Source organism: Abramis brama (genome assembly GCF_963993115.1).
Source record: "Abramis brama genome assembly, chromosome: 7".
NCBI classification, from domain to species: Eukaryota; Metazoa; Chordata; class Actinopteri; order Cypriniformes; family Leuciscidae; genus Abramis; species Abramis brama.
This window is the reverse complement of record NC_139969.1, coordinates 30,896,392-30,957,339: the sequence shown is the minus strand read 5'-3', so window position 1 is coordinate 30,957,339 and position 60,948 is coordinate 30,896,392. Positions and strand designations below refer to the sequence as shown.

Genomic DNA, 60,948 nt, shown 5'->3' with positions numbered 1-60,948 from the left:
CTGTGTATGTGTCAGAATGAGAGTCGTAGATCCAAATGCAAGCAAACAGTTTATTGAAGACAGGTTGAAACAGTGATTATACTCAAAACACCACGTATAGCAGGCGGGCGACCAGGATACAAATTCACAGGAGAGGATAAGTGATATGAATAAATCCAGTGCGGATGCCAAACTGGAACTGGATGAAGAGAACTCCAAACAATCCCCAGAAGTCTGGAAACACAGACGAGATCGAGGACATAACTCCGTAAGGAAACTCAGGCACCGGAACTGGGTAAGAGAGCACAAACAAGAGTGACGAACCGACACCAAGCAATAATCACTCCCGCTAGATATAGGCAGCTAACAACAGAATTAACTAGCTGCAGCTGCGGACTGATTAAGTGATCAGCTGGTTACTAAGCAACAAACAAGCACTACACACTCAGACCCCACACCCACAACAACCAACAGATACACAAAATGAACACACGGATCGATGAACCGTGACAGTAAGTCGTTTTTAAGACAGTAAGACTGTTCAAATGACTGTTTTACCTAATAAAAATGACTGACTAATATACTGTTATATTGTCTGTGCTTATATAATAAAGATTTTAATAGCTTGCTCTTTAAATATTTTGATGCATTGTAAAAAGTTTCGGTGCATAGGATGGACCTGTCTGTGATCGCTCTCCATGGTTCTGACCAAAGAAGAGCTCTTTGGAATCTCCATTACGCACCACCTGGCTATGCTTTAGCGCATCCCTCTATAAGGTCTATAGACTGTAAAAGTGGTCAGGTATCTAATATTTCCGCAAAACATAGTTTAGTTCTGCTCGTATAACATGAGGCATATACAGAGAAGATGCATTAAAATGTAGCCTATAGGCTACTACGAGATAATAACTAATACAATAGGCTACCGCCAATTCACGGTCATCCACGAAGATTAACAGCCCTTTAACGCAAATCGGATCAAGTATCACAATATCAACAAAGTTTGCTGCATTGCAAAAAAAAAAAAAAAAAAAAAAAACATTTCAGAAGCCATTAACTTATCAGGCTAAAAAATAACAACTGGGTAGGCTAAATGACACTCATATTTTTGCGCCAACAGGCAGGCTTAAAAGATTGCCAAACGTGAAAATAGATAGGCATGGGAAGAAGAGAGGGCATGAGAAGAATATTCATTCATTGCAAATCAAACTGTTTAACAGAGCAATAGGAAGAGGCATGCTAGGGCATTCCTATTTCTCCGAAATTACAGTAGTCGGCGGGGTTTGCTCTTGAAAATGTCAATGATTTCATCGAAGTCGAGCGTTAAGCTCTCTCTCAAATGTCAACAGACAGAGGTACATAAGGCGAGAAGTAAGCATGTTGCTCGTATTTGGTGTTTTAATCCGGTTGACACTGGAAAAGACGCGTTCAACTGTACCGGATGTCATTGGCAGTGTTATCAGAGCTTTTAAGAAAGCATGGATATTCGGGATAACGTTCTCATTGCATATGTCCATCACTTCAACAAGACTTTTGAGATGTTCTCCTCTTTTTTTCTTCCTCTCTATGATTTGCACAAACACTGCGAGCTCCGACTCTGATATGATTATGTGGAAGCACTTCCCTGAATCATTGAGAGAATTCACTATAGTGCCAAGGTGGTGTCATTTGTATCAAGGCTAGGGGACATCAGGATTGCTGCAGATGCCATGAGGCCATAGGTGTCACTTGTATCAAGGCTAGGGGACATCAGGATTGCCACAGATGCAATGAGGCCATAGGTGTCACTTGTATCAAGGCTAGGGGACATCAGGATTGCCACAGATGCCATGAGGCCATAGGTGTCACTGTGGAATTGTACTGAGTGTTCAGTTCATTAAGCTGACAGTCTATTAGCGCACTGGAAATGTTGCGCAGGTCACTGTCACTCCTCACCCTTGTCGATTTCCCCAACGTGCATGTGACAGTACTTCCCAGTGTACCCTCGCTCCAATTCCAACGACCTCTGATCGGGCCGTATCTCTCTTTGCATGTTAAGGAAACGGGCATGACGTGCACTGTCACTCTCATAGGTTAAACCTTGTCTTGTCAGCTGTGGCCCGGACATCGCTGGATGCCTCAACTTTTTTCGACTCTCTCAACACCTTGCACACCTTCATGTGCGGACATGAAGGTGTGCAAGGTGTTGAGAGAGTCGAAAAAAGTTGAGGCATCCAGCGATGTCCGGGCCACAGCTGACAAGACAAGGTTTAACCTATGAGAGTGACAGTGCACGTAGATGGCGTTTTGAAAGGTGCCCTTAAGGATGGCTTGGACACCCCCCTTATGCCCAGCCATTACCGATGCACCATCAAACCCAAAACCAACGCAAAGGCTAGGGTCTAGTTCAAAAGGTGCGACAACTTCCAATATTTTCTGTGCTATCGCATAAGCAGTCATGTTGTCTGTGGCTACGAGGCCAACAGCGCGTTCTCGCACAGTCCCCATGTGTACATACCGTAAGCAAACGGCCACCAGCTGCTTTTTAGATACATCCTTACACTTGTCTACTAAAATAGCATAGAACGATTCCTCATGCAGTTCAAGTTTAATCCGTCGCAACAGGAGAGTGCATGCAGCATCCAACAGGTCATTCTGAATTTCGTGACTGAGCATCTTTGCATTGCTAGGGATCGCATCTAGTCGCTCTTTAGTTGCTTTGTCATGCCTGCAGACAAGTCTATAAAATTCCAGGAAATTACCTGCGTTTTTGACCTCATCATTCTCCCGGTTGCCACGCAGGGGTGCTTCTTGTTTGTCACAAGTGATAAGAACATCCAGAATGACTTTGATGTGCTCCCGATTCCTCTCCATGATTTAATCCTGTCTGCCATCTGTGTTGTTGAGTTGATGGATGAGAGAGCCACACTCAGACATTGACAGCCTGTAATTGTTAAATTTATCCAGTGCATTTTTGCTATTTGCTATTTTTGTGCTTTAAACAAGCGTGATTGAGGTGCTTCCAGTACCGATATCCAGTCTGGCTAAACTTCTTCTCCCTGCCCTGCTCACCAAAGTGCCTGCACATCTTACAGAAGATTGCATCCTTCCTAATGCTGTACTCGAGGAAATTGTATCTGCTATACCAGTTTGTGGAGAAACTCCTTGCTTTGTCACCTATCACTGTGACCGGATACTTTAGCACTGGGTGAGTGATATAATGAATGTTATCTTTGGTAAGAAATGCCACAAGCAAACATCAGAGTGAGCGTGGGAGTTATCACCAAAATTAAACAAAAAGTAATAAAATACAAATCATCATTACAAAGAATTGCATCATCACACAATTGGTGAGTCATTTCAGAGGAATATGGTGACAACTGGCCATAAAACCAACCAAATTTAATGTAAGCCGATGCATCATGACAGCGCTCAGACCGAAGCACATTAGCGACAGACACTTCTGCATATGTTGAAAATAAATCATATCATTACACTGGCAAGGCAGCCAATGAAATGTATGTAACAGACCGTATTAAACTTACAATTTGGGAAAAATGTAAAGTCCCCCTGTGGTGGAAATCAAGTTTTTAATGTTGTTTCTATTTCTATGTGGTGTTTTTAATGTGCTATAAGCAACCCATGTTCAAAATCATAAATCAACACCGTTGATGAGTATTTTCTCCTTAAAACTGCAGTGAACCAAAGACAGTCTCAAAAACGCGGTTTGAAATCGCTGGTGTTTCTGAGGTCACAAACTACCTTGTAACCAATCAGGTCAACATGCGGGCGGGCTTTACCATTAACAGCGAACTAGCAGGGGAGTCTCGAGAAATGCCAGGTTATCCCGGTATATTCTTCTGTTGATATGAAAAATCTGGTAGATTTAGCAATATAGCAGGTGTATGATGAATATTACGATGTTATGATGAACTATATGCCTTTCTCCACTGATGCTCTGAGTTGTTCAAAGGTTTCTGATTATTATTAGAAGGCAGCTGTCTGACTCTGAGATGGCGAACGAGAACAGGGTTTGTGTAACATTAGCAACACAATCGTTTGATAACATAGCTTTTACATTCAAGCTCTTTTAAGACATGAAGACATTTTTTGGTGATAAAAGGTGAATTTAAAGGGATCAAATTATTGACTACAGGGGGACTTTAACTATTATGCAGATTTAATGTGCATGGTCGCTATTAGTAAATTTACAGACTGACCAGTAATTCTGTCCAGTCACGTAACTTTTTAGATTTGAATCACTTGCCCAAACAGCAAACAATTCCAGCAGTAAAGCTTTAGCTTCTTGATTGATGCTGTCATCTAGGGGTATTGCTTATAATTGCTGAGGTTAAAATGCTTTAAAAAGCTTTTGTTTTCTGCACATAATTAAGCTCTGGTGTAGGTCTTCCTTTGCTGATTATCTCCAGCTTTTCTTTAAAAGTTAATATTGAAATTAGCAATGATGTACTCCTCATTATCGTTGCTTGCGGTTTCCATAGCGAACAGCGCTAGATATTTTATCAGCGTTTTTTCCCCAATCGAGTTCCTCACAGCAGGCGGAGCCCCACCCAATAAAAGGGACTATATGATTGGTCAGTTTTCCTGTCTTTTTAAATTTGTCTCTTATGGTGCGTCTCAGTTCGCCTACTCATACTACACCCTAAAAGTATGTACTCTTTTTGTTAAGAAAAAGTAGATACTTTTGAGAGTGTAGCAAAAGAGTATTAAGCTTTGGGGCATACTATCACGTCATACATTGCTTCTTTAACGGTTGCTCTCCGTCGCATCCTGTCACAGTAAACTGGCCTGTCAATCATCTTGTCACATTTAAAATCCTCCACATTTCATTTCATTTCATTTCCTACCGAATGAGGAGACTCTCCTCACATTCATGCATAATGATGCATTTAAAAGTTAATGGCCAAACGGATCTTCATAAAGTCCACATTGCAGATGAAATACAACACGAATAGCATTAAATAAATATTTTTTATCAGGTTAAACTTTGATTAGTCACCCAAACCTTTATCTAAACCTGTCGTGCACATCCGCCATGTTTTGTAGTTTAACACATTTTACTCATGTTTGTAGTTCCTCCTCCAAAGCACAATGGGTTGGCAAGAAAATCCACCGAAAATAGTAGACCATCCGGGGCCTTTTGACACTCTATTCAACATACTATGCTTTGGGACACACTTATTCTAATACTATAGGATGGATAGTAAGGGCATTGGGATGCAGGGTCCTTGACTTGCTATGGCTTTGGCCCTCTGTAATTTCACAGCTGTATACCACCAATCACAGAGCTGAAAGCGTTAGGTGGAAAAATCCTAATATGGAGAAAACTTACATCTACCGATCTACACAACACAACACAAACTGAATCGGCATATGTATTTATTTCCTCAAAAAGATTTAGAACTGATGATTTTTCATTTAAACGGGCCCTGGCGGTTCCTCTCTGATATATAGCAGCCTGTGACGGCGGTACCTTGTATGACTATTTGTATCTGACTGATGCAACGGACTCTTAAAATTGTGTTGCAGCCAGCCAAACAGATCGGGACTGGCAATTTCATGACCACTTTTCTCTGCAATATGCATGAGGCAGTGAGTGTGACAAATACTGTGGATTGAGTTTTAAGTTGTATTCAACCTGGAATATTACCTGTAGTTGTAGGCACATATTGAAAGAAAGCACTAGGTACAATTTAAATAACAGTATCTTACAAGAGATATGTATTTCCATGTCGCAGCACAGACTCCAAATGTGCAATTTGTCCTAAACGCTAAATTAGAGTTCACACTCAAACCCCATGATCTTTAGGACCGTGCGGTGTCACACGGGCTGTGCTCGCCGAGCTCAAGAATGGGTTCAGTCCGCGCGCACAGCACACACACTGACATCTCCCAGCACGAGCGGAGCGCGGCGATTTAATGACGACATAATCTGATAAAGTAGCAACAATCGGGGGAAAAAAGTGGATCTTCATGCGCACATTCCCAGGAATATTCCAGCTGGCTTCAGGATGAAGACACCGATGGTAATTGTATTGAAAACAGTTTGAATGTCTCGCATCTCTCCTGTGCAGCATTGTTGCTGAAGTACTGCGGCTCTCTGTTGCTTTCACATGCTGAATGAAAGAAGATTAAAGACAATAAAACAACCTTAATCCCCATTTCTATATCATGAGGAGTTTGTCGGAAATTAAATTTATGGAGACATGAAATTTAGCTTTGTGGAAAGAACGTGGCTTTTGTGAATTTTTGATTTTTTTAAATATTTTAAAAACATTTTCCATGAGAATATTATGTCTTTCTATGCATTGCAAAATGATGCAAACAGTTTTTTATTTATTTTTTATTTTAGTATGGTAGCCTACTATTAAATAATAACATTATTTGAAATAATGGAGCTTTTTTTTTTTTTTTTTGCTATGACAAGATCAACATGCAATCAAATATACACAATTTTACTTTGTTTAATGTTGTTTCAAAACCATTATTGCATTATCTGGTGCATTAAGTTTTAGGCATCAGCATTTAGTTAGAACCTGCAAGTTCTTATAATCTCAATCTGATTAATATTTGAGCATGGGAAATGTGATTCGTATCCTATAATTGACTGCGCCGAGGGCATGGGTTGGTGATGATTTATGACCTTGCGCTCTGTGGTGGATTTGAACTTTTGCCCTCATGTTTTCCAGCGTCATGGAGTTGCCGTTTTTCTCGCGATCACCATGTGCACCAGTCTGTTGTTCGTGTACAGCGTAAGCTACAATAATAATACTACAGCATCCAGCGCGTCTAAGGGCGCGTCAGGTGAGAAAGTGGAGCCCACCAGAGCGCCGCGCGCGCCTCCAGCACTGCAGGGGTACAGCAGCATCATTGAGCACAAGGTAAACGGTTGTTCTTTATCCACATTTGTATCCTGCTGTAAAGTCAGCTTTGTTTTGAAAAAAGGTAGCAAGTTTATAACTGATCCAAGGTAGTTGTTAGCTTGTTTAAGAAACCAGCGTAAATGTGTGTGTGTGTGTGTGTGTGTGTATTAGTGCTGTCAATCGATTAAAAAAACAAAACAAATTAATCACACTTTTTTTAAATTAATTGCGATTAATAAAACCTAACATTTAAGGTAATATATTTTTATATTGTAATGATTTTACATTTAATCTCCAAATTAATGTAGAAACAACATATAGACAATAGCCTATATTTATGATTAATGGCATCTTTGTATGAATGAAGCAGGGCAGTACCACTGATGCCAATACTGTTACTGATGTCTCTATGAAATAGATTTTTTTTTTCTCAATTAATTCTCATTAATTCTAGGCATTCAGCATTACCGTATGATTGAAAGTCACTATTTGTAACATTTATTAGGCATTAAATAATATAACAAGTTTTAATTTATGTGAACTTAAAACAATCTTCACATAAACCCATCATAATGAATCTCACATTTACCTGTGCCCTTCAATATATCAGGGCTAATTTTTTTCGATTGGCCCAGTCAGACAACTTCAGATTGTTGTCATATTTTTACTTGCCCTGTCAAAATGCACAAAAAGTGATTGTTTTCATTGTTTTCGACCCTTGTAACCTTGTAAACAGGTTATCGATATTTCAGTATTGATATGAATTGAATAATCAATATTTTTGACAAAACTACAGTGCACTTAGTTTATTATGTCAGATGCCTTTTAAAAAAGACTACAATTGAAAAACACTTATATTAAAATTCAACCCGCCAAAGTGGCTGGTAGGAGGAACATGCCACTGCTGAAATCCACCCGCATATATCAGGTTGGTTGGTGTTTATGTCAAGCGATATATATTTATATATATATATATATATATATATATATATATATATATATATATATATATATATATACATATGTACATATATATATATATATATATATATGTATATATATGCATATATGTATGTATGTATATATATATATATATATATATATATATATATATATATATATATATATATATATATATACGGTTAAATATCAATTTACCTACAATAAAATACTGTATTCGTAATTTCACAATGCAGGCTTCTGTAGGGGGTTGTACAACAAACGTTATCTGTGGGATAACAACAGTGAAGTCCATTATGTTTGAGCCATTATGTTGATGAGTGTACCTGCTGGCTGGCTTTCATTTTCTTTCAGCCCGTAATAGTGTTACAATTGGTTCCACTGTTACATGGAGAAAACAGTTTAAGCATTATGATTGACCTTTAAGCCTGATCATAACTTGCAGTCTGCACTTTATGTAGCAATGTTGTGCTTAACTGTCCGATTATAATGGGGGAGAGAGTTTGCAATGCCATTGCTTTGATCTGATTGATTGTTATATCTGGGGAACTTTTAATATATACTTTTAATATTAACACTCAGCGTAGAAAAGTCAAGAATAACGACATATTTTTAGATAATCCAATTATATTTCAAGAGATTACTGAAATGCAGACACAGCAAATCACTGTGTGAGATCACAGTCATTTCCTGCTCATGTTTACTGTGGAATCAGTTGCATTGAAATTGTAATAAATTGAAAAAATACTACTGTAAAAATTACTGGTAAAGTACACCAAATAGTAACCAGGAATTGACTATAAATTCACATGATTGTGGTATTGGGACATGTTATCACCAAATGTTTCCCGCTGCTATAAAGGTGAAAATGTCCAATTGCTTTTAGAGAAATTGACTTTCAAAATAATCCTACTCTAACAATAAAAAAGGTAATGCATCATCTCTTTGGTCTGATTGGTGTTTTCATGGCTCAACACCGTTTCTTAAGCTTGAGATTTATTAGAACTTTAGATAGTGGAAACTAGTTTTATCTAGGCCATGCAACAGACTAGACGAGTGCCTCAATGCATTTTTGAACAATGATCTTCAGAAGGTCTTGTGGTTAAAAATTGAACTGTGGCATTTAAAATGTCTACAGACAGACATATTTCTCGTAGCTTTGAGCCAGTTCAGTCAACGCTGAGCCATTCTGAGCGATTTAACGCTCTTTCAGTTGCTGACACTGCTAATCAATAAACCAGATTATTAGTGTGGAGAATCATAACACCAGTGCTGGTGTTCTCTAATCTCATCTTTGGTTAACTGGAGCAGTTTTGGTCCAAAAAGGTATTTCCATTTCACTTCTGTCACTGAATTCATTTCTCTTGTTCAAATTGTTTTGAGATTCTACAGAGGAGGGCTGAGGGGAAGAATCAGATCGCAGGCACTAACCCTTCCTCCATCAGCCATTAATCACTATTTACCCCTGGCTCCGGCAGACGGGCGGCTCGATACTCACCTGCCTTTAGCAATATCAGCCTCAACTCAAGCGAAATCCCTCATTGCCCTCTTCTATCTCTTATTGATAAACCCAGGCATTTTCTTCTGATGAGATTTGACACTTCTCTTCTGATGCCTCTGTTGATGACTGCCATGTTGTTCACACAAGGGCTGATAGAAAACGAAGTACTGCACTTTAAGTCACGAAGAGCTGTTGACAAAGCCAAATGAGCCTGTGATCGATTGGCGAGTTTCTTTGACGGCTCTATGTGAGTTGGTCTTCCAGTGCTCAGTTTTATTTTTGCGAATCTCTGATTCAATTCACAGTTGTTTGAATTGCGCTTTTCACAATACACATCATTTCAAATCTATCTATCTATCTATCTATCTATCTATCTATCTATCTATCTATCTATCTATCTATCTATCTATCTATCTATCTATCTATCTATCTATCAAATCAAAACATTGACAAAATGGCCTTTAAAGTTGTCCATTTATGTTCGCGATTGTGCTGCATTCACTCACAAAAATAAATGTATTATATATTTACGGTAGGAAATTTACAAAATATCTTCATGAAACATGATATTTACTTGTTATCGTAATGATTTTTGGCATAAAAGAAAAATTTATCATTTTGACCCATACAATGTATTGTTGGCTATTGCCACAAATATACCCGTGCGACTTATGACTGGTTTTGTGATCCCGCTTCACGTATGAATAGATTCATAGATCCATCCATCCATCCATCCATCCATCCATCCATCCATCTTTATCTATCTTTAATATTTGAATGTTAGTGTAGAAGACAAAATTCACAAAATGTATTATAGATAGATAGATAGACAGACAGACAGACAGACAGACAGATAGATAGATAGATAGATAGATAGATAGATAGATAGATAGATAGATAGATAGATAGATAGATAGATAGATAGATAGATAGATAGATAGATAGATAGATAGATAGATAGATAGATAGATAGATAGATTTTTTTGTGTTTGTATATGCAGTATCATGTGTTGTTTAATGAATGTTGTTGGAACTTTTGTTTCCGACTGTATGACTCAAGTTCAATACATCAGAATTCAGCGCATGTCTTTTCAAGTATTATTTAAGGGCCTCCGCCTCAGTGGATGTCTGTGAGGTCTGTTTCTTTCAGCTGAATCTGAATTTGGGTTTCTGCATCAGATCAGTGGATGTCAGTGTGAAAGCAAAGCATGATTTCAACATTTGTGATTTGTTCAGGCCAGTAAGGTCAAAGATGAGAGAAAGCTTAAAAGCAGTTGGTGGTATAACTGACGGCTGAGTGCACATGCATTTGTGCTGCTTTAAGACTTTAAAGATTAAACCCCTGCACATTTTTAAAGTCGATGCCAAGTGCTGCTTATTGTTTTGTTTGCCACCAGATTATGTGGGTGGATTAGAAAGTCCACCGTTACATCAGTGATGTCTGGTTGACAGTATAGAAAGAATGCATATTACACTGCCCCAAATTCAGACCTGCCAGTTCAAAGGAAACAATTCTCAAGAGCATGTTAGAGAATGTACAGCCTGCTAATGTGATTTGAAGATAGTGGAAGGGCTCAGTTTGAATCAACCCCACACGGACGCAAATAGAATTATGAAATACTATTCAAAATGCTTTTAAACCCAGCTGAATTCTTTGAAAAGCCAAGAGACGTACTAGCCTACTGTTTCACAGAACTTAAAGAGACAGTTCACCCAAATATAAACAAGAAAACTACTCACCCTCAGTTCATTTCAAACTCATTTAACTTTCTTTTTTCTGTGGAATGCAAAAAGAGAAATTTGACTCAATGTTCAAACTCTTTTTCATACGATAAATTTAATACAGAGTCAATGACTAAGGGCTGGGAAACTCAGAAAATAAAAACAAAAAAGCACCATAAAAGTAGTCCATATATATATATATGCACTATATTTGAAGTCTTTGAGAGTCATTTGATAGTTTTGTGTGAGGTGCAGATAACAATTTGAGTTATTCAATGATTGTCTTCACTCCCAAGTATCATTTACATTTGTGTATATTCAAAACATGCATTAAAACATGTTCAACCAGGTGTGTTTTGTGTGTCTTGTAACTGATTTTTGCACAAATTCAAATAACATCAGTGATATTTTAAATTTAAATTAGTTAAATTTCAGTGTATTCCTCACACAAATCTTAAAACATCAGAAGACTTGCTGTACACAAATTGAACAATTTTATGATGTTTTTGTTGTTGTTGGTTACTAAGAACTGTCATACAATGAAAAATAGCATGCATTCTTCAAAATTTCCTTTTGTGTTCCACAGAGAAATGAAAAACGGCATACAGGTTAGGAATGGCAGGAGGGTGAGTCAATAATGACAGAATGTAAATTTTTCCATGAAGTATTAGGGTACCATAGAATTTTATAGTCCATAGCTCTTATAATTCGTCATTACATAGCACATTAGTTGCACACAGGTTCGAATCCGTATACACTTTGAGTGTTTAGAATTGAAAGGACAAAAAGGAAGTTTAAAGGAGTTCTTCTGGCCACGATAATTGTGTAGTGAAAACCTGATATTGTGACAGGCCTAGTTCCCGCCATTAGCTGACTTGCATAGTTTCTTTAGTGAATTGTTTGCTACAATAACACAATTGGTGTGAGTGAATAAACAACTCTAATGCTCAAAAATAGTTTTTTCACCATTGTTTTCTCGAGCTGTGGTCAAGTAACGTTGACATAGCACAGTCAAATATTAGAGGTACAAGGATCATTTAATTTTGTAAGTCACAATTCAAAAAGGACTTTATCCCAGCCTGTGCAATTAACAGTTTCCGAAAGGTGGATAGTGATAGGATTGGTCCCTCTGCTCTCTGCTGAGCTATCTCTGCATTTCATTTGCCGGATGACTGCTCCTTTGAATCCTCCCAGTGTGGGATGAGATGAGTGTCAGCTCTTCTCTCGACTGTGGAGAGGCTGAGCGAGACATCCCAACGGTCTTCCCTCAGCTCACCAAGCCGGGCTGATGTCTCCAGTGATGGCGGATTTGCACGGCTCTCAGCTCTGGGCTGAAAACATCCTCTCCACTCACTCTAAAAAAACACAACCTGTGGATGTAAACAGTAGGGGAACTTTGGATGCGTACTGATATGTACACCTCAGGAACACAATTTAATGGAAGGATGTGCATGTCATTCCCCTACAGTCAGTATTTTCCAGTTCAGATGTTACTATGTGCATGATACCTCATTTCCATTAGGTGCTAAAATTCTGTTCTTCCCAAAGCTTGTTTGTCATGCAGATTTGACTTCTATGATGGCCTTGTGGCTGCTAAAATTCATTCAACACTTTTCAAGTTATTAGTGCTGCTTGCTAAGGTGCTTGGTAGTTCTTTCTTTTATGGATTTGAACAAATCTCTAATCCTAAGTGGTAAATGAGTTATGAAAAAAACTTTAATTACATTTTTTTTCTTGAGGTGTATTAATAATGTTTGTAAAGTTAGCTTCCTCTCAAACCTGAAGAATTAAACGTAATTCTTAAATTAAACGAAAAGTTGAAATGAGATAATATTTTCAAGTGAATTTCTATATTTCATAAAAATGGTTTATTGAACCACCAAAATGTGAATACAATTTCCAAAATGGGCATACAAAATGTATACACTCCCTTTGAGGAGGATACATTTTTAGGAATACACAATATCTCGGATTCTGTTGGTATTTGAGATTTATTTTTTCATTGATCAATATCAGTTAATAACTGATATACAGATGAGCCAAAACATTGTGACTACCTGCCTAATATGCTGTTGGTCCACCGACCCCCCGAGGAATGGACTCTACAAGACTCTTGAAGATGTCCTGTGGTATACTCTCTGGACCAGGCGACCTTCTTCCACTGCTCCAAGGTCCAGTTCTGATGCTCCTGTGCCTATTGTAGGCACTTTTGACAGTGGACAGGGGGCATCAGGCACTCTGGTTGGTCTGTGGCTACACAGTTCCTCGGCAGAGTGTGATGCACTGTGTGTTGTGACACATTCCCCCATAACCATCATTAAAATTTGTTGTGACTTGTGCCTCAGTGGACCTTCTGTTGGCTTCAACCAGATGGTAAAGCCTTCATTTCCCCCGTGCACTGATGAGCCTTGGGCGCCCAACACCCTGTGGCTGGTTTGTGGTTTGTCCCTCTTCGGACCACTGTTGGTAAATTCTCACCACTGCTGACCGGGAGCAACACACAAGCCTTGGCGTTTCAGAGATACTCTGACCCAGTCGCCTTGCCTTAACAGTTTGGCCCTTGTCAAAGTTGCTCGGTTCTTTATTCCTGATATTTCTTCTACATCAAACACATTGATTTCAAGAACCAATTGTTTGCTTACCATCTAAACTACTCAAATCGTAAAATGTGGCCTTGTTAGGAGATCATCAGCGATATAGGCTTCACCTCTGACTGGTCATAATGTTTTGGCTGATAAGAGTGTATCAGACATTGTCCGATATTTCTAGTATTGTATTATCTAGTATTTTGGTTTCTGTTGGTAATAGAGATTTTTTAAATGTAATATTTAAAAATTTGATATCTATCAGATACTGGTCAATATTTCCAATGTTTTTAACATTTAGATTTCCTTTGCATCATATATTGTTCACTTATTTTACTTAATTTTAATAACATTCATTTATCGCTTGTCATCCATAACATCGGCTTATCAGCATCTTCTAGAATTTTAATGTCTGTTTATCCCCAACATTATTTATTCCAACAAGAAAGTCGTGTGACTTTGCCTCCACAAGTCCTGTACTGAATAACATCATTTGGTGTCTTCAACTTCATGCGGTGCTGCACAGGCCGGCTGGCGACTGACTTTGAGTGAAGCACACTGTCCACTCCAAGACATAAGGCATCTTACACCGATTGCTAGCAAACATGAAGTTCATCAGATATTTTGTTTGTGCACTTTAATCCCCAAGAAAATTATTACATTTAATAAAAGATCCACAGTGGCAGTGAAGATTTTGTTCTCTTGAACACATGCTGCTTTATTCATAAACTGATTTTGGGATTCCAGCGTTGAGTTCTTCATTGGCAAGCACCACTCAGGTTTTCAGTGTATCTTTTGGATTATAGAAAAGTCCTTGATCGGTCTCTATTTAACGCTCACCTCTGCCATTATAGAGACTTTCTTTTATACTAAACAAAGCACTCTTGGTAGCACCTTGTGGGCAGCACTACAACTGTGTGAATGTATGTGTTTAGACTACAAATCCTTCATGAATATTGTGGAAGGGGCCGTTTGGGGATTCTAGGTCAGGAAATTGCTTCTAGATGTTTCAGTATAAAGCAGGAAATAGAGGGATTTGGGAAGCACTTGTCTGTACAGAATGATGATTTTATGGTTTTAATGTTTAACCTCTTATTTCTTTCTGATCCGTAAGCTTGAGGGAATGATGTTTTCCAGTTGAGTCGCGCAAACCACAAACTGCTACACAACAACAATCGGTCTACAGCGAGGTTTACATACATAACAGATGGATTGATCTTCCTCTGGCTATTCTCCTGGTGAGAAATTTAGAGGGGAAAGCAGCAGATGAATTGTTTATTAATGATTTTTTTGCACCCATAGTGCTCTAGAAGCCCGGGGCATTATGCAGCTATTTAGCAGTGATTGATGAGTTTGTCGTTCAGCCTCAGAAAACAGCGATCAAGCTGTTATTTGTGTTTTCTGTGTAATCTGGCCTTGATAAGTTTAAATGGCGGTAACATTTCCCTGGAGATTTGGAACATATTGCGTGGAACACATGGAGCAATTCATTATTCCTCTACCAAGTCAAATCATTCTTATAAAGTTGCTCCAAATTACATTTTCTTAGTTGAGAGAAAAAAAGAAAAGGAGGGATTAAACATTAAAGATTGTTTCTATGAACCAGTAACATTTAAGGAGACCTAGCTATGTATCTTTCCTTTAGTGTGTAATAGCTGTTTGTGCATGTAAGAAATCTGTGTTACAAAGTTACAAAGCAAAAAGTCCACAGCAAGTTCTGAATTTCTACAACAGAAAATACATGCCTGAAACGCCTCATCTGCCATTATTTCCGTAACGTCACTATATAACACATTTGCATATCTGCTGGCTTCTTTGGCTCGCTGTCAAACAAAGGTAGTTATGACGCCAAGAAGAGTTTATCACTCCTTATTTTTAACACTATTTCTAAGCAGTACAACCATAACCTTTTGTCTAACGAATGCTTTCTGAATTGTGCAGTTAACGGACATACAGTTTTTACACTGATGTAGAAAAATTCTGCAGTTATAACATCACATTTGAAATGTAAGTCAAGTCAAGTCATCTACATCTTCAATGTAGATTGTTCCAAAGCGGCTTTACAGAGATACAAGGATAGTTTAAAGTAACAGAGATTGTTTTGGCTTTAGCAGCTCTTGAATAAAGTTATTTTCCAGCTAAAGTTAATTTGATTGATTCACTTCGGTCGCAACGATCATTAGTTATTAACTTAGGGGCTGCTAACACGACACCGTTTTAACAGGAAACTCTACACAGACTTTAAACGCGAAACCTGTGAGAACGCTGATGGCGTGCACATGCGTATTACGAGTTCGGTCTATTGGTATGCGCGTTTGAATATATGTGCGCAGGTTTGTAATTCCCTACAAACCAAGCCTTAAAAACTACTCGTCTGGCCTTAACAGAATTGTATCACTTCGGGGTAGATACGCAAACCAAATTTTCCTGACAACGCTTTATCTGTAGAGTGGTAAAGGGATCCTCCATAAGGAGAAACTAGTTGGCACTTTAGCACCCCGCTATGACATCGGGTCCAGGCGCAGGTCCTTCATCAGATCTGGATACAGCCTGGATCCGGCAGGCTGCGGGAAAACCTCTGGATAAACAAAAACACTAAAATTAGCGTCGATGCCATTCTTCTTATGATGTAATGAGTACATCAGGATTTATGGGAAGTGTTCCCGGTTCCGGCTGACCTAATCTATGCAGCCTAACATTGAATTATAGAAGTCTATAATGTATTATGTGTATGCTAGGTCAAAGAGATGTATTTTTAATCTAGCTTTGAACTGACAGAGTGTGTCTGCTTCCCGGACAATGGTAGGAAGACTGTTCCAAAGTTTTGGAGCTAAATAGGAGAAGGAGGAATAAAATTTAAAATTAACATTGTGAAACGTCCTGCACAAGTTGTCCTTGCGATGGTGGTTCGGGTCAATCAGCTTGTTCTTCCTGACTGTCAATATCGGACCTGGGCTCGAACTAATAAATAGGAGGTAAACCAATCACAACAGACCGGGGCCGGCTGACCAATCAGAGCAGACTGTGCATTTCAGAAGGCGGGTTTTAAAGAAACTAAAGGGTACGTTTACACAACAACGCTATGCTTAAAACAGAGAAGTTTTTCCTTTTAGTTTTCCGCGTATCAGACGACACCACTGTCAAAACGATCCCCATTCACACGAACCCGCGGATACGACTTAAACGCTGTGAATGCGATGAAACACTATAGACTGAACACGTGATACGCATGAGCTTCTGAAAACGTGACATTCACGTTTGTGTTGTTTACACAGAGAATGTTTTCAAAAACTCATTTTTCAATTTCATTTTGAAACCCGTTTCCAATAGTTTGCGTTTTCAGTCACCCAAAACGCTGTTGTCGTGTAAACGAACGGCCAAAATGCACAAAAAGTTGTACGGTTTCAGTTGAAAATGGTGTCGTTTAAACAGCCCCTTAACCTAAAGCAGAGCGTTTAGACAGAGGGTGAAAATAGGTTCTACAATAATGCAAATTATAAGAAAAATTATGTTTTTGGAACTTTAAATCATGTAAACGTATTCTAGTAGACCCCTAAACTAAATTATGAACCTGTAAATGAGAATAATAGGGGCCCTTTAAATATAATCCTTAGGACTCAAAGCACTGCAGGTTTAATCAAACCACAGCTGCAAAGGAAAATGATTTCTTACATCAATTTATCCTTTAGTTTCCCCACCGGACTCAAATCACAGCGATCCGAGAACAAGCTGACACTTTCTGCTTGCTTAAACTAAAGTGGTATTCCAAGAGGAATTTGCTGGTTTTACCCACATTTCAACATTGACTAATAGCACAGCTTCACGGCTATGATGGATGCTGTTGACAGCTCTCATCAGCGCTTGTGACACGACAGATTGAAATATTGCCTAATAGTTTGGTCCCAAACACACTTGACAGCCCATTGTGTGAGATTTTCTAAGCGCTATAGTACAGATAGAGCATTATCATTCCTTTTTTTCTGCATATGCAGATCCCCGCTGGGACCCCATAGTAATTCAGGATCAGTCTTGTTGCTGAAGGATAAGCAAGAATGTGGGAGATGAATGGAGAACGTTTGTGACAGCATCTCCTTGATCTGAGAGCTTTAATGACTCCTCCTGATATCTGCCAACTATTAAAGACATGAACGCACTTTCTTTATAGCTATTATGGAGGTCAGGAGTTTAAAGAGAGGACTGAGTGGTGAATCACAAATGATAATAAACCCTATAGAGGGACAATGGACTTTGTTATCAAGTCTAATCATATTGCATTAATCCCTTTTAAATTGAACCGAGTCTTCAGGGTTAATTGCACGAAACGTGCCTCTTTATACTTCTGGTTAACTTGAAGCTGTGGCTGCCAGAAGATCACTGCAAAAATATGGTGACAGTGTCAAATTTACGGTTCATAACCATAAGCTACATGCTGTATTATAGCAGTCTACTTGAACTACAGCTTTATACAACTAAATATAAAATATGCTGATAAAAAAAAACAGTAGAGGTGGTATTAATACATGACATCTCAAAGTTGAATGAACAAAAGCTAATGAACTTGCACACTAATAAACACACGACATTAAAATAAAGTGTAAGCAACTAAAAACATCATAATGTGCTTAACTGATGATACTATTTAAATAAAATATAAATAAATGCAGTGCCAATTTTACTTTATTTTACTGTAAATTAGGTTAAGATGACTCGTATTTCATTTTACAATTTTGTTTTTTACTATAGGTGATTTCAGTTAATGTGTATTGTCTTGTTAAATGTAATAAGTATTTTCACCATACATTGTTGTAATTCACAATTGTTATGTAAAAAGAAAAAAGAAAAATTACAGCATGTATTATGTTAAATCAAATGTAGCATAATTTTTCAAATAAGAAATGTTTTTTTTAACTGTAAGTTACCATAACTTACAGTCAACTAGTTTTTACTAGCATGTTTTAATTTATACTTAGTTTGATTTACATATATTTTACTGTAGAATATAAAAAAGGAAGTACAAATTCTGAATTACTATATGAAGAGTTCAGATGCAAAAGCCTCTAAGTGCCATCTGAAATTTTTTCTAGAATGATCATTTTTATCAAGCTCGTATATTTAAGTTCAGTAATTTCACTTAAATGACAACGAATAGGTAATTTTCATTGCCATTTAAGTGAAATTACTGAATTAAATATACAAGCTTGGTAAAAATTATCATTCTAGAAGAAAATTTCAGATGGCACTTAGAGGCTTTTGCATCTGAACTCTTCATATACTGATATCATGTATATGTACATACAGCAGTTAAAAAATAAAGGTTAATTTAGTAAGTCTGAAAATTACAAACAATTGTTATAATGGATCATTTATTATACCTTTCTGCAAGTTGTGATGGTCGATAAACAGCTGTTTTGTCTGTTGTTATGCTTGAATGTGGAGTGTGTTAAGAGGATTTGGCGTTCTACTCGTGCGACACAAGTGTGCAACCAATGAAAGAAGTACTATCTGCTCAACAGCCCATGGAGAAATGAGGCATAATTCAGAGCATTATCAACACAAGGTTAGAGTCTCACTAGCTCAGCAGAAGCCCAAGATCATTATCATTATCTGATAAAGAGCAGAGAAGTTAATGACTGGCAGAGCGTGAGTGTATTCGTGTCTTTTAAATGGAGATGATAGGATGTCTCTAATGAATACTGTGTGTCATTATGGGTAGCGTCATGTGCCTTTAGATCAGCGTCTGTTATGATTGTTACACACTTTAACCGATTTAATCCCAGCTAAACTTCAAATACACTCTGCATGTGTGTAGAATGTCAAATAGAATCACCCTAAAAAAAGCCTCCGCAGCATTTGGGTTCTTACTTACCCCTTTTCAACCAAGGCAGTGCTGGTGCCGGTTCGGAGCCGGTGCCTACTCGTGAACCAGTTCTTTGTGTTTCGACAGCCAAAGAACCGGTTCTCGGCCAGGAAAATTGGTTCCAAAGCGGCACCAACACTTTGCTGGACTAGAACCGTTCTTTTACCACGTCATGCTTACGTCGGGGGCTGGGGGCAGGGTTATTGTGACCAACAACTCGACGGGAAAGGTTGTGACTGCCATTGCTAAAAACACAGCACTAGCTAGTAGAAAGAATGATTGAAGAAAGATGGATTCTGACCCCAATATAGAATCGCAAAGCCAGGAGAAACATTTGCAGAAAGACGATGTAGTCCACCATTGTAATTGTTATGCTTGAAGTTGGCGCAAGCGTTTCTGGGAAAGCTAAGACGTATGGCAACGTACACAGTGACGTAACAACGTCGTTCGCTGGGCTCTCTAGTCAGTGGGAAAACAAACTGGTTCTGAGAAGGTTCGCAAGTTGAACCAACTTTGAACCAGCACCAGTTCCGAACCAGTTCTTTTTTGGTGGAAAAGGGGTAATTCTGTGAAGCATCTCATCTGGTGTTGTTTACGTTCTTGTTGTGTGTTTGCGAACTTTTCAAATCATTCTTTCAACTCTGCAAAGGTTTTGATCGGCTTTGATCGGCACACTGGCCTTATGTTAAAGAAACCCCCCTTCATATAATTTTGAAGTATTGGGACATATTGATTTGGACAGGATTGGGATCTCTTAGGTTATTACTAGTCTGGATTTGGCCTTACAGAAACTCATAAAAAAAATCTATTGGGAACAAGACTTATACTACTTGTAACTTTGGTGGGTTGAATTTTATATATTATATATACAGTTTTTTCAATTGTAGTCTTTTAAAAAGGCATCTGAATTAATAAACTAAGTGCAAAGTAGTCTTGTCAAAAATATAGATTTTTCGATGCATATTTATACTGAAATAACTGAAACGCTTCCAATACTCATTTTACGAAGAATAGATACAAGATACCAGCTGTGCTTTCTCGCTTTTTTATCTCTCCAACAGTGAGTTGACACACAAACCCGCCTCCCCTCACTCACTCGTTTAATTTGCTCCGGATTAATATTGATGGTGTTACAGGGCTTGAATTTCGGCGTGGGATTGCGCGTATTGTGCACAATTTTACTCATTCCCACAGATTTTGTGCTCAGAAATGTAGCACTTTTTCACTGATTATTGCAGTTAAATAATCAAATACACACAAAATAATGACAAAATGCTGGTTTTGGCGAGTATTCATGTAAATATAGGCGTTTATGTTTTAAGTGAACGTAAGCAGTTGAGAAAGAAAAAGACCAGTGCGCCGGGTCTTAAAGTGACAGCAGCCTAATATACCTGCTGCCAAATTATGAGATAATATAAGAAAATATCTATTGCCGTTTTTCCCCATGGCATCAATGTCAACATTGTGGCCAGTTAAAATGCAGAGAAGTAATTAATTAAGAAGATCATCAAACCTGATGCTGGTCGTTCTGTGCAGTTCATGGCCGAACTCTCCTCATTGATTTAATCCTTTTTTTTTACATCAAATGGGATGCCAGCAGTAGCTGAACCAACTGTTATTTTACTCAGAAAGTTACTCAGAAACGAAGGTGCATCAGGCAGTGCAGCAATAAATTTAGCCTCAGTTATTAAGGTCATAATACATACAGAGAAGCATTGTGAAAAATAAAAATACTGCAATTTCAGACATCAAACAATCTAGACAGCATTTGATTTCTCAGACGACCTTTGTGTTTGTTGAACAGCTAGGTGGGTAATTTGCTTCAAACTTTTTACAGAATTTGTGTGATAAAAAAAAAAAGGATTTAAAACACAATTTTACCAGACCCTCTCAAGAAAAACAAGTCCCGTCTGAATAGGGCTTAACGCTGATCAATTTGTTAATGCATTTAATACACACTTAAGGCATTCACCTACATTATAGCCGTTTCATTCTGTTCTGTGTTGCACAACTACTGCAATCCCATAGCCAGACTCTTGTTTATCAGCAAATGAATACAGTTTTAACAGCAACCTGAAAAGGGACATTTTGACAGACGTAAACTATTTGTTGTATCTGTATAGTGGTCTAAAATTCTTTATTCTGCAGAACACAAAAGAAGATCTTGTTTTTTTTCAACTATTTGTCCAAACAATGACAATACAGGGTCCCAGTGACTTTCATTGTATTTTGCTGCACTAAAGAGCACTGCATTGATGACGTAATTTTGTAGGCCAACCCCTAAGTTTGCATCACCCTGGTTCCCTCGACAAAAAACACAATAGGATTTTTCCATATTGCTATTCTTCCACAATAGCATTAAGCCACTTGTTAGCAACCACCTTTTTGAAGACAAGTAAAAGCAGTGCGTAGAATATAACGTGAATTGCATAACGTGAACTCTTTAAAAAAAAACATTGACTTCAGATCTATAGAACCGGAAGTGCTAAAATGTGAACTTGATTTAAGGTTTTGGCCTACAAAAATAAATCATCCCTGCAACACTCTATTGCTAAATCAAGTAGCTTAAAATTGTAACATTGTAAAATGTATACACTTTAGTATTAACTACATAAATATATATAAATAACATGCTTTTGACATTAAAATATACTATTCTGGGTCTTTCTGGGTCAGTGAGACCTGCATGTTCTTATAAAATGTCATCGTCTACTTCAGAAAAGTGCTCTTTCAAGTACTCCCATGATTCATGCTTGAATCTTCTCCTCCTTTTCCCCCGCCAGAACACCCTCCCCCCTTTCAAAGCACTTGTTCTTGCAATCCTAACCCCTCCTCGCACTTTTACTATGATTGCCCCTTCTGCAGCGCATCTCTCCTTTCTATACCCTCACCATGCTCTACTTGAGAAGAGCTTTTTATCATTGCAGCCCATCTCTGGTTTATAAGCCCGGGTACGGATGATAATTCCTCCCTGAGGGCTTGTTTTAAAGAATTGCGGATGTCTGCGGCCAGACCTAATCTGTGCTCGCAAACAACACGAAGTGTTTGCTGGGAAGCACCTTTTGTATTCAGGGCAAAGCAATCATCCCACCGGGGAGCGTCTTCGTCTCATCTCAATTCTGACAATGTCTCCTGGATCTTTTTTTTTTAACTCGCTTTATTGCTCTGTCTCTCTCTCTCTCTCTCTCTCTCTCTCTCTCTCTCTCTCTCTCTCTCTCTCTCTCTCTCTCTCTGTTTTTTCCCTTTTCCATTCAGTCTCTCTCTCTCTCTCACTCTCTGTTTTCCCCTTTTCCATTCAGTCATATTACCAAAGAGGTACACCCATTCTCTGTGTTTCTTTCCTTGCTGAGGATGCGATGAGCCCTCAGTATGAAGTGAGAGGAGCCTCTGCGGCTCACAGATTAAGTTGGAGGATGAAGATGAATCTGTAGGCTTTACCTTTCACAAACACACAGATGATGCTGGAAGGGTTACATCCAAATGGCCTTGACAAACGTCTCTCTCCTGCAATGCTTTTGTGTAATTTTATAGTATGTATGCTAATTGAATAATGTTTTGTCAGGGATTAAATCGGGGGTGTCCAAACTCGATTTATGGAGAGCTACTACTAGCTCTAACTTGTTTCAACACACCTGTCTGGAAGTTTCTAGTTTTCCTGATTAGTTGTTTCAGGGCTGTTTAATTGGGGTTGAAGCTGAACTCTGCAGGACAGTGGCCCTCAAGGAGCAGGATTGGACACCCCTGTCTTAAATTGTTGGAGGTTGTGAAATGATACTTTTAATGCATTTTGACTTGTTTGTACGGTGGCCCAGTAGTGCACAAAACAACGAAATTTAAAGCCCCACTAGGTAGGAATTCCGTTTTGGTCAAACAACGACCCCTAGAGTCGCTGTGGACTACTTGTATTTAACGTTACTGTCGTAAATACCACTCACGCAGAGCAGTCTCTTCACTCACGGCCTGATCCCCTCCCCCCCTGTATACCGGTCCCTGTTCAGTCAGATGTAAGCTGTAACGAGTGGAAATAAGGTGTGTCCCCTTTAAGAGCTGCGTGCGCCCTGTTTAACTGTCGGCAGTCTGTATTGTATTTGCGCCTCGTAAGCGGGTTGTTTCTGTTTGATGCTCATTCTTGTCCTATTTTTGTCTATCAAGTAATGCTGTGGACGGTAAAACGTGTGACAGACAGTTACACGAGTTCGATTGGGGAATAAACAACGCGTTACAAATCGTCGGACATCGAACAAGCACAGCTAGCCTCCGAAGATGTCTAAGTTACTAATCCATCAACAAGAACACCAGGTGCTTTTTAGCTCACACCAACGAGTGAAAGCTTGTCCGAGTGATATACAATATAAAAAAATATACTTACAAGTCCAACAGCATGTGAGGACGTGTTGGGGGAAGTGAGGTAGCCTATGCCGTAAAGCAGTCGAATTTTGTAGTTCTTTTTGTGCTCGGGTTATTACCCGAACCCCGAAGTTTAAAAGTACGATTAAAAACGATACAGACCCCGTCAGGCTATGGCAGACGTGTCATTCAACCTATTGTAAGTCGATGTACTATCACAAGAGTCTTGGAAATATATTATGAAGGTTGAAAAGTTACCTGGTGCTGCTTTAATAAGTAAACATAAGTTCACAACACAAGCCACAACACAATGGAAACAAGCCACAACACAACGAAATAAGCCACAACACAACGAAATAAAGCCACAACACCACGAAATAAAGCCACAACACAACGGAGATGCTCCCGACCACTAGAGGGCTCTCGGAGTGTGGTTAGTTTTCCTTGCCACTGTTCTATAGAGTCGGCAGTCTTACAAAGGTTTCAATGCCACGATTAGTTTTAACAATATGTAACCATTGTATATCAACATGATTGCTAATTGAATAATGGTAGCGTGTCAAAGCATTTTCAAGTATAAATACACATCTATAATGCACGTAGGTGATTTTGAATTAATATTTCATGTCGATATACAGTGGTTACATACTGTTAAAACTAATCGTGGTGTTGATATATTTTTAAGTGATATATCTCACAGTGGTCTATATATCACATTCAATACAGACGGCTAACTTAATTAACTGATTTATAATTTCTTTTGCTGGGGCTCTGCAGTTTAACTTTGATATACACAAATTACAAGCATATAGCTTTATAAAATAATAATAAATTATTGCAAAAAATGTGCATTATCCATCGACCAGATGGCATGTGTTGAAACGTACACACAAAACTCTTGTCACTGTTACCATACGAAAGACGGCATAATGTACTGGATGGAACTCTGGATACTTTTGTAAATGACTGGTCTCCCCTTAAAGACTATTTTGGACGTGAATGGCAAGCAATAACATGTATTAATATGGATTGTTTTATCAATCCCCCCCCCCCCCCCCAATAAGTATTTAAGTATGGTGTGCGGTCTGTATAAAACCTGTGTAGAGAATGTATGTATATGTGTATATATGTGTGATACCTGTGTATACATGAAGTACAAAATTGACACTGCTAACTAACTAAATGTAGACGTAGTAGACCTGTAATAACTATTTATTTGTTATTATTTGCTGTTTTTTTTTCTCTTGTTCTCGTACACACTGCGAATAATCATCCAAGAGGACATTATTATAATAGGTTATCAATAATATCTAGGTGCAGACAGAATCTTTGACCTTGAATTTTAAATGCAATTTTGGGGAAGAATGGAGGAATGGAATCTGCAGAGGAAGTGATTTAAATCAAAAAAAAAAAAAAAGTAAACAGAGCTGAGAGTGTAAGTCTCCTATTGCCAGCTGAAACAATGAGATTATCCTAAATATGTAATAAATGAAATGTCAGGAGTAGGGGATAGTATTTTTTAAGTTCAGACACTTCTCCATTTTCCAGGTTTGCAATATCTGCAGAATGTCTTGCCTGAGTGCAGAATCCGTGTGGGTCTTCACAACCTAAAAAAACAACAGCTAGGCTTATTGGAAGAATGGTCCTCTATCTACATTTTTGTAAAACTCCAAATCATTTACCTATACATACAATTCACTGCAGATTCCAATTGAAATTAACACTAGTGGCAGTAAAACACCACCAATTGTATTCTTTTTCACACAAATTATGATTAGTGGGGCAGATTATATTCGCACAATACTATGTTTTGACCTCAAAAACACTTTTACCAGTAGATCATCTGTAAACTAATACATTTTAACATTTGCATCCCATAGCCAGCTCCATATGTGTGGCTTTTCTAATCTTGCTCGGTAGCTCACCTGCTACAGCATCGCACTTGCGATCGGGAGCGCTCGGGTGTACGAGTCCTGTGGAGTAACAACTCTATAAAAGAACTCAAAGACTTGAAGAAGCAAGCTAAAACAATTAAAGAGCATTAACCTTTTAGCTCAACTCACCGGACATTTCATTTCCATACACCTGCAACGCATACACCAACCAATGTAATAAAACACTGTAACACTTTATTTTGATGGTCTCTTTTGAACATAGTTACATAGCCTATAAGTAACGTCTGCCTAATATCTGCTAACTCTTTATTGTGATGCTCCCCCAACAGATATTCTACTGACTTTGCAAGTACATGTCAACTTATTCTAACCCTACCAGTCTACTAATACTCTACTGACACTCTAATGAGAGTTAGTAGACATGTTTGTGCAACATTACTCATAGTCAACAGAATGTGTTAAAGGGAACATCAAAATAAAGTGAAACCTAAAACATTGGCAGATTCATGTTAATCTATTTCGGATAAAACTGTACATGCTTTTAGAGCTGCTCACTGGATATTTCACTTTGAAAGTGTCGCGAAACTTGCAAGTAGCCACGTAATATCAATCCCCTCTGACAATAGCAGCATTCAGTTGACAATAATAATATTCAGTTTTTCTAGAACTTTAAAAAAACTTTGTCAGAAAGTCTCAAAGCCAGAACAGTCATTTAGAGATTAATGTTCTGTGCAGTTCCATTACGAGTCTGTGTGGTGATGACTTGACTTGCTTCTTTCACACTTATCTCGAACCATCACAGACAAGAACATCACTAGACGCTTCAGTACATTTCATTTTCGGGAAAGAGACGTGTACCCTCATCTGCAGCTATTTGGTTCTGTTTGAAACATAATAAAACTCCTCTGTCCTCCCTTCCCCATCATCTGGCCTCTGTGCTGTTATTGGAAGCTCCAAATAATTGGGATAAACTTCTTTTTTTAGTGGCATTGTGGAAAAAAAGAAAAGCTTTTGTCTAATTAAGAGCATGCAGGAACATGCAGCTTGGACCTTCAGCTGGGTGATGATGGGACGCCAATGGGATTTGGCTAATTGCCGCTCGTTTCGCTAAGGCCGGTGCGCCCCATCGAGTCTCCTTTGTTAGCTCCGTATATCATGTGCACCGTGGGCCGTTCGGGTCAGCAGAGTGATTTGCATAGAGTCAGCGATCTCGGCAGGGCCTTTAATCGATGATGCCCCAGAGCCACTTCCTCCCACAATGCAAATGCAGTTTTATTTCCTCTCTCTGGCCTGATTTGAAAGAGATATCTATTTTTTTAATTCGAGACTTGCCTGCAGCATGTACACTGAGACTAATTACTCCCTCCTCCCCTTCCTCCCTGTGTCTTTTCGCCTTCATTTTTAATTATCTTCCTTGGGTTCCATGAAGCACTGACTAAACATCTTGGAATCTCAATTAAGAAAGCTGTCTGAACAAAGAAAGCTTGCCAAACAGAAGCCTTGGTCAGATTATATTAGATACTGTATATTGTTGGGGTTTTAAAATAAACATGACTTCAAAATTGACCCAACTTACTTACTTAGGGCCCTATCTTGTACCCAGCGCAATTGACTTTGTACACCGACGCATGTTTCATTCCTATTTTGCACCCGCGCAAAGCACGCTTTTCCCTCCACAGAAGCACGTCGCTAAACTAGGGAATGAACTTGCGCTCCCTGTGCGGTTCAACGCAAAAAAGGAGGCGTGTCCCGACGCAAACAATCCCTGGTGCTATTTTACTGTTCCATAAAACAATTGCACCACTGGCCAGAAAAAACCTAGTCTAAAGTCAGTGGCGTGTTGCGCGTTGTTCATTATGCTATTTTAAGGGCGCATGCTTGACCATAATGTATAGCGTGCACAACGCACATACACTTTGATTCTCTAATCTACACAGAAGCAGCAGTTTTCATTTTTGCAAATCATATTATTACAAACGATAGATAGATAGATAGATTATTATTATATACCTGTTTAACCGAAGCTAATTTGGGTGTGTTTCTCCATCCCCAATGTCACTTCTCTCTCTTTTACGGCCGTGACGAGAGCGTTGCTCTCCTCGGCTGTGAACCGCTCCTGGCGCGCGCCTGGCAAATCCGCCATTATAATAGCAATACGCCAAGGAAAAAGCGCGTCTGCTCTTAAAGGGAATGTGAGATGATGCTCTGATTGGTTTATTTCACGTTACGCCCAAACCACACCTATGAATAATGAAGCTACTTCAGACCAACCCCTTTTAGATTTGCGCCAGGCGCAAGAGCCATTTATCCCGCCGGGAAAATAGCAACAGCGCCGAGACCCGCCCACAAAGTTACTTGCGCTTTGCGCTTTGACACTTGCGTTTCAGATCGTTAAAATAGGGCCCTTGATGTTTCTTTTCTTATTATGCACTATTCATCAAACTCGCATTCCGGTAAACTCATTCTCAATGGAAAATCTGGACTCCATTGTTGTCTTGTTGGCAGTGCTCGGACATATCTAGATTATTGATTAACCCTTAAATGCATGAATGTTTCACCAATCATCATTACATAACGATAATCTATATATCTTGCACGGATGGATCTCTACCTGTCGCAATATGAAACTCCCCAGATATTAGAATAACAATCACAGGAGAATTAAAAAAAGCATATTTTGTTACCTTTTGGAGCTTGGAAGGGTTCAGTTTGAGCAGATGTTTTACACCATCATCACTGTCCTCGTCAGAGCTCATTTCCCAATTCATTCAGCGTCTGGCTCATATTCGCCATCTCAAACATATTCTCAAAACTATCATTTTCAACATCTTCAAAATCAATATTTTGATCGCTGACAGCTTCTTCACCAGATCCACCATCAAGTGACAGTGACTCTTACATTTGATTGCGTTCAGTACTTGCTCTGTAGTAAATCACTGAGCCATTTCATGTTTTGCTGATGATACTTTTTTCTGCCTGTGGTAACTATGAGTGAAATGTCACTTCATCATTGTGATGAAGTCATCATTGTACATTCATCATAGTGCAAGCTTAATACATTTTGACATTTGCATCACATAATCAGCTCCATATGCACGGCTTTTCTGATGTGGTAAACTTGCTCAGTAGCTCACCTGGTACGTACATCATTGCACTTAAAACTCGTCTTTGATCACCAAAATTACATATTTAAACGTTTTTTCCTTGGAAAAAAAACCCCCTGCATGCCTTAAATAGCTCGAATGTAACTCTACAACCTTGCCTCATTTAGTATACGCGTATCTATGAATATGCAAATTACCCCCACCTCCACTTACTCACACTGAATCAGAGATCCATTTGTTGACGATACACACAATATCCGGATTGGTTACAAGGTAATTTGTGTCGTCAGAAACACCAGCGATTTCAAACTGTGTTTTTGAGACTGTCTTTGGTTCACTGCAGTTTTAAAGAGAACATATTATGCAATGGTGTTGACATGAATTTGCACATGGTTTGTCTTAAAGCATATTAAAAACACCACATAGACATATAAACAACATTAAAAGCTGGATTTTCACCACAGGAGGACTTTAAGCAAATGCGTTTTTCATTTACATTTGCTTTTGTTAACACTATTTGTTAGGTTCAGGGTAGGGTATAGTTTAGAGGGTTCATTATTTTCAAATGCAATTGCACATTCACCTTTTAGCCAATGGTCTGGTAGAGCATGGTGTCAGGTCTGCAAATCATCTCCTAGAAAAGGAGTGCACGTGATGGTTTTGACATTCATGCAGCCTTGCTCAACCTGCGCAACACACCCAGGGATGGCATGCCTTATCCAGCGCATCGTTTACTGTCCCGACGCACCAGGTCTGTGATCCCCATGGTACCATCTCAGCTCACACCGACAGTTGAGACTAATGTTCAGGCTGTTTTGTTCACACTCAGACAAAAATGAAAGATAAGCCATGACAAATCTGCCAGATGCCTTTCGCCTCTGGAGCCTGGGCGGATGATACGCATGCACTGTAAAAAAAGAAAAGTTGACTTAACTTAAAATTATAAGGCAACTTGCTGCACAGATTTTTTGAGTTGACTCAACTAACAGAGTTTACTCAACTGGAGATGTTAAAGTTGAGTCGACTCAACTATAGAGATGTTTTAGTTGAGTCAACTCAAAAAAATCTGTGCAGCAAGTTGCCTTATAATTTTAAGTTAAGTCAACTTTTCTTTTTTTACAGTGTGGAGACAACCTGTGGTTTTGACAAACTGGCCACGGTTTCAAGAAATGCCCTCCAACCCAAAGAAAGATATTGAATATGTGTGTGTTCAACATATTCATATATGTATTGGAGCCGGATGTCTGCAAATGGACATGGTGGGGTGTTCGGATGCTACAAAACATTACACATCAAACCAGTTCATCACAAAGTTATCAAACAACTCCTCTGTTTTGTGCACATCTATAGACCACAAGCACAAAGCTCTTAAAGTCCACCTGTGGTGAAAATCAAGCTTTAAATGTTGTTTATATACACCAGCTCAGAGATCCACTAGATCTCTGAGTTGGTGTGAGTGAGTGGAGGCGGGGCTAATTTGCATATTAATGGCTCCTCATATCCTAAATGAAGCAAGGGTGTAGAGTTACGTTCAAGCTATTTTAAGGCATGAAGGGAAAAAAAAAAACGTTTAGTAAATGTGTCATTTTGGTGATCAAAGATGAGTTTAAAGGGATATAATTACTAACTTCAGGGGGACTTTAAATAATTGAATAATTACATACACCATAATTCACAAGCATATCCGATTGCCATGTGCTTAGATAACAGTGAAATGTATAGTAAACATTTCTCTCAAGATACAAGACACATTTTGCCCCCAGCACTTCTGGAGATGCAATGACATTGCAAAAATTGCAGTCTACTAATTGCAGTCTACTCTTGTAGATTGTAGCATGTAACATGATTTTTGAATTTGTATTAATGCCGCAAATAGCTAATGCTAATATTAAAGCAAATAACAAATGCTAAATTTATTTATTTTTTATTCTTGTAAAATTTTATCACAGTATAGCACTCTAGCACTCAAAATCTTAGCTAACCTTTCATAGAATTACACAAAATGCTTCAGTTCTCAAGTCGTCATGCCAGGGTAGCATTAATGTGTCATTTTATAAGATTACTCTTGTCATCTGCTTCTCAGATGGCTATCAATCTGATAGTGACATTTTCCAGTGACATTTCCTCATGTGTGAAGTAAAAGCTGGAGCACTGCAGAAAACACACCGAGGCATTTCGTTCACATTGCACACCAATCCAATTTGCGTTTCAAATCGATCTTTAGGATTGCCTCTCTACACTTTGTCATTTTGCAAGTGATGAAATCTGATCCGTTAGTTCTGACATTGTAATCGATATGTGTTGTATTTACAGTGGTTACTACAGTAATGATGTAAGCGTCAGCAGCATGCCAAGAAACTTTCTCATAAAACTGCGAATAGCTGTCATTGTGGAAAGAGAAGATGGAAAATCATGACCCCGCATGAGTCAATGTGGATGACATATTATGCATTCATCTGTTTAGAACTGCTGACTCAGTCACTCATTCACTATTCACTACATGGTGAATGGGGTACAAGTCATTTAAATGAAATTTGGACAAGCTACAAATGACATCCCAAATGATCTGAAAATCTGAGACTGTTTAGACTGAGGTTACATCAACCTTAATCTGGATACATTTGAAAAAAGCGTTTTCATTTCAAAACACTCTCTGTCCACACTTGCACTTTCAAGTGTTTTCAAAAGGTTTCTTGTCCACACTGATGAAGGTTCACAGAGATTGTACAGAGAGACCAGACAGTTTTCATGCTATTCATCTGGCACTATCATTTTATACTATTAGCAAGACATCCCCATCACTTACTAGTGTGGTCAGGTCGCACTCAGTCCCCATTTGCCTTTGCATTTGCCCTCATGTTTTTCCATAGGACAGCAATTTGGAGTATACATCTTCTGATATCTTTGCAGAAATGTAATATAATGTAATAAATATCTAACATTTATCTTTAGCAACACTGTAAAAGCGAATAGCACATATCAGGAACATGCCCCTATAGCCACATGACTAAACATGCACCATCATTTTCAGAAACCTCCATTTTCAAGAACACAAAATGATGTTTTATGAACAAATTTCGGACGAAGCATTTTTGATTTTCCAAAAAAAAAGAAGAAGAAGAAGGTTTTAAACAGATGGCAAACCATGTATAGGTAACACTTTACAATAAGGTTCATTAGCTAACATTATCACCTACCTTAGTTAACATGAACTAAGAATGAACAATATTCTACAGCATTTATTAATCTTAGTTAAAATTAATTTCAACATTTACTAATACATTATTAAAATCAAAGGTTGCATTTGTTAACATTAGTTAATGCACTGTGAACTCACATGAACAAACAATGAACAGCTGGATTTTTATTAACTAACATTAACAAAGATGAATAAATACTGTAACAACTGTATTGCTCTTTGTTAGTTCATGTTAGTTAATACATAACTAATGAACCTTATTGTAAAGTGTTACCCATGTATAAATGTGGTTTGGATCAGGTTCATATTCAATGTGTTTTTGTGCTGTTTAGAATACAAAAACAGATAGATTTGAGTGGATATGCCCACAAATCGATTTGTTGTTGTTGTTGTTTTCCCAGGGCAGCTTTAAATGCCCATATGTTAAGATTTGTCGGACAGTGACCGCTGTTTAACCCTCACTAATGCCACATCTGGATGGGACAGAACTTGAGTCTCCCGTGCAAGTATCGGCGTTACCAGGACATTTTTCAGCAGTTAAATGAAAGGTTTTGGGCGACACAGGAATCTCATGCGGCCCACAAGGATTGAACTCATTAAACATTATGTCAGTGGAGCAGCACCTGTGTCTTCTCTGACCTGCGGCTGAGTTTCATTACCTAGAGAGCAACGGATGCCAAGACACATGCAAATGCTGCACCATTGCCTGCAGAATACATGGCGCCATTTGTTATTATTATTTCTCTCACAGCAGATGCCTTCATCCAGGACAAATTACGCAGCGCTGGCTGCGCTCTTTGCATATTATTGATTTAAAAAGGGTGACAGAGGACGTGGAAGAGGAAATTCACCGTAAATGCGACACTTCCTTGATAAGTGGAGATGGGCGTTTATTCCTGAAACCCTTTATCCCCCAAGGATGGGGCTGGAGGGACTGTGCCCTTATTACTATAAGAATACCAATGGTGCTTTTATGTTGGCTGGGAATAATTCATGGAATGAATGGACATTCATCCTCCGTCAGAGGATGGACGGACACGCAGTGTAAACGTATGTGGAATGAATGTGGAGATGTGCTGGAGAAGCTGGACGGTTTTTAAAACTTTTCAAGGTCTGGAGGAGGTCTGAATTACCAACCGCTTCAATTATATCTGAACAACAAGTTGTTGTGAATAAACACATCCTTAGGAAAAATTGCAGGGCAAAATGTCAACAATATCTTTGAAACCGGGACATTTTCCTGAATAGATCTTCTAAGTTGGAGCATCCTTTGATTCTCTGTGCATTCTACCTGACCCTTGACTGAGAGTACCAAATCAAGGTCTGGAGACTAAATGAAACTGTTGTTCGGTCAAATGTGAATGTTTCTTCACCAATGGACACTTTTGAGCCTTGTAGAAATGAACTGCTCGCTAAAATAAATTCTCTGAAAACACAGTTTATACACTCTCACTCAAGTTAATCTGTCTACTATCACCAAACATACAACACCAATTCACTTCCTTTACTCACCTTCATGTCGTTCCAAACATGACTTTTACTTTTGGATGATCGATCCGCTCATGAAAGCTTGTAGTAGAGGCTTGTAGCAGTCTGTAATGTCTTAATACATCTTTTTTTCGACAAAAATAAAGAGAGAGTTTTGTAAAGTTTAAATTTTTTGAACTACATTTAGTCTTTTTTTGTCAATGATATTGCATGTTAATATACACTCACCTAAAGGATTATTAGGAACACCATTCTAATACTGTGTATGACCCCCTTTCGCCTTCAGAACTGCCTTAATTCTACGTGGCATTGATTCAACAAGGTGCTGAAAGCATTCTTTAGAAATGTTGGCCCATATTGATAGGATAGCATCTTGCAGTTGATGGAGATTTGTGGGATGCACATCCAGGGCACGAAGCTCCCGTTCCACCACATCCCAAAGATGCTCTATTGGGTTGAGATCTGGTGACTGTGGGGGCCATTTTAGTACAGTGAACTCATTGCAATGTTCAAGAAACCAATTTGAAATGATTCGAGCTTTGTGACATGGTGCATTATCCTGCTGGAAGTAGCCATCAGAGGATGGGTACATGGTGGTCATAAAGGGATGGACATGGTCAGAAACAAAGCTCAGGTAGGCCGTGGCATTTAAACGATGCCCAATTGGCACTAAGGGGCCTAAAGTGTGCCAAGAAAACATCCCCCACACCATTACACCACCACCACCAGCCTACAGTGGTAACAAGGCATGATGGATCCATGTTCTCATTCTGTTTACGCCAAATTCTGACTCTACCATCTGAATGTCTCAACAGAAATCGAGACTCATCAGACCAGGCAACATTTTTCCAGTCTTCCACTGTCCAATTTTGGTGAGCTTGTGCAAATTGTAGCCTCTTTTTCCTATTTGTAGTGGAGATGAGTGGTACCCGGTGGGGTCTTCTGCTGTTGTAGCCCATCCGCCTCAAGGTTGTGCGTGTTGTGGATTCACAAATGCTTTGCTGCATACCTCGGTTGTAACGAGTGGTTATTTCAGTCAAAGTTGCTCTTCTATCAGCTTGAATCAGTCGGCCCATTCTCCTCTGACCTCTAGCATCAACAAGGCATTTTCGCCCACAGGACTGCCGCATACTGGATGTTTTTCCCTTTTCACACCATTCTTTGTAAACCCTAGAAATGGTTGTGCGTGAAAATCCCAGTAACTGAGCAGATTGTGAAATACTCAGACCGGCCCGTCTGGCACCAACAACCATGCCACGCTCAAAATTGCTTAAATCACCTTTCTTTCCATTCTGACATTCAGTTTGGAGTTCAGGAGATTGTCTTGACCAGGACCACACCCCTAAATGCATTGAAGCAACTGCCATGTGATTGGTTGATTAGATAATTGCATTAATGAGAAATTGAACAGGTGTTCCTAATAATCCTTTAGGTGAGTGTAGTCACAGTTATCATTAAATGATCTTAGGGCATTTTCACACCTATAGACCCTTTCCAAAAAATTTTAATATCATGGAAAAGTTTATTTATTTCCATAATTCCATTCAAAACATTAAACTTCCATAGATTATAGATTCAGGGCCCACAACTTAAACGATTTCAAGTATTTAGTTGTTTATTTGTACATAATTTGGGCTTCCAGCTCATAAAACCCACGAAAATAGGATTTCAAAAAATTAGAATATTACATGAAATCACACAGTAATTACACAGTGATACCATGGTCATTGAACCAGGTTTTGGTTCTTTTGGCAGTGTGGGCAGGTGCAAATCCTGCTGGAAAATGAAGTCAGCATCTCCATAAAGCTTGTCTGCTGAAGGAAGCATGAAGTGCTCTGAAAATGTCCTGGTAGACGGCTGCGTTGAGTGGACAGCACAGTGGACCAACACCAGCCGATGACATGGCTCCCCAAACCAACACAGACTGTGTAAACTTCACACTGGACTTCAAGCATCTTGGATTGTGTGCCTCTCCATTCTTCCTCCAGACTCTGGGACCTTGGTTTCCAAATGAGATGCAAAATTTGCTCTCATCAGAAAAGAGGACTTTGGTCCACTGTGCTTTATTAAATCCAGAGTCAACGCAGCCGTCTACCAGGACATTTTCAGAGCACTTCGTGCTTCCTTCATTTTCCAGCAGGATTTGCACCTGCCCACACTGCCAAAAGAACCAAAACCTGGTTCAATGACCATGGTATCACTGTGTAATTACTGTGTGATTTCATGTAATATTCAAATTTTTTGAAATCCTGTTTTCGTGGGTTTTATGAGCTGGAAGCCCAAATTATGTACAAATAAACAACTAAATACTTGAAATCGTTTAAGTTGTGGGCCCTGAATCTATAATCTATGGAAGTTTAACGTTTTGAATGCAATTATGGAAATAAATAAACTTTTCCATGATATTCTATTTTTTTGGAAAGGGTCTGTATAGATTGTTTGTTTTGTTTAGAAATAGGGACTTAATTTGTTACAATGTTGCATTTTCCACTTGGTTCGGTTTGCTTTCACAAGGCAACCTTTCAAAGCGTACCAAAATGTGTTTATGCAAGTCACATGTGAGTACAACTGTCCTCTTATTGGTCAGAGTTTCCTCTGCGTCGAGCGGCAAGTTTGCTCCATGAGCTTATTTTGACTTAATTTGTAACTGTCAAGACACGCAAACACTATATGAATGTAGACGTCATTCTCGCTGTTAAATTATATACTACATTCGTATGAATACTACAGCAAATTCAAACGCACTCTCTCTGGATCTCCCAGCACTGATAGAGGTTAACAGTTTCAAGACACACGCAAACATACTAATGTTATAATGCAGCTAGAGCAGGAATCAAGTGAAAAAATCAAGGAAAAACAGTGCTTTTGTCCATATTGTTTTGCCTTCAGATTAAAAGTCTGGGTAAAACAGCTCTAAATTAAAGGCAATTGAGTTAAACAAATTAAAAAATAATTGATGAGGGCATGGTAAAAAGGTTTTGACAGTTTTAATTTGACCTTCATATAACAAAACGGGGGGAAAAAAGTTAATCTCTTCATCTCAATAAAACTCCCTGATCCATGAAAGTATAGTTAAAGAAACACCAATAAGGCATTGAGGTTCTTGTTTGCCTTGAACTGCTACACTGGTGATCCCATTTGCTTAGCTACGAATACATTATTTAAATGACCACTGCATGTATTATAGACTCGGTATGAAATATTGAGTAGGATTTTATGCTTGCATAAACTGATCTTTTCGCTCTCTCTTCCCTACAGCCTCTGAAGATGCACTGCAAGAGCTGTGCGCTTGTCACCAGTTCAGGCCATCTAAACGGTGGGGGTCGTGGAAAAGAGATCGATCAGGCGGAGTGCGTCATCCGAATGAATGATGCGCCTACAGCCCGTGGCTACGGTGCGGACGTGGGTCACCGCACGAGCCTGAGGGTCATCGCTCATTCCAGCATGCAGAGAGTCCTGCGCAGCCGCCATGAACTCCTCAACTCCAGTCAGGACGCGGTCTTCATCTTCTGGGGACCCAGCAGTTACATGCGACGTGACGGGAAAGGGCTGGTTTATAACAACCTGCGGCTTATGAACCAAGTGCTGCCCAAACTCAAGGTCTACATCATCTCCTGGCAGAAAATGCTCCAGTTTGATGAGCTATTCAAGAGAGAGACCGGCAAAGACAGGTAATAGGCACTTTATTACGCTGTGCAGAGTCAATTTGAAATGGTATGATTTGATACGAGACCAATTTTAGTATCTGTAATGATATGATCAAGAAAATAAGCTTAAATATGTGACTACTTTGATGTTACATTGAATAAAGCTAAATATTTTCAAACCCATTTCTGAAATGAAATGGGTCTTCAGGACATGATTAACCGAAAGCGTGCATTTACATGTGTGCAATGACAGACGTTTTCATCAACCTGCCAATACTATGAATGTGGTATGCCCTAATTTTTTGTGACCTATTTTTTATTTAAAAAAGGTATATGGGAAAGATAAGTGTCCTAGAATTGAGTCTGCAGAGGCCCTTATTATTCCACATTTACTGCTCTCTGAGAAGACCAACCTCTTTTCCTCTTTCAACTCCAGGATCGCATGGGAAATTAGTTTGTGTGGGATTCTAGATTTGAACATTAAGCCAAAATCTCCACTTAATCAAAGCAAAAAAAGGAGATTAGTCTGTGAGCGAATGGAGCTGGATATAGTCATTTTTGCCCACATAACATGAATTTGTTATGATTGTAATTTTGTACAAAGTCCTTTCTTGGTTCCATGAAGAAACTTTAACATCTATGGAATATTTCCAAATACACAAAAAGTTCTTTAAAGTGGAAAAAGGTTCTGGTTCTTTTAAGAACTGTTCACTGAAAGGTTCTTTGGGAACCCAAAATGGGTTTTCTATGGCATCACTGTGAAAACCCCTTTCTGGAACCTTTATTTTTAAGAGTGTAAATTTACAGAATATAGGTCCTGGTTTTATTCTGGTTCTTCAAACTAACACTAATATAGTTATGGTTATATCTCATCCTGATGCTCTCATTAGTGAATGTCTTTCAGTGTGGGTTTTATCGCAAAAACTCTTCTTTTTACAGAGTGCAGTTCTGCTTAAAACTCTTTGGAGGCTCGTTAGAAAGAAATGCAAATATTACCATTGATGAACTGGCTTAGAATGATCCAGGAGCGTTTTGTAGCTTCTGTCCCTTATTACCACAGCAGTCATATTGCAGACGTAAAAGTGTGTCTTTCTTTCATCTTGTATCTGTTTCTTTGGTGTTATTCTCCAAAGTGGCAAATGAAAAGCGGAGAAGACAAAAGATTGCTGAATCAACCACACTGAAGAAAAAATCTTTTAGATGTCAGGCGTGGACTGGAGAAGGACGGCCGCGGTTCATTTACTGGTTTGATCAGTGTTTTCCTGTGTTTGTTTGCATAGAGAATTTCAAAGAGCTGGTCTATCAAAAGTTACTTTAAGAAACAGAAACTAAGACACTGCTCCTGTCTTAAAATGCAAAAAATGCATTAATCACAAACAATACCCAGGAATTATTTTTTTTTAAAAGCACCAAGTTCCAGTCATGTAACATTAATATTCAGTGAGCAGTGCCTAACACAGTAGGATTTGCATCTGGGACTTTCCACTTCAAGGAACATTTGCAAAAAAATAAGTTCTTGCCAAAGGTGTTTTTACAAATTCTTTCTTTTTAAAGACTTTTCAGTCTTTTTAGAGGCATCATAATTGCAATTCAATCATTGACCCTACATATATATTATACAACAATACTAAATATAACAAATATTTGGTAACATATTTCATTCATTAGTTTGTTTTATGAAATACTACTGTGGATTTTTAACTGCATGCTGTCGAATGAGCAATCAGACTTGATTTAAGTCTCACAAGACAATGCAACAGAGTTATAAACTGTATGTATGTAATTCACTACAAATAACCCCTTCATAAGACTAATTCGATTAGGAATCGGATAATGTTTGCGCTGAATGTTTGTGTTTCACTATAAAGAATCAGCTTGCCATTATTTCTGTAATCAGACTACACTGGTCTTGCATCTTTTTGGCACTGTATATTCAGGAAACACTGTCAGAATATCTGCAGATCTATTAGGGGGACTGTATCAGGGTTGTGGACTCCTATTACCCGCGGTAAAATCACTGTAACTCATGGCTTATTGCTTTATTAAAGAATCATAGGGCCCTGCGAGCCTCAATATGCTCGGTCCTTCTGAAACTGTTCTTACAGTTAGACCCCAAGACTACTTTTAACGTAATTCAGGCTGATGGTGCTATAATTTGTGCATGGTACTGTAGGTCATGTAAATAGTGGTGCAGGAACACTTGGCATTCGGGACGCAGTGTCTTTGCTCTCTGGCCTGGCAGTGACAGACAGCCCTGTGGCACAAACATAGCCCAATGTGTTTTGGCATTTTGTTTTTCCACGACTTAGCAGTTCGTTTGTCTCTTCTTCTGTTGTTTTCTCCTGCATCTGGTCACATTGGCTTCTAAACAACCCCGCTGTGGAGAATACGGTCTGTCAGAATGTGTTCACGGGGATTCTGAGCATAAATCTAAACAATATGTTTCCATGATGTCTGGATAGCGTTTGCTGGATATTGAATGTTGAATGTTATATTTGGTAACTTATTTTTGTAGTGACTTAATGGGTAAAATACAAACTCACACTTGAATTTTTTGGATAATTAAAAGGCAGAGGTTGCGGTCATTCCCTCTGCCGCTTTGAATTTATGAATTTTCTCACGTAATACTGTACCACACACATTTCTGTAAGTGCTCTTCATGTACTAAACATTGTCAGGCATTCTCATCCTAATCAAATACTCAGTGGCGTATCACCGTGTGCATTCCAGAAATCATTTGTTTCTTCTGAAAAATCGTTGAAAGAAACTAGCACAAATATAGTAGTATATTCAGTTATTGATTTAATTTAACCCTCAAATGACACAATATGTTTATGTCTTCGGGGCCATCTTTAACTGATATCTTTGGATATTTAACTGAAACTATAAGCGAACCAACCTTCAACTGACAGTCATACTTATTTTTTTAATAATGAGTCAGACATCCTCTGTTTGCAATTCAAGTACAGCTGAAATTACAGAAAATCTACACATCCATTACAGATAATGATTGTCATTTTTATTAGTTCTTCCACCTCCATAGCCACAGCGACCGGGACATGTTTGGTTCACTTAGTTTTGTTGTGGTCATGAGACATTAACTCGCGGGAATGTGATAATATGGCGTGGCCACGAGATATTAATTTGTGGGAACGTGACTGAAACGTGTTATTAAACTAAACAAAACACAGAGGAGATCTCAAGAGCAAACATAAGTAACGAAAACCACACTCGTGGTTAGTACTATGTATTAAAAATGGAAACGTTTGTCCTTTTCGCGTACAGACAACGTTGTCAAAACGATCCCTGTTCACACTGATCCGCATAAATGATTAAAAACGCTGTATTCTGCTACCAGGCCAGTAGGTGGCGATGTCACTTTGTGAAAAAACACTACGAGCCTATAGACTGAACACGTAGCACGCATGCACATGACGTCACCGGTTTCACAAATTCACGTTTTTGTAGTTGACACAGACATGATAATGGTATTGTTTCCAAAAACTGGCACTTTGAAACCCGTTTTCAAAAGTTTGCGATTTCAGGTCCGCAAAACGCCATTGTCGTGTAAATGAATGGGCAAAATGCATAGAAATGTTTCCGTTGAAAACGAACGGCCCCTTAGTGTCAACGAGAACAGAGAACAGACCAGGAGTAACTGAAACACAGGGCTTAAATATACAGTGAAACTTAATGAGAGACAGGTGGCAAAAAAGAATAACTATAGCAACAAAAGAGCACATGATGAGTAACCAAGGAGACAAAAAAACAGTTTTATTCTAGCTTCATGCATTCTTTTTTTTTTTTATAAAATAATACAAATATAAATAATACATCCAGATCGGATTCAGAACGATGATCAAATCATAGATGGTAGATCGAGCCCATCAACTTCCCCTAAAGCTTCACAGTCCTATAGCTTGTCCAGGATCGACATTTCATTCAGTAACATTAGGCAGTTTTTTATATGCTGTTTAATGTTGATGATCATGTTATTTTACATATTCATTTGCTTACATATGGTATCGCTTGTTTCTGCTGCTTCTTCACGTCTTTTGATCTTTCAGAAGATGTGTCACAGCACCCCCTACCATATAACAGTGAAAACACGGAAAGCCAGGCATTTCTGTCAATGGCGGCAAAAGAGTTAAGTCTGTATCGGTAGAAGGTTGTGATTAGTGAATGTAAGGGAGTGACTGAATTTTTTATTCAACCAATTTGTTCAAAAACTCTGATTCATTCATAAACAAATTAGTGTTTGGCTGCATCCAAATATACTTCGCTGCATACTCAGGGAAAAGTGAAAAGTGTAGTATATATGAATTCACAGTTTTCATAAAACAGTGGGCAAAAAGAACCCAGATAACCTCCTATTTACGGCGAGATTCTGAAGTGCGTTTAACTTGACACAGGCACACAAACATTTTTGAACTCTTCCTAATCAAACACAAGTCATCAGCTCGTTAGTAGAGACTCCAAGACCTGAAATATATATAAGGGTCAGATAAGGGAGACATCCGAAATGTGCACTGTTGTTGTGCCTCTAGGAACAGGGTTGGGAAACACTTGTCTAGCACACGCACAGACATAAAAAAACATGTTGTGAGTGAACCAGCCATTGAAAATGTGAGAGGTATTGCAGTAGAATTTTAAAAAGTTTTGAGACACGCTTTTATTTTCTTTATCTTGAGTGTTTTTTGGAATTCCATTTCATGCGAAATCATGAATCATGAATACATGGAAAAGCATGGCTGTGGAATGCAAAGTCACGTTCTGTGTGAAGAGCCCATAACTATGGAAGCTTGTTTTTGCCACAGAAAAAAAAAAACATTTTCAAAAGATAATTGTGACTTTTTATCTCACAAATTGCGAGTTTACATCTTGCAATTCTGACTTTATTTCTCAGAATTGTGAGATATAAACTCCCAATTGCGAGTTATAAAGTCCAATTCTAAGAAAAAAAAAGATTGACTTATATCTCATAATTCTGACTTTATAACACGCAATTGCAACTTTATATATTCCAATTGCGTGATATAAAGTCAGAATTGCGAGATGTTTTATATATAAACAAGCAAGTTTTTTTTTTATAACTTTATAATTATATATTGTTTGTGACTTTATAACTCGGATTTGCGACTTTATATCATGCAAGTCAGAATTGCGAGATAAAAAGTCACAATTACCTTTTTATTTTTTATTCTGTGGCGGAAACAAGCTTCCATACATAACTGTGCAGAGGTTTAGATTAATTGATTTGAGATTTGATTAATTCCACTGTATATTCCAGCGTATGCAGAAGAGATTATTTACATTGCATTTGCCATACAGTGGATACTCTGTTATCGGAAGTAATCTAACAGTAATCAGAGGCTTCTAATCAATCACGTCCGGGCTGTTGTTCACTAATGCTTTGTTGTCCTTTATTAATGTGTTATTTGTCAAAGATTCACCAGGGGTTTCATGTCAGACGGCAGGTTGGCAGAACTGATGAACAGCTGATGATAATGTTCAGTTGCAGAAATGATCCTGACAGCTTGACGGCACTCTAAACGCAACAAAATCTTAGGGTTGCGTGCGCGGAATTTCTAACGGAAATGTCTTCTGGAATGTTAACTACTGCACACCTCGCAGTTTGGTATTCATTGTATTGTTTTCTCTCTCTGTTTCTCTTTTCAGGAGGATCTCTAACTCTTGGTTAAGCACAGGCTGGTTCACAATGACTATTGCCTTAGAGCTTTGTGACAGAATCAATGTTTATGGCATGGTGTCTCCAGATTTCTGTAGGTAAGTCATATTTCAATGCATTGTTTTGGGGGGTTTTGGTGTACAGTGAGATCTAAAAGTCTGAGACCACTTGTGAAAATGTTTTTCTTTTGCATTTTTCTGATTTATACCGTTCAAAAGTTTTTATGATTTTTCAATGTTTTTGAACTAAGTCTTGTATGCTTATCAAGGCTGCATGTATTTGATCAGACATACAGTAAAAACAGTGATATTATGAAATATTATTAACATTTTAAATAATAGTTTTATATTTTAATATTGTTTTTTTAAATATAATTTATTTCATGTGATGGCAAAGCTGAATTTTCAGCATCATTACATCATGTTGTCCAGTCCCATAAAAAGTCATTTTTCTAATTTTTGATAAATTTAATGCATCCTTGCTGAATAAAAGTATTAAATAAATAAATAAATAAATAAAGTCTTACTGGCCACGACCTTTGAACGTTTAAAGAACATCTGACCTTTTATTCAAATGAATTTTTGTCACAAGATTAATGTCACAGTTCTATCTGATATAAGACAAGATATTTATATTTATTTTCATGTTACAGCCAAAAAAAAGAGGCAGATTTAAAAATTCTATAGTATTTTGTCTAAGTAAAACTAAAATGTCTAATGTATAAAACTCTAAAAACTAAAATTAAAAGTTAAATGCTACAAGTGAATTTATGCATGATGACTTTGTAATGTGCAATATATAAAATGTATATTAATTTTGAGATTTGCTTAAAGATTACATTTAACATTGTTATTAAATTATTAGTGTTTTTAAAGATTATCTTTGAGTAATTATTAGGTGACGACAAATTTAATCTAAATGTAAAATATAGAAAATAAGCATAAACAATTAAATATCCTATATTGGCCTATATGATAAATAAAAACTGGCAATGTATCATGCATCCCTATGAGAAATAGGTCACAGATCAACAAAGCATTTTTTTCGTCATAATGTTTCATTGTTTACAGTGTTTCAAAATCTCCGTTTAAATGATATCGTGAATCGCAGATGTGGTCAAATATCAGATCTTTCTATATGTGTCTGATTGATTTTCTCCCTGCATAGTCTGCAATATCGCCACTGCAGTCCCTGCTGTGTACCAGAGCTACGGGGAAAACCCAAAGCTGAAAATTAAATGATTCATTGTGATTCCCCGCTGAGGCATGACCTTTCCCCCAGCCATTTTCCAACCTTAATGTATTACATAAAATCTATTTATTCCCCTTAAAGCACGCTGTACTCTGAACCAAATCAGGTTAATTGCCTTGAAAACAAATATCCAGCACAGGATTAATTTGGGAATTGAGAAATACAATGACACTGTCCCCATTTTAATCTCTTCTCTCATTATGACCAGGGAGTCTCAGCACCACTCTGTCCCGTATCACTACTACGAGCCCACGGGCCCGGACGAATGTGCCATGTACATCTCCCACGAGCGAGGCCGTCGAGGCAGCCACCATCGCTTCATCACAGAGAAGCGGGTCTTTGCAAACTGGGCTCGGACATTCAACATCCATTTCTACCAGCCGGACTGGAGTCCTCCGCCGTTACCGAGAAATCACACGGCGACCACAGCGTTTCCCCGATCGCAGAACACGTGACTCTTACCAGAGCCTTCCAAAGATCTCAAACTGCCTCAAACGGATCACTGGCTAATTCCTGTTGCCATGTGGATGGAGCTTTACGTGTTGGATTGGCTGGGAGAGGGCGATTCGTGGAGAACTGATGCTTAAACCTATTATTTTGCACATTCATTGTTGTTGTTTTTAAGGTATGAAAAGCATTCCAGCAATCTGTACACATTCAGAAATCCTTATCAGCAATTTATTGAGTATCACTGGGAGATCTTGGTTTTATACAGTGTGAAAGAAAAAGAAAAAGGATGGCGGATCCAAGAGCTCTGGAGTGACGTGGATCCGCTTGCAACAAAATGTGTGCTAAGTCAATGTTAAAAGCATTGTCATTTTTTTGTTCCATAATTCAATGAGAGAACAAAACGGTGCAACTTCAGGCCCAGACAGCAACATGGTGTTGGCCCAGATCCGGCCCACATCTGGCACACGTGGATGGATCTGGGCCGAAACTATGTTGCTTTTAATTGATTTGACTGTGAAACGTGGTTTCTATATGACAGGTGGTTGGAGGGAGTGGTTGTGGCGTTTTATTTATTTATTTATTTTTATGAATTTTCATTATGAGGACCATTTTTACAAATTTGGAATAACGTAAAGTGATAAACAATTCGTAATGAAACCACAAATGTGCTCTAAGGGGCCGTTTACACGACAAAAACTTTTTATGCATTTTAACCATTCATTTACATGACAATGGCGTTTTGCGGGCCAGAAAATGTAAACTTTTGAAAACGGCTTTTGAAAACTATACCGTTATCGTCTCCGTGTAAACTACAAAAACGCATAGTTTTTCTTTACAAAGTAACATCGCCAACTAGTGGCCTGGCAACAGAATACAGCGTTTTTAGTCGTTTATGAGGATCTGTGTGAACGGAGAACGTTGTGGTCTGTACATGAAACTTTTAAAAACGCAAAGGAAAAACTTTTTAGGTTTTGAAAATGTTTTAGTACATCATACATCGTTGTCGTGTAAACGTACCCTAAGAAAGTAATGTTGTATTTAAGGCAAGACACCCAGGTAAATAGGTTAAAAAAAAAAAAAAAAAATATATATATATATATATATATATATATATAGATAGATATTACATACTTCCCTAGCTGATTGATTACATTAAAAAATGCAAAAAAATAAATAAATGTTTATTATATGTAAGTTTTATAAAATATAGTTCAAATATGCAAATTAGGCTTTATCTAATTAAATATGCATTCATTTACATACATTTTCAGGAAAGAAATATGAATATTCGATAAAGCCAGGTTCAAAGTTTTTTTTTTTTTTCGTTTTGTTGACATATTAAAGCGTTTTACAGAGGGGATTTTGGATTTCTCTTTTTGAAACTTCATAAATCAGAAAATACTATCAACTGCCGAAAATAGGAATAAAATGTTAAAATCAGGAAAATGATACTTGAACAATCCCCTCAGTAAAAACTTCAGAATATAGATGGGAAAGATCTGTGACATTTGATGTATGTAAGTGCTATAGTGGAGATTTCTGAGTCAAATAGAAGCAAATGCAAATAGATAAAGTGCAATATAAAAAATAAAAACACTTAAAAGCGTAGTTTTTGAGTTTTCTCTTACACTAGTATGTGAAGAGAAGTTATGAAAATCACAAAATGCTTTTTTTTGCCTGTAGTGTCTTGCTTTAAATCAAATCCAATAATGTCCTGTGTATTATTGACCACTATAATATTTAGATAAATTTTATTGTCCCCACTGACACTGGATCTATCTATCTATCTATCTATCTATCTATCTATCTATCTATCTATCTATCTATCTATCTATCTATCTATCTTCTTAAGATAAGAAAGTTGCACACTGAAACCGTTACACAGAAGATCAATGTTGCAAATGATTGTACTTGATTGTGAGATTGACTTGGAATGTTTTAACATGAACAATAAACAATTTGTTTGTTACAGCGGAAAAATGACAATTAATAAGCACTGTGATCCTGCAGTTTTGATCTAGCGTTCTCACATTTATTTGGAATAGGCTATTTAAGATGACCAGATGGGATGCGTACAGATCCGATGTCTTGTGCCAGGTTTCAGATCTAGTAAAACGGCATCTTGAAATCCCACAAGAAACGCAGCAGTATGAAGTCAACACAGAGCGTATAGCCTATTAAAATGAAATGCATTATTTTTGTGGTCAGTGTGAAGAGCATGTCAGAGGCGTACAGGACGCGTACAGGTGTAATTATGCCCGTCACAGCATGGGGTCACGCATCATTGACCATGACCGCGCTGCGCCTGTCAGTCATGCAAATGTACACACGCGTCGGGACTGTTAAAGCAGCCGTCGCATTAATGCGCCCCAGATGACTGACAAGTTGGCATCGCTGTTGAATGCACAAATGTTTGCAGATATGATGCGCCGCTAAGAGTGATGGGTCATTATAGCATGAAGTATTGCAAAAGCGACTGTATAAATGCTGATGTAGGCCTGTCCATCTTGAAGGGAAGCACTAGAATTCTGGGAGATTTATTTCTGTTTGCTAACAGCTGTGGAGGAAATCATGTCACTCAAAAAAAAAAAGGTAGGAAGGAAAAGTGTTTGCAAGATAAAGTAATTCCTATAATAATTAATAGGGCTGTTATCTTAATTGATCTGACCACAATAATTAGGGGCCCTATTTTAACGATCTAAGCGCATGGTCTAAAGCGCACGGCTCAAGTGCAGTTAGGGCGTGTCTGAATCCACTTTTGCTAGTTTAACAACAGGAAAAATGGTCGGCGCACCAGGCACTTGGTCTAAAAGGGTTGTCCCTATTCTCTTAATGAGTAATGGGTGTGTTTTGGGCATAACGTGCAATAAACCAATCAGAGTCTCATCTCCCATTACCTTTAAAAGCCAGTTGCGCTCGCGCCATGGCGGATTCGCTATTTACATGGCAGAATTTGCAAGCGGAAAAACTGAACCCTTCTCTAACGAGGAAACAGATCTGCTCATGCGCGAGGATAAAGCGTGCAAGCAGAACATCTACGGGACAAAGTGTACGTGCATCGTGGACCCGCCTATAAGCGCATATTAATAACGTGCTCTTTAAACAACAACAAAAAAAATATTGCGCCATTGACTTTAGACCAGGTTTCAGTTGGTCAATGGCGCAGTCTATTTCAGTTACCTCAAAACAGCAATGCGCTAACAATGCGCCTGAACACACCTCGTTTTCAGACCAGCACGCCCATGGGCGCACAGATGGAAGCAAATGCATTTGCTATTTAAACAATGTGGCTCAGGACTTGAAAATGAAAACTGTGTCGGGCTGAAACTAGCAAAAAACACTTGCAACTGTGTTCTGGCTGATACAGAGCCTGGCTCTGCATTGCGCCGGGTGTATTATAGGGCCCTAGTCTGTTTTGAAAACAGAGGAATGATGCAGCTTTAAATGACATAGCTAAAAGATTCTGGGTTCAGAAGTTGAACTAAAGCCAGGTGCACACGATTTTGGCCGCGATTTGGCCGTCTGAGACAAATTTTGCAAATCCTAAAAGATTCATCTGATCCTAGGCTAAAATCTGAAGTCTTTGAACGTTAGTTTGACATGTTCACAGACAGCCGATTAATTACCATTGCGATCAAATTTGACCTCCAACGAAATTCTGGCAGTGTCAGAAGATTTGACTCACAGTCCTGCAGTGTGACTTCACCTACGACGACCGTCAAATTGTCTTCATTTTTCAAGACAAGCTGTGACGAAAATGAACGTTAGAGATTTCTTTGTAGCCACCATTTCAATCCCACATACACAGTCTCCGCTCTAATTCATCCCAAAGGTGTTCTATCGGGTTAAGGTCAGGACTCTGTGCATGCCACTCAAGTTCCTCCACACCAAACTCGCTCATCCATGTCTTTATGGACCTTGCTTTGTGCACTGGTGCGCAGTCATGTTGAAACAGGAACATCCCCAAACTGTTCCCATAAAGTTGGGAGCATGAAATTGTCCAAAATGTATTGATATGCTGAAGCATTACGAGTTCCTTTCACTGGAACTAAGGGGCCAAGACCAACCCATGAAAAACAACCCCACACCATAAACCCCCCTCCACCAAACTTTACACTTGGCACAATGCAGTCAAGCAAGTACCGTTCTCCTGGCAACCGCCAAACCCAGACTCATCCATCGGATCGCCAGACAGGGAAGCGTGATTCATCGTGAGAATACGTTTCCACTGCTCTAGAGTCCAGTAGCAGCGTGCTTTACACCACTGCATCCCACGCTTTGCATTGAACTTGGGAATGTAAGGCTTGGATGCAGCTGCTTGGATACAGACCTGTGTCAACCTATCACGGTACCATGCTTGAATTCATTGAGCTCCTGAGAGCGACCCATTCTTTTACATTTTTTACAGTTTGTAGAAGCAGTCTGGAGGCCCAGGTGCTTGATTTTTATACAACTGTGGCCTTGGAAGTGATTGGAACACCTGAATTCAATTACTTGGAGGGTTGGAGGGCAATATTGTTTATGTCCTTGGCTGAATTTCACCATAGTCTAATATTACATTAACATTAAAATTATAATAATAATTTAAAATAGGAATGCTTATCAAAACTTAAATAAAGAACACAAAACATAACTTTTTCTGCATCATCAAAACCCATAAAGTCAGTCCCGTCACAGCAACGTCAGTCCTGTCACAGGAAATTATGACATAAAAGTGTACTATTTCAGGAAATATTGATGAATTAATCTCTTGAACTGTGTAGATGAAGGTGGGGGTATATACCCACTACTGTTTTTGTAAAGGTAGTTATTTTACAACTATACAGTATGCCTGGCCTGGCCTGGCCGGGTATTCTGTGATTTTGTGTACTACAGTTGACCGAAAAGTTACTTATATTTCTTAAAGGAATTACAAAACCATGTTAGATACAATCAGGGACATGTGATCAATAAGAAAATGCTATTTGTATCAAAGAAATTCATTAGGAAACCATTCTAACATATACAAATTTGTCTGTGACAGGGCCTGACATTTTAGGGGTGAAATGCGTATAAAAATGTATTTTATTCAATCATAAAAACATGCTGAGATGGCATGATATGTGTTTCTCATAGTTTAACATGTCCTCCATATGACTCAACGTTCAGATTTAAGATTTTTGTTATCGTCCTTAGTGTTGTGTGAATTACTTTTTTTTTTAATAAGAAGTCAAAATGTGTTTGAGCAACAAGAGTGAGCTTACGTTATATTTAACCCCAGAATATTCCTTTAATGGTGAAGCGTGCACGTGTTCTTGGTGGTGGTATTACATGGACACTTTCTCATCTTCAGTTTGTGCCACACTGTAGACAATCCTTGGAAGCAGGTTACTCTGTGTAGAGGAAAACTCACAGTTTTGAACAGAATAGCTCAAGTGTGGCACTATAGTATGATGCTGAAAGAGAGAATTGTTGAGAAATAAAGCAATTTGGGTCACTGCAGCTAGACCCGATTACTACGGTATCTCTTGGTGGTGTATTGATCCATTGTGGCCCAGCTATTTTCCAAACAGCGAGTCGCAGACTGAGAAACAATAGTCTCCTGCTCTGAGAAAACAGACAGTATGATGAAATCACAGAGCGCTTAGCTGTAATTAAACCCAAAATATGGCCATATATAACCAACCCTGAAATGACATGCTAAATAATTTCATATATGAAAATCATAAAATGTAATGCTGGATAAAAAAATAGCTCAGTGATTTTCTCTTTGTGCGAGATTATATTTACACAAAAAAGCCAAAAGGTCTGAATACAATCAACTAATAATGACTAAATATATCATTCATTGAAAGTAGGGTGAATCAATGTTGACCTCCATTTATTGATTGTACTTATGATCAACCATTAAACAGGTTTCAACGTATTGGATTCTGGAAAAAAAAATAAGCCTTTTAATGGGCACTAATGAGCTTCAATGAGCTGAAATATGCAATTAGCGTAATTAATAATGACTTCATGATTTGAGAGAGCTGACATCCAATAATTTACATTTTAACAAGATTTCATAGCCTAATAAATATATGCATTAAGTAGATTTTTAAGACAACATAACCAGAAAATAATTCACAGCTTTCAACTTAACATCCTCTTACAAGGATTTATTTTCGCAGTGCTTCTCCACTGAAAAATGTTCTTTGTTCTCTTTCATTTCACACAGAAAAAGGAGCTCCTGCTTTCCACAATTTTTCTGCTACTTTCTGCTTTATTACTCTCCTTCAACTTTTAAAAGGAACCGAACATGAAAAGCTTTCAGTCTTTTCTCTGTAGGCTTTATTCAAAACGTCACCTTTAGCCAGTTTTATAATAACAATAAAAAAAAAAAACAGCAAAATGCTAGAGAACATACATTTGAAAAAGGCAAAATGGCACTGTAGAAATTCTCATAATGCATTAACTCGCATGAATGCCAGTGAATATTTTGATGTGGGCTCTCCTAAATAATTTGTGATGTCTGACCTACCAACAGTTAATGATGCATTAGACAAACAGGAAGAAAAAAAAAAAAAAAGAGCTAGAATCGTCCAATTTGTCAATCTCTCATTCATACTTGCTGTGTAGCAGGGGGTGAATTCGGTCGACCCCTTTTAGAGCATGTTCTTAACATGGTTCAAGTGGAGTGGAGATGCTAATGGACAGATACAGGACACAGCCAAAGGCAAATGGAGTGATTTGGTTGCTGTACATGGAAATGTGTTTGCTGTCCATTAATTCCTCACATTTATTGCACCAAAAAATAATAATAATAATAATAATTTTGCTTAAGAAAAAAATGAAGCCTAGTTTAGGACCAATAAGATATTTGACATTTTTTACCTACTTGTTAGTTAATTGTCAGCAGCTTAACAATATGTAGAAAAACAAACCCAGTCTCATGACTGTAATTTGGAAATAACTGTTACATTACCTAAATGAGAGACAATTTTAATTACACATCATGTTAGAGTTTTTTTTTTTGTTGTTGCTGATTTAAAAAAAAAAAAAAAAAAAAAAAAATCACTGTTTTACTTAAATGATAATGAGATGTTTATTTTCATAATGGAAATGAAACAAAGAAAAGAAAAGAAAAAATCATTATCCTAAAATTAGCTTCATTTTCTTTCTATGATCCAAACATTATATGAATAAGTGGTTTTCAGATATGTTCACAGTTGGTTTTCACAACTCTTCTCAGAGCTACCCTGAACATCAGTATCTTTTCCCACTTCATATAACCATTGAAGAATAAGAATGGGAATTATAAAGTGACACTGAAACAATAGATCAGCAATTGCATATACAGATTTAGAATATCTGCAAAACGCTAACAAACAATCTCATCCCACTGAGAACAAAATGAAGGAATCTGGTAGGAGAGCATGCCCTCGTTACAAGTTACAATTCCATATGTGCCATAATAAATGTTAGAAAATAACTGAACCCTGCCCTGGGCTGAAGTATGGTAGCTTGTTTCCGCCACTGAATAAAAAGTAAAAAAAAAAAGGTAATTGCGACTTTTTATTTAACAATTCTGACTTTTTTCTCACAATTGGAAGTTTACATCTCGCAATTCTGAATGTTTTTTTCCTCAGAACTGCATGATATAAACTCGCAATTGTGAGTTAAAAAGTCAGAATTACACTCGATAAAAGTCAGTCTTTTTTACCTCAGAATTGGACTTTATAACTCGTAATTGCAAGTTTATATCTCACAACTCTGAGAAAAGTAGTCAGAATTGTGACAAAATCGTAATAGCGAAAAAAAGAAGTCAGAATTGAGAGATAAAAAGTCGCAATTATCCTTTAATTATTTTATTCCGTAGTGGAAACAAGCTTCCATATTGAAGAGGTGAAACTATAACTGGAAATTAAAAAAACAAGAAGTATGCTTCTCCCTCCCACTCCCCACTGTGACTGTCTGTGTGTGTTTAGTTCAAAAGAAAGCCCCTGTGTGAAATTCAAATGGATTTCACTACAGAGCTAAAAAACAACAAAGAACATTTCAACGCAAGTCAGTGCATGTCACTTTCAAAATATGATACACAGCAAAACCAGAAGAAAAACAAACTTGCATCGAGAAATAAATAACCTATTCCTGACCAAATCAATCATGAAGAAAGTTATGGTGGACTCTCTGACAGAGACACAGACGCAGCAGGTTCTTTGACCTCTGTGGGATCAGAAGATGTGTTTGAGATGTTTGATGCCATAGGTCTTGAAGAACACCAGCAGGATTAGAGTCCAGAGCCCCAGAATGAAGCCATCAGGCGGGTGCCAGTCTTTCTGCTTGGGTTTCTGTGAAAACATGTAGCGAGAACTCTGATGAGTCTGTTTCACAGCATGAACAACTGAATTTAATTTGCCCTTCTGAAATAAAAAAAACTGGATGCACTATGTAAACACTGTGAGTGTGTCAGTCGTTGCCTTTTACAGACGATATGAGATGTAAATAGCGACTGCATTATGGAGGATGATCAGATATTTATTTTATTTTATAAAAAACTTGTGTTTATGTCGCTCAAATAGCACATTTAGCCAGCTACAGAGAAACTGGTAGCTAGGCAACAGACAAGTGACCAATCCTGAGTGCCGACGTCATTACACGCATTCTACCAGTACGGTAGAATTCTGGGCCGAGAATTGTGCTTAAGTGGAAATATAACTGGAACCGTTCATTACCGTTCTTAGAACCGTTCGGCCCGATGTTGGAAAAGAAGCTAATGTTTACACAAAGGCTGTTATTGAAGGACAGGGCAGTGCAAACTCCGGACAGCAAATGTTATTACCAACCACACACATTCAGCTAATACTGAGAGGGAAAAAACAGCACACCACATTTTCTTGAAATTGCGAGTTCATGTAGATCTCACAAGTCTGACTTTATAACTGGCCATTGTGAGTTTCTATCTCACATTTCTGAGAAAATAAAGTCAGAATTATGAGATACAAACGGGGAATTCTGAGAACTCAAGTGTTTTCCACACACCATTCAGATCAGAAAGAAGATCGAAAGCACTTGTTAGAGGCACAAAACTTATTTTAGCGTTAGGTAAGTGCCTATTACCAACACAATCCAATCTGAAGTTAATTAATACATCGTTCGACCGGACATAACTGTTTTATATATATAAATAAAATATAGGTTATGTGTTAGCGCATGTGATATCAGGAAGCAACACACATGACGACAGGAGGGTGACGGCGGTGCATAAATCGAGTTACCCCTCCAGCTTCTGCTAGTTATACTGAGATATCTTATCCAGTGCGAATTGGCCATTAATATTACAGACATCCTGTGGAAAAATTACATTACTCCATCTACTCTTGTAAAGTTAATCCCGTCCGAATAGGGCTTAAGAAATAAAGTCAGAATTACGGGACATAAACTGGCAAATCTGAGAAATAAAGTCAGAATTGCGAGATGTAAACTGGCAAATCTGAGAAATAAAGTCAGAATTGCGAGATGTAAACTGGCAAATCTGAGAAATAAAGTCAGAATTACGAGATGTAAACTGTATGAACATGCAATGGGAGTCAAGCCCATATTCTCTTACAAGTGACCATAGTAATATCAAAGATGGCGACATCCATAAAACTAAAAAGTCTTATCACTTTTAACACGACAAGAGTCCAATTGAGCCGTGAGTTTCTATTTAGAGTCTGACGAGAGAAGCTCTGGTGGAGAACAGAGACTGGATCTAAAACCTTCAGATGACACACAGCTCACATCTCGAAACCACAAATGAAAACCCGCAACACACGGCAGACACGTGTTTGTGCAGCACAAGAGTGGCTTTCAAGAATGCGGTTGTGAGTCCTGAAATGGGTGTAGTTGTCACTACCGTACGTAACTGATCTGTGTGTGAACGTAACCGTATTAAGGACTCAAATACAGAACTGACAACTGCACTCTGCAGCTGTGTGAACGTGGCCAAAGAAAGAGATGAAGAACAGAACAAGTCAACAAAAAAAGAAAGAACAAATGAGAGAAAACTGAAAAAAGAAAGGAAACAAAGAAAAACTGAAAGAATAAATATAAAGACAAATATAAAGAATGAATGAAAGAAAAAGCAAGCAGACGAAAAAAGGAACAGAATAAAACTAACAAAAATCAATGAATGAACAAATGAAGGACAAACAATCGAACAAATCATAGAATGAACATGCAAGCAAACAAGTGAACAAAATTGATTAAAAAAACAAAAACAGAATGAGCGAGTAAAAGAAAGCACAAACAAAAAACATTGAAAAGAAAGAACAAAGAAATTATGGAAAGAGAGACTGATCGGACAAATGGAACAAAGAACGTGCAAGAGAACAAATGAATGAACAGAAAAAAGAAGAACGAATGAAGCCATGGGACAATGGGAAAGAAAGAAAAAGCAAAAAAAATCTATTGATTGAAAGAGCACAAATGAATGAAAAGAGGAAGAATCGTCGAGTGAATGGAAGAAGGAATAGTGCGAGCGAATAAATAAACGAATGGAGAGAATAAATGAAAAATAGAAAAAAAGAAAAGAGAGTCAGAGTGAGGGAAAAACGAAAGTAAAAACGAACAAACAATAAAAAAGACTAATCGGACGACTGCAACAAAGCACTCGAACAAATGAATCAATGCGAAAAAAGAATGAAAGAAGAAAAGACAGAACTAGAGGGTGAAAAAGAAAGAGCAAAAAAAATGAATGAGAGCACAAACAAGAGAAAGACAGAATGATCAGGCAAATGGAAGAACGAGCACTTGCAAGCAAAAACAAACGAACAGAAAAACAAAAGTAAGAAAGAAAGAAAGAAAGAAGCAGACTCACAGAGCGCACTGCATCAGAACACGTCTGCTTCAGTCAGTGTTTGCACATTTACAGCCACATCATCACTTTGTGTATGAATATTATACATTTAAATCACCCACCATTAAACATGCATCACCAGAAGAGCATATTTATATGCTAATGCAGACTGAATATTCTACTGAAAAGAAAAGGTTAACCTCTAAAAAGAGAGTTTGCATAACTTTTCCAACAAAGTTCCAGGGGCTTCCAGGCCTTTGCCTACACTGCATGTGAACATGACTGCGTGTTTCACTGTGATCTAGAAATTAATAATATATATCCACAATGACCACCACAGTGCACATAACCGGACACACCCACAGAAACCGGGGAAAAGGGGGTTGTGTGACACATACAGCTTCGGGGAAAGACGGATACAGAACATTTGTGCATGTTGTTTACGCGTGTTCGCCGTCCTTCCCATCACGGCTGTGCAGGATACACACTTTCAAAGGAATAATTCACCTGAAAGTGAAAATTCTCTCACCCTCATGTTGTTCCAAAAAAATATGAGTTTCATTTTTTCCATAGAACAAAAAAAAAGAGAAATGTTGAAGAATGCACTTGTCGCTCTTTTCCATAAATAAAAGTGAATGGGACACACACACAAATAAATAGATAGATAAAGCACCATAAAAGTGGTTCATATACACTGTGAGCTATATGCTAAATCTTCTGAAGCCATAAAATAGCTTTGTTGATGAACTGACTCAAATTTATGTTGGAAAATATTGTCCTCCCATTCTAACATGAGGCCTATCATGGTGTCAATGACAAATAAGAGTGTCCTAAATAAATCAAGGAAAATGGTCAAAAATGTTGTTTAAACAGTGACAGGTTCAAAATGTGCTCTTCATATTCATGTTGGTTTATATGGTTTTGAAAAAAAAAAAAAAAAATATACTATTTTTTAAACAAACATTTCTATGTAATTAATCTACAGATTTGTTGTGCGGAAAAATAACATTTGACTCACACCCTGAATATGTGTGTACACATCTGTATTACAAACGTCATGCATTATTTATTCATAAATATCATTACATTGGGGAGTCGTGAAATAGTATATTGTAATCTTTTTAACCTTTACTTGTCATAAAAAGGTCATTATCTGCTGTTTTAAGAGGCACATTGACCTTGACACAAGTGTTATTTTAATATTATTTATTTATATAACTTTTAGTAATTATAAAAAAATTGCCATTTTTATTATGTTTTTATTAAATACTATTTAATTACTTTATTACTATTTAGGCTTAATTTATTTTTATTTTATTTTTATTTTTAGTTCAGTTTTAGGTTGTTCTTTTTTTTTTTCAATTATTAGCTTAAAACATTTATTTCAGTTAGTTGCCAAGGCAGACTACTATGACTACTACACTGTATGTGAAAAACAATGTTTTTTGAACATTCAAACATGAAAATCTAATTTAGCAGACACCAAATACAAAATCAAGACTTTATAAAAAGGCATGGACTCTTTAACAAAACTTCATGTTTTATTTTCTCTAAGAAATAATAATGTTGGATAATGCCAAACTACTCGATAAAGATTTTTCAATGTCAACAATTTACTCCTTTAAATGTGGCTTTTTTCTTCATTATGACATCAGCACACTTGTACATTCCTAACATTTTTTTTTACTTTATACTCCGCATATTCACATGCTGCAAGACGATGTGTTTTGCTCCATCAGACAGTAAGGACAGCAATAATGAGTGGCCTTCATCTGCATAATACATTGCAGCTGAGCGTGGAGGACAGCGGAGGAGACGTCCCGAGTGCTGAGGCAGTTAACCTCCACAAGTAAGAGGAAAACGGGAGGGTGAAGACTGTACATAAGGGGGCTTCGCACATGGCTGAACGCGGACTGATGGATTGACTCAGACAGGCGGCTCAGTCTACCTCCGGGAGCAGTCGAGGAACTGAGCTGGAGTCAACTGGAGCCACGAAGAGGGAGATGAATGGGATTATTCAGAGATTATTAGCGCTCGAAAAGTTAAAAATTGTTTAGATCAAGATGATCAAGGGACTGCACTCACAAATAACTGACTATCACAGTTCTTTGATAGTCAGTTGTGGGATCACACGTTCTCACCTGGCGAATGATGAAATGGGTGAAAAATTTCAGACACTGCAGGAGGAGCGTGAGAGACCAGAATATCAAAAGAGAAGTACCAGGACATAACTATAACACCCTAGTGACTTCATTTAGCATCAAGTTAAAACACTCGGAACACCTGAAGCCAGAGCATCAGCCAGATGAGCTGGGCATTATTGCAAAATAAACCTGGACAGGATGGGTCCTGATTTTGTGTGTGTGTGTGTTTGTTTTTTTAACAATCACAACTGACTCTATTTCAGGGGTTCCCAAACTTTTTAATTAGCCAAACCCCTTGGAAGTAAAATATTTACTTGAAGTACTCCCTGAGATAGGTAATAAGTTAATATTTACTGTAAATTAATGACACATTCACATTTTCACAGATCTCTTGATGTCAGTTAATGGCAACATGACATTCAAGTAAATAAATATTTAATATTTTATTAGCAAGTGTTTTTTGAATTTGTAGCTGGACTTTAAATGTAGACTCAAACCTCTTTTTAGTTGTGCTAGGTGTCTCAGTCCACATTACAGTGATGTTTTAGTAACCCAATCAAAATAAATATTCACAATAATAATAATAACAATAATTATTATTATTATTTTAACTCTAATTACAAAAATCAAGAAATATTTAACTGTTATAAATTATAATTACTGTAAAATAAAAATGTATATTTGCTAAATATAATAAAATTATTATTAAGTTACAATACTAATTCTGCACTTTCAAACATCTAAACCCTCAAGCTTTGAACATTTAAAATCCTCGAGCTCTTAATTTGGCGGAATACTGCTGAAATGCAGTAAACTTCTGCCCACAAAAATGTAATTAAATAATGTAAATAAATAAAATGTAAATAAAAAATAAAGTGAGCCCGGCGCATGTTGAGTTCCAAAATGCACATTAAACTCGCAGAACATGCAGAGATTTGCTGCATTTAAAGGTTGGGTAGGCGATTTTCAGAGAGGCTAGCAATATTGAGCTAGCTTTGAAAGCATAAGATCCCACCCTCCCTTCAGAGCGTCTCCAAAGCAACGCCTCCTTCAAAACACATACAGCAGGGAGCAAACAAAAGCGTTGCGAGAGACGGCATTAAACTACCTCATGAGAGCTACCTCGCCTGCAGAGACTACAAGTTAACTCAATTCTTGTTCTATGGATTAAGGCCTTTTTAAAAGACAGACTCCAAAACATGTTAAAATGTATGGTTTTAAATCTAATAGCATTATTGTAAATACGGGGGTTCCTCAGGGCTGTGTTTTATTTTCTGTATATACGACTGGAATTAAGTGTGATATTAATGGTATGTGCCTTCTGAAATATGCTGATGGCATGGCTTTGGTGGCTTGCATAACAGATGAGCATTCCCTGGTCACATATAGACAATATGTTGATTCTATGGTCCAAAGGTTTCAAGAAAGTTCGCTGGAGTTGAATATAAATAAGACGAAGGAGTTGTGTTGTGGGATGGTTCGTTCATCAAATACCTTACATTCACTATCTGAACCACTTAAGGCTGGGGGGCTTACTAACCAAATAAATGAATAATTTCACCCCCAATCAATACTTCATGTCCATTTATTTATTTGATTATGTGAGAACAATGAGAGTGCTATGAGAGATGTGGAGTAAGAATGATGTAGGAGATCACACAAATTGATAACAAAGCACACTAGATGCCTGATTTTGATTCTCTGACACGATAACTGTGGCTGTGAAGTAGTTCCAGATCTAGACCGCATTTCAGTTCAATTTCCCTTTGCCGTTATTTCAAAGAGCTGTATCTACCACATCAAAAGACCCAGAAAAAATAAAGATATTGGCCAAAGCATATTTTTTCCCCCTCTAAATTATTTTTATCTACGGAAAGCACATCCCTCCCCCCCTCGCTCTTTCTCTCACACACACACACACACACGCAACACAGAACCATGTTGTCAGTAACAGCCTGCTATTCTATATTATCTTATCAATATTATAATAATAATCTCTTTCAGACATAGACTTTAAACAAATGTGTTTTTTATAATAACCATTTAGATTTATAATCTTGAGTCAAGTGTGAGCAGTTCATGATTAGTTTTGATTATTAATCTAAAAATGACTATATTCACAATAAATGTCAAACCACTATAAAATCATCTGCTGCTAATTTTAACTAAAATATCCGGGATATAAAATATACTCTACTCTGATTGGTCAGATGGCTTAGTCTGATGTGATTGGTCTACTCTGCTCTGATTGGTCAGATGACCAAATCTGTTGTGATTGGTCTATTTTGTTATGATTGGTCAGATGGCCCAGTCTGTTGTGATTGAGCATAATAGGGACATTTTAAGTCCAATTTCTCAGTACATTTCTTCTGAATATGAAGTAAAACAGCAAGAAGCTTGAAAGTTTTGACATTACATGAACAAAAACTGGTCAAACTCTTAAAAACCCTTCTTTAGCAAGTATGCATAATAATAAAAAGTCATGAGTTTAGAATCCCATGAGTAAATAAAAACAATTTTCAATTTTGGCTGAACTATCCCTTTAAGTTTACTGGTAAATCATGCTTTATGCGTGGAATTGTACTCCATTCTGCTGGAATGGAAACTCTGCCATCAAACCTCATGCTATTCAGTGAAGAAATGATTTTCGATTGGACTGGTTCACAACCTAGACAAAAAAGGACAAAAGGAGGACAAGCCATACATCCTCCTCCTCCAGCTTTGATTCCCTAAAGCCATAGTGCTGAGGCATCAAACTGTCAAGCATACAAATAACTATTCAAAGCTGAAAGCAAGAGTCCTCAGAGCAAAATCATCACAACAAGCAGAGTAATTGAGTTTGGAGAAAAGCATTCAGCTGAGTACACCGTGATTAGTCTCTGACATTTAAATTCTGATTCAGAAGCAAGAATGATCGCTGCACAAAGGGGATAACCTAATCCTCAACCGGAGACAGAAGGTTTGAACCAGGAGACAGCGCGGCTAACAAGAGCTCTTGGAAGAAAACACAGGGTTACAGCCCAGCGTTCCCACTGCTACTGTATGACCTCATACACTGACTAGATTTGTTAATAGATTAAACATGGGGGATTTCTCTAAGAACGAATTTGCAGTCTGCACTGTTTTTGAAAGAAGTCTCTTATGCTCACCAAGTCTATCTATTTGATCCAAAATAGAGTAAATATTAGTATAATTTCTGTGATGGCTAAGCTGATTTTTCAGCATCATTACTCCAGTCTTTTTTGCAGCATAAATATTTTTTTATTTTTTTTAAAGATTTAGTTGTCACATAAAATTTTGGAACTTTCTATTTATAAAAGAATCCTAAAAAGATTTATCTCAGTTTCCACAAAAAAAAAAAAAAAAAAAATAGCAGCAAAAACGGTTTTCAACATTGATGATAAGATCCATTACTAATAACTGAGCACCAGTAATAAATAATAATTGAGCACCAAATAAGCATGTT

At 37.9% G+C, this 60,948-nt stretch overlaps 2 protein-coding genes across 2 annotated transcripts in view; one reads left to right on the top strand and one right to left on the bottom strand.

The window, feature by feature from the left end:
• The first annotated feature begins 5,856 nt into the window (after positions 1–5,856).
• On the top strand, positions 5,857–45,604 carry st6galnac5a (ST6 (alpha-N-acetyl-neuraminyl-2,3-beta-galactosyl-1,3)-N-acetylgalactosaminide alpha-2,6-sialyltransferase 5a). Its single transcript, XM_084120173.1, has 5 exons — positions 5,857–6,005; positions 6,669–6,860; positions 36,759–37,171; positions 42,827–42,934; positions 44,296–45,604. Exons 1-5 carry the CDS (start codon positions 5,991–5,993, stop codon positions 44,540–44,542), a joined length of 975 nt encoding a protein of 324 aa, XP_083976299.1. The 5' UTR covers positions 5,857–5,990; the 3' UTR covers positions 44,543–45,604.
• Positions 45,605–50,832: 5,228 nt separating this feature from the next.
• Positions 50,833–60,948, bottom strand: part of pigk (phosphatidylinositol glycan anchor biosynthesis, class K) — a 51,315-nt gene continuing 41,199 nt past the window's right edge. The window contains exon 11 of the mRNA XM_084119692.1: positions 50,833–52,849. Coding sequence (XP_083975818.1) covers positions 52,733–52,849 — 117 coding nt within the window. The 3' untranslated portion in view covers positions 50,833–52,732. The remainder of the gene's footprint in view (positions 52,850–60,948) is intronic.

Bases quoted from the DNA above. Each gene is read 5' to 3' on its own strand.
- st6galnac5a (XM_084120173.1), top strand. The intron at 6,861-36,758 runs GTAAACGGTTGT...TCTTCCCTACAG, and splicing joins GCAGCATCATTGAGCACAAG to CCTCTGAAGATGCACTGCAA. The intron at 37,172-42,826 runs GTAATAGGCACT...TTCTCTTTTCAG, and splicing joins AGAGAGACCGGCAAAGACAG to GAGGATCTCTAACTCTTGGT.